Source organism: Bidens hawaiensis, unplaced genomic scaffold, assembly GCF_021521415.1.
Source record: "Bidens hawaiensis isolate Kalapana, Puna unplaced genomic scaffold, B.hawaiensis_p1.1 tig00054967_1, whole genome shotgun sequence".
In the NCBI taxonomy this organism is placed as follows: Eukaryota; Viridiplantae; Streptophyta; class Magnoliopsida; order Asterales; family Asteraceae; genus Bidens; species Bidens hawaiensis.
Genome location: NW_027499921.1, coordinates 1 through 58,543, shown reverse-complemented (window position 1 = coordinate 58,543; position 58,543 = coordinate 1). Strand labels below are relative to the sequence as shown.

The 58,543-nt window shown below is 38.0% G+C and overlaps 5 protein-coding genes across 5 annotated transcripts; 3 read left to right on the top strand and 2 right to left on the bottom strand.

Moving 5' to 3' along the window:
• Positions 1–9,546: 9,546 nt before the first annotated feature.
• Positions 9,547–10,439, bottom strand: LOC143600855 (putative F-box/FBD/LRR-repeat protein At4g13965). The gene has a single exon (XM_077078413.1). The coding sequence runs from the start codon at positions 10,408–10,410 to the stop codon at positions 9,559–9,561; it is 852 nt and encodes a 283-aa protein (XP_076934528.1). The 5' UTR covers positions 10,411–10,439; the 3' UTR covers positions 9,547–9,558.
• A 9,131-nt stretch (positions 10,440–19,570) lies between these two features.
• On the top strand, positions 19,571–22,324 carry LOC143600854 (uncharacterized). Its single transcript, XM_077078411.1, has 2 exons — positions 19,571–19,983; positions 22,007–22,324. Exons 1-2 carry the CDS (start codon positions 19,665–19,667, stop codon positions 22,105–22,107), a joined length of 420 nt encoding a protein of 139 aa, XP_076934526.1. The 5' UTR covers positions 19,571–19,664; the 3' UTR covers positions 22,108–22,324.
• Positions 22,325–32,711: 10,387 nt separating this feature from the next.
• On the top strand, positions 32,712–35,897 carry LOC143600853 (heat shock factor protein HSF24-like). Its single transcript, XM_077078410.1, has 2 exons — positions 32,712–33,329; positions 35,138–35,897. The coding sequence occupies exons 1-2, from the start codon at positions 33,126–33,128 to the stop codon at positions 35,765–35,767; spliced, it is 834 nt and encodes a 277-aa protein (XP_076934525.1). The 5' UTR covers positions 32,712–33,125; the 3' UTR covers positions 35,768–35,897.
• Positions 35,898–38,676: 2,779 nt separating this feature from the next.
• Positions 38,677–43,829, bottom strand: LOC143600856 (B3 domain-containing protein Os01g0234100-like). Its single transcript, XM_077078414.1, has 8 exons — positions 43,804–43,829; positions 43,312–43,642; positions 43,117–43,203; positions 42,348–42,379; positions 41,040–41,187; positions 40,364–40,570; positions 40,169–40,259; positions 38,677–39,552 (listed from the first exon to the last, which is right to left on the bottom strand). Exons 2-8 carry the CDS (start codon positions 43,534–43,536, stop codon positions 38,822–38,824), a joined length of 1,521 nt encoding a protein of 506 aa, XP_076934529.1. The 5' UTR covers positions 43,537–43,642; positions 43,804–43,829; the 3' UTR covers positions 38,677–38,821.
• Positions 43,830–46,987: 3,158 nt separating this feature from the next.
• LOC143600852 (methionine aminopeptidase 1D, chloroplastic/mitochondrial-like) lies at positions 46,988–51,517 on the top strand. Its single transcript, XM_077078409.1, has 10 exons — positions 46,988–47,165; positions 48,903–48,972; positions 49,063–49,291; positions 49,460–49,621; positions 50,053–50,094; positions 50,197–50,268; positions 50,348–50,427; positions 50,880–50,977; positions 51,065–51,112; positions 51,209–51,517. Exons 1-10 carry the CDS (start codon positions 47,060–47,062, stop codon positions 51,352–51,354), a joined length of 1,053 nt encoding a protein of 350 aa, XP_076934524.1. The 5' UTR covers positions 46,988–47,059; the 3' UTR covers positions 51,355–51,517.
• The last annotated feature ends 7,026 nt before the right edge of the window (positions 51,518–58,543 follow it).

The following is a 58,543-nucleotide window of genomic DNA, read 5'->3' as shown; positions in this document are numbered from 1 at the left end:
TTTTGGTCATCAAAAGCCCCGAGCCAGAGACGATGTTGAAAGACATTGAGGAAACTTTCAACACGCTCAGAAAGATAAACATGAAGCTCAACCCGAGCAAGTGTTCATTTGGGGTGGAAGAAGGGAAGTTCTTAGGGGTCATTATTACTAAAGATGGCTTCAGAGCGAACCCTGAAAAGGTCGAAGCCATTGTCAAAATGGAATCACCTACCACCATAAAACAGGCTCAAACACTTAATGGACGACTAGTCGCGCTTAACCGCTTTTTGGCAAACCATGCGGATAGGTCGTTCCCTTTTGTGTCAACACTAAGAAATTGTTTAAAGAAAACGCACTTCCGCTGGACACCAGAAGCGGAAGCAGCTTTCCAGGAGATTCGATCACGCCTGATCGAACTCCCAACACTCACAGCACCACAAGCGGGAGAGGAGTTAATCCTATACCTCTCCGCAACAGATAGAGCAACCGGGGCAGTCCTGCTTGTAGAACGAAAAGGCATCCAGATGCCAATCTATTATGTTAGCCGCGTGCTGGCAGACGCGGAAACCCGGTACTCTACCCTGGAAAAACTGGTCTTGGCACTTATACACGCTTCACGCAGGTTGAGACGATATTTCCAGGGTCACCCAATCACTATTCTCACCAACTTCAAACTCTCAAATGTTCTAGGCAAACCCGAGTTATCGGGACGCCTAGCCAAATGGGCAATTGAATTGGGAGAATATGCGATTCAATACAAGCCGAGACCAGCCATTAAAGGCCAGGTCCTGGCTGATTTTATTGCCGAAGTCCCCGCTGCGCGGGAGAAAGAGTGCCAGGAGGAGGTTCAACCCTCCCCAGCACACGAAATCGATGAGGTCTGGCGACTCTATACTGATGGAGCAGCTAGTAACGAGGGTTCAGGCGCAGGGTTAAAATTAACAAACCCAGCAGGCCAGGAATATACTTATGCTATTCGGCTGGATTTCCCAAGTACGAATAACGAAGCTGAATATGAAGCATTCCTGGCCGGATTGAGGATTGCGCGAAGGATGGGTGTCAAAAATTTGGAAGCCCACGTTGATTCCATGCTAGTGGCAAACCAAATAAACGGGACGTACACGGCTGTGAACCACACAATGGCCCTGTACCTTGCCCAAGCCAAAGCCATCATGCGCGATTTTAATGATTGTAAAGTGATACACGTCAAGCGCAGCGAAAACAAATCTGCGGATGCGTTAAGCAAGCTTGCATCACTGGCCTTCACCCACTTGGGAAAGGACATCCGCGTGGAACTCCTCGAAACACCATCAGTCCCGCACAAGGAAATTTGTGTCATCCAAACCGGTACAGAAACATGGATGACCCCAATAATAAAATACCTTGAAGCAGGAACGTTACCAGAGTCGAAGTCACAGGCAAGAAAACTACGCTGTAAAGCACTAAATTATCAGCTGGTCAATGACACCCTTTACAGACGTAACTTTCTTGGCCCGTTGTTAAGATGCGTGGACAACCAAGATGCTGACTACCTCCTGAGGGAGGTTCACGAAGGCATCTGTGGAGTACACGCAGGCCCCCGCGCTGTGGTAGCCAAGCTAAACAACGCAGGATACTTCTGGCCGGGGATGCATATGGACGCGTTGGCATACATCAGAAAATGCAGATCTTGCCAGCTTTACGCACCCAACACGCATCGCCCGAAAAATGATCTTGTTCCTGTCACTTCCTCGTGGCCATTTCAGAAGTGGGCCATCGACGTGACAGGCCCATTTCCAACAGCAGCTGGGAATATTCAGTTCCTAGTGGTAGCCATTGACTACTTCACCAAATGGATAGAAGCGAAACCTTTAGCCCAAACGACCGCAAAGCATATCAAAAAATTTATTTGGGAATTTATTATTTGTCGTTTTGGACTTCCACAGAATTTGGTAAGCGACAATGGCACCAACTTTGCTGACAAGAAGCTACAGCAGTGGCTGAAAGAACTTCAAATCACCCACACCTTTACCTCAGTGGCACACCCGCAAGGTAACGGTGAGGTAGAAAGAGCAAACAAGAGCATCGTCGAAGGCATCAAGAAAAGACTCTTGGAACACAGATCCGGCTGGGTGGACGAGCTTCCGCACGTCCTTTGGGCAAACAGAACGCTGAAGAAGACCAGTACGGGAGAAACCCCGTTCAGTCTCACTTATGGCACTGAAGCCATGATCCCAGTCGAAATCGGTTTACCCTCACCAAGGGTCTTAATCCAACCAGAAGACAATGATGCGGAAAGACGGTTAGACCTTATGCTAGCCGAAGAGCGCAGAGACTTAGCCGCCGTGCGTGAAGAAAACTACAAACGACAAATGCAAAAATACTACAACACGCGGGTAAAACTCTGCAACTTCAAGGAAGGAGACTACATACTGCGTAACAACGAGGCTTCGAACCAACAACGCCCAGGAAAGTTGGCCCCGATTTGGGAGGGGCCATACATTATCAAAGAGGTTCTGGGAAAGGGCGCGTACCGGCTCGAAAGGCTCGATGGCACTCCCATCCCTAGAACATGGAATGGAGCTCAATTACGCAAATGTTATATGTAGATCAATTCCAACTTGTAAAGAAAAGGCCTAGAGCCACTTCTAATGGAAATGATTCTCCTTTCATGATGTATTGATAGCTTGTAACCTATGAACTTCCCTTACAGGAAGAAGTAGTTGCGTGTGGAAGGCGGCAATACCCGCATAAACACAACGCCAAAATGTTAAAAAAGTTCTAAGGAAAACCTACACGCAGGTCAGATGTAGGTAAGGTTTAGCCATCCTTGTAGGTGCAAGTGACGGTCTTACCCGCACAATCACATTCAAGGAAGCCAAACTTAACTTACCATCTACCACGTTAAAAGGTTAACTTATGAACACTTAAAAAAGGATAAGAAAAACCTACATGCAGGTCAGATATAGGTCTAAAGTTAAAGCCATCCTTCTAAGTGCAAGTGACGGTTACACCCGCACAATCACGAAAGAGGGAGCAAAAACTTTAGTCCATTATCAACCACGTTCAAAGGTTTAACTTAATGCCTTAGAAATTTTGAAAAACCTACACGCAGGTCAGATAGAGGGTAAAGGTTAGCCATCCTACCAAGTGCAAGTGACGGTTTTACCCGCACAATCACGAAGGAGGAGGCGAAACTTTAGCCCATCATCAACCACGTTCAAAGGTTCTTATTCTAAACACTTGGGAAATTGCTAATTTAAACTAAGTATGCAAGTCATAAGTTTATAAAGCAAAGAACCCAAGGAAGGAAATAACAATCTTATACGCAAAGAGATTAATATTTCACAATCATTTACAAGAATGGCTGGGTAACTACCCGCCTAAAAGAAATCTATACAAAGCTAAGTCTATCCTACCAGCGGGAAGGGATCTTCAGGATCAGGCTTCAGGGCCACCTCCGCTTGGGCCAGCACCATCAGAGCGCGGCTGCCCAAGGAAAGCCTTAAGGATGTTTAGCCCATCATCAGCAGCAGCAGCTTCATTCACCTTCTCCACCACTGGATGCGGGAAGGCAGCGTACTGGTTCACAGCTTGGTCATAAGCAGCTTCAGTGTTAACATTGAACAAAGGGAAGTTGGAGGGCGGAAAGCCTCTCTCAGCAAACCCTAGACCAAGCAGGAAGCCAGTCTTCTGCCCATCCTCATGAGAAGCGTTGAGGGCTGCGCTCATTGCATCGTCATAAGAGGTCTCTGAAAGGACCTGACGCACAACCTACAAAAGAATAAAGTTAGAACATTTTCTAATTACGAGCAGAAAGCGTAAAGAAAAAGAGGATACCTGAGGCAACGCTTCTCGAAGCAACCATTGGAGGGTAGCTTGACTTTCTTTACAAGCACGTTCGGCTCCGCTTTTATCAAGGTTGGCAAGTTGAACTTCCTTGGCGGCAGCTTCTTCGACGCTTTTGAGTTTCCTTTCAGTACGGTCAAGCACCCCCCTCTGGTCAAGGATTTCCTGCAGCTTCTTGGCATCTTCCATTGCCAAGGCGTCATGAGCATGCTGTAGAGCCTTTAATTTGCATTTAAGCTGCTCATTCTCTTCGCGAAGTGGCTCAGCAACAGCTTCAGCCTTGGCAGCCCTCTCAGTTGAGTTTCGCGCAGTCTCCTTGGCCAGCCGAAGCTGTTCATTCACAGCTTGGGCAGCCTTGGAGCGGGCCTCGAGTCGCGCCTGGACTTCAACCTCAAGGGCCTTGAATGCCTTCTCCTTCTCGGCTGCGGCAGCGGCCAACTGCCGGTTCTCCTCCCGAAGAGCCCGCGCTTCAGATATATCTTTGGCGCGAGCTGCTTTTAACTTGTCGTTTTCACGACAAAGCAGCTCGACGCGGGGCTGCGTTCGGGCTTGGAGAACCCGAAGCTCATTGGTTAGCCTACCCTCTTGGTAGCTAGCCATGGCTTCCCCCAACGCACCATGAGGAGCAGCGTGGCGAGCCCAGTCCACGCACTCCACAGGGGTGCGAAGGGTTGTTCCTCGGCGTATGTTCCATCTTGGAACATACACTTCATTGGAATCCGACACTGCAAAAGAAACAAAGGCAGTTAGGAAAAGATGATAAAAATATGTAAAGGAAAAGGAACCCTACGTACCTGTAGGGTCAATAACTGGCCGATAGCCGCCAAACCCATCACCTGAACCTAAAGGAAATCCATCCAACAGGTCAGGCAGACGGGAAGGTGGCACAGATCGGCGGGAAGCTTGGCGCATACCTGAAGGTCCGGCCGTCGGTGCCGGTGGCGCAGGTATAGTGGCAGCCGCTGTGGTAGCCATGGTTGGCGCCACCTCCTCAGCAACAGTAACCGCCGGCTCCGTGAAGGATGCTGTAAAAATTGCACTCACGGCCGGCGGAGACACCTCAGCTGGAACAGCCTCAGGAAGGCTGGAACCAGCGGAAGCAGGCGTAGACGCCTGGGTCGATGCCTCGGGAAGGCTGACCGAGCCTACCGTCATTGGCGGGGGAATACTTGCTCCAACTCCACCCTGGAATGCGTCAACATCCACACCTACATAAGCAAAAGTGTTAGAAAAATTTATTTTAAACAACAAATCTAGACAAGAATTATGGGGGTACTTACGGGGTTTCTTGAGCTTGAACGCACGGACGAGCGGGGGCGAACCCGATGGAGCCGGCCTCTTGACACCGGTAACCGTCGTTGCCGCTGCCTCCTCGGAGGTGACACCTGCAGCCTCCGGAGCGGTGGTCTCTTCACCACCGGGCTTCCCCGCCACCTCTGCATTATCTGACTCCGAGTCAGATAGGACTACCGGGTCGGCCGTAGAGGCCACCTTCTCCTTGCCCTTCGCGACGGCAGCCTTTCTCTTCCGCACCAGTGGAGGACCTTCTGCGGATTCCTCAGAAGAAGAAATGTCATGAACTCCAGCAGCAGGCACAGCTTTGAGAGGTTCAGGGTAGAAGATAGGCTTACCTGGCCGTCGGTGGCTCAGGATCTCTTGGCCTGGCGGGTAAACCTCCACGAACCGACCCGCAGTCTGCTCGAGGATGGGCAACTCGTTCTCGTCCAGAGCACGAGTACCCATCCGCGCAGGACCATCTTCCTCCCGCGGATTCAGGAGCGACTGAAGATCGTTACCCTCTGAAATCAACAAGAAAGTTAGAAAAAATCGTAGTCAGCAAAAAAGAAACAAGACATACCATAAGGGGTAGAGTTCGAACCATATTCAAGGACGATCGGAACCTTATCCGCATTCGCCGCCTTCCACACCCGGCTCATCCCCAGCATCACCATCGCCGACTCCGGAAAACGGAAAACCGGGGACTGGACCCGGGATATCTTCGAAAACCATTCCGCCTCCTCGTAGTTAAGGGCGGGAAGGTTCGGAAGCGCCTGGCCATTCTTAAACTTCATGGCGATGGGGACGGCGGCGAGCGGATATGAAGAAGAACTCTCTTCTCCATGAGCGAAGACTCCGCTCGGTGGTACAAATCTTTAAACCCTTTATACGGGTTGTAAGAGTGTACCACCCCTGGATGCACCTCCAAGTGTAGAAGGTCATCAGACGGTCAACAAAGGGCTCAAGGCCCAGTATCCGGCACACCCACTCAAAGTGCCGGACCTTGGCAATGGCCATGGGGTGCACCTCTGTCAGGTGCACACCGTGCCTCTCCAGGACACGGTACACAAACTTTGTCAACGGAAACCTAAGGTTTCCGTAGACAAAGAATGCAGCATAAACCCCGATCTTGCCACTAGGGGCATCGTACACAGTATGGTGGGGTTCAGGAAACTCAGGCTCGAGAGACTCGAGCATGAACTTCCTGACGATATACTGGTACAGATCGACAGGAAGAGAACACTGGCACTCGCCAGCAGTCTTCTGATCATCAGTATCATGAGAAGACATGGTGGAAAGAAGAAAGTGATTTCGGGAAAATGCTTGCCTGAAAAGGGGAGTATTTGCCGGAAATCACTAAGAAGAAGAAGAAAGGTGAAAGTGTGAATTACAGATAACTCTCTCCTCCTTTATATAGTAATCGCAATTAATGCGGTGAATTTAATGCGGAGGAGAGAGAAATCAAAGGTGCAATGAAACTATGACACGTGGCAAAAAGCAGGCTGGGCAACAGCTGTTGAAAGGACGTGTGCCAGTAATTTCGCGGCCACGCGCCTGAAAAATCACGCCCACGCGCCTGAAAAAACGACTGGAATGACCATGTTCTGTCACGTCACCATAACTTCCTGCACGTCCTGACAGCCAGAAGAAACTGTCGCACGACGTCTCAGAGGTTTGGACTGTTCTTATCTTTTCACCAACTCTTCGAATTTCAAAATTCAAAATTCGAAAATATTAAAAAGTAAGCGGGAAAATATCCCTTACCCCTTGGCAAACAAGTAACCGTAAGACGGCTGCGGGTACAGTGTTAAGGCAAAACCCTTCACATACCTAGCACCCGCAGGGAATTGAAGCCAAGAAAACCTTGGTAAACAAGTAACCGTAAGACGGCTGCGGGTACAGTGTTAAGGCAGAACCCTTCACATACCTAGCACCCGCAGGGAATTGAAGCCAAGTACCCCGGCAACCAAGTAACTATAAGACGGGTGCGGGTACAGTGTAAAGGCAAAACCCTTCACATACCTAGCACCCGCAGGGAATTGACGCCAGGAATACCTTGGAAGTAAAGTAACCGTAAGACGAGTGCGGGTACAGTGTAAAGGCAAAACCCTTCACATACCTAGCGCTCCGCTGGGAATTGAAACCAAGAAGGATCTTCTGGGCAATGCTTGCGGAAACGGAAGTAACATCCCCGCATAGCGGGAACATCGAGAACTACGTTGTTTGAAGCTCCAAGATGGAATTGGTGGTCTTAACATAATTGATCACTATGTTCAAAACTACCAAAACCTCATGGAAAATACATACAACTGGGACTCAACGCTCCTGACTTGCGAGGAGGTTACAGACCTACCCGCATCATACCCAGAGACCAAGCAGGAAACTCGGGCATTTCTGCAAGTGACAAGGACTTCCCATGGAAAACCTTACAAAACCCTTTTCAAAACCCTTTGCTTAAGTCCAAAAGTTCACCTCACTTTATTAAACACGCATGAGAAGAACATTGGACTGGGGGGACTTGAAGAGGTAGGTCCCAGCAGAGACCAGTTGGTCCCGCAAGACTCACCTTGAACAGGGTTGTCTGCGCAAAGGCCATCTGCTCCCGCAGGACCCACCATGCTCATAGAATCTTACGCGCAGTACGCAAGCTGTACACGCAGGGAAAGCCTCCCAATGGTGAAGTACCCCGCCTGTTCCCGCAGTTGCGGATACAAGCCATCAGGGAAGGCTACCCGCAGACAGCAAGGCTACACGTACAAGATTAGCTACTTCAGCAGTCACGTGAAGGCATGAGCAAGGCGGGAACAATCCCGCCCAAATGAGCCAGTCTGATTCTGAAAGATCTTTTGTACCATACCTACCAAGGTATGGATAGGACAGACGATCTGACCAGAACAGCCCATGAGCCAATCACAGGGTGACAGCTCACCGACAACAGTGCGAGGAGGAGCACCCTCTAGTACTGTTTGTCACTATTAGCCGCTGCCTACTCACCAACTCTCACTGTGGAGCAGGCGCAGCCTACAGTTGGTGGAATAGTATTACTGTTGGCCGTAACCTATTCACCAACCAGCATGGCCTGCGTACAATCCACAGTCAGTAGGACGTGCATGGTCTACAGTTGGTGGAATAGTGCAGCCGACTTTATTACTGTTGGCTGTAACCTACCCACCAACCAGTATGGCCTGTGCGTAATCCACTGTTGGTTGAACAGGAATACTATTCAGCCGGCTGTACCTTCTAGAAAACCTACCTTCGGCTATAAATACTCCAATATCTTGGAATGGTAAGATCATCTACTATCTCGTATAACTTACTTGATAACTGCTCTAATAGTATTCACATACTTTTATATTCAAAGAGCAATATAGACTGATTCTCACGCCGGAGGGTGGTCACAAGGAGGAACCCCCCCTTCTCAGTGACGAGCTTACGGTGTCTGTTTTGCAGGTTCCCGGAAGTACAACCTACTCTGCCGGACCTAACCTTCGTGGGAAACATTACCTGGCCCCCAGATTACCCGTAATCTGCCCGGGGTTGATTAGTGTTTCTTCACTCGCAAATGGTGAAGAAGAAGGTGATGAACGTTCTTTCATGTAAGAAGAAACCAACTGCAAATACACGAGTACAATGTTTATATTTGTTTTACTTTTATTTATTAGGTTTAATCATCTTCACATAAAGAATCTAATATAACCTACTCATGGGTATGTATGAAACCAAACAAAAAACAAAAAAATTGAAACGAAACAACAAAAACTAATTAGCCGTTTCGTTATATTTTCTTTAAACAACTAAACTTATGTAAGGTTTGGTTTTGATTTTACATGTTATAAAAAACTGAATAAACTGAACAAATTTTCTACATTTCATTTTTAGTTTATTTTTAGGTAATTTATAAGAATTTAACACATGTAAATAAAATACTTTTTTCTCAAATGTATAATCCTAAAGTTATTAGTTAACAAGTAAATAAAATAATTTAAACTTGAATTCAGTATTTTTCCGGCCAAAATTTTCAAGCTCAAATGGTAAAAGTAGAAAAACCGAAAAACAAATAAGAACAATTTTTAAAGAAATCCAAAAAGTTTTCATTTTAACCTGAACCAAACCATATACACCCCTATCCCTACTACCTAGAATTGAAAATTTTCTCCTAGACCTAGAAACATCCGTTTGTTTTCCTTAAGGCTATGTGTAGTGGAGGGGCTACAAAATGGGGCGATTTACGTCATGTGTCGCCCAATCAGCAAAGAGTAGGTTTTTGTTTTTAGGGTGTAATGGTGTTGTAGCCCCATATATGTATATATATACATATATGATATATCACACACACATATATAATAATAATATACACACACAACACAGGCGAGAAATACCCTCCCCCTATCGTCCCACGAATCGGGGGGGGGGGGGGGTGTTGCGTCCCAAATCGCCCAATTTCGCCCCATCTTCTCGCTCACTACACTTATCCTAATAATTCAAACGTATACCTACCTCAACCACTTCCAAGTTAAGTGTAAGAAATTTGACACGATGCAGGTGTTGAAGCAGACCAAACACTTTACGAGCAGCTGCCAAGGGAGGTGACAAAATACAAAGATCAAACTTTTCCAAAGAATCCAAACTCTCTACAGAGAACTGCAAAGAACCATCATCATCATCATCCTTAAAATGACTTGGACTGCCGGATTTTATAGTAAGACTAGAAAGACAAGGATGCCAAATACGAAAACCCTTTGACGTTCTCGGATATTCCAATGTAAGATCCTTCAGATTCACACACTTGGAGAAAAGATCAACGCGCTTGTCGTTACAAAACGTGATATACTCAAGATGCAATGTTGTTAAAGCGGGAAGCTCCCACGGTGTCTCCAATCGTATGGACATAGAACCGAGTAGAGTGAGATGTTTCAAACACCGCGAGATAATAAGAGAGTCCGGTAATGTAATTCTTAAGCACTCAAGTGTGAGTTCTTGGACATGGTTACATAATGCATAGCTGAGAACTGTTTCAGCGAATGCTGAGTCAAATGGACAGCATCTAAGATTGAGTGAATGTAGCCCGGTTAGTTTGTCGCGGTGAGACAAAACATCATGAACAAATTTAGAGGTGTTAGACGGGTCGAAATTGAAATTGAGATAGGGCATTGAAGTCCAGATATACCTCCATCTAGACGACAAACCACTCGTCTTGATAGCGTCTTTAGTATCAACATAAGACAAGATCTTATGGAGCAGATCGTCCGACAAGCTGCTTAGTCTATCGTCTTCTACGAAACCACAAATATTTTTAACAAAAGAGAAAAGACTCCACCACCACATTCACAGTACATAATAATATTGTTTGATCATCTCATGAGAGGAATGAAGCTAGCAATTTAAATATTTATCTATGCGATGATCAAACAATATTATTATAATATTATTATGTAATGTAGATATACATAATGGGAGAAAAATATGCTTTTAGTTGCTTAACTCAACCATTGGAAATGAAGCTAATTAACGGAAGTCTTTATCAAAACTAACACGTCATTAGGATTCGGTCCAAAGCAAAATAGGGGCCACTTTAATTGCACGTTTTGTTTAGATATAATAAACACGAAAATTAGATATAATCAACACGAAAAGTCGAAAAGCCATTTGTATTATATTATATTACTAACTAGTTTGAGCCCCGTGTATAACACGGAGAGTTGATGAAAATTTTAAAATTTAAACATTAATCAAAATAAAATTGGCAATACAATTATCATATATTGTTAATAAAATTACAATTTATATTAAAATTAGTGAAATTACTAAAGAAACATTACGCAAATATTTACTACTAAGAAAAAATTTCCTTGTACATTATGTTTGCGGTTGTGTTGGTCAATATATATAGTTTATCAATAATCAAAATTTTTAGTTAATGCCTGCCTGCAAATCTTCACAAAGCGGCGTATAGATGTCCGTGTGAAAACACGGGTTCTTTCAAGTACAAGCCAACCATAAATAATAAAACAAGATTAGGTATTATCTTAATCTTAAATATATATAAACGAAACCTCCTTAAATTCTTTTAAGCCACCAGATTGCTTTATTTGTAAATGAAGGTTTCTCATGCATTTAAACCGAATTCACGGGTGTAGGTCTCACCAAACTTAGATAACCTCTTAAACGGGTTATAACATCTCATTATGTTGAAAATTAATCTCATCAAATATTTGATATGAAAATCATATAAAATAGAGATATACTAAAAGTTAGTATCCGTTTTTTTAAAGATATTATTTATAATTAAGAAACAATTTTATAGTAAAAAAAAGTGGGCCATGGGTCTCACTAAACCCATGTAACTTTTAAACCGGGTTATAGCATCTCATTTATTTGTGAAACCATTTCATCATCAAATACAAAGTATATTAATAACTTTCTTACAATAAATAAAATTAAAATTTAAATAAATATATTATATATTAAAAACGAATAATATAAAACAACCTCATACGAGGGAATAAAAGTTAATTATATATATATATATATATATATATATATTATATATATTTATATAATAGCTAAGAAAAGAACTTACTGATTCTAACTTACCAAAATAAACCGAAAGAATAAATTTAAATGGTTAGTATGTCGATAAACAAATTTATGAAAATGTAGTCAATGTATATAATGCAAATTTTTAAGGAAGAAAGTATTTTAGTTGACTTTTATTTTATATACCTGAAAATCTAAAAAAAATAATAATAAAGCAATATTCCGACCACTTCAATTTCATTTGACATGTTCTTTTTTTATAGCTAAATTGTTTCATTTTATTACTCAAGGATAAACATGACGTTAAAATATAAAATAAAAAAATAAATAAATAACCATTAATACACTTGCTTTATATATACACAAAGCAAGTGTATATACCTGAAAATCCTAAAAAAAATAATAACAAAGCAATATTCCGACCACTTCAATCCCATTTGGTATGTTTATTTTCTATAGCTAAATTGTTTCATTTTATTACTTAAGGATAAACATGACGTTAAAATATAAAAAGAAAAAAAAAGAAGAAATAAATAAACATTAATACACTTGCTTTATATATACATAAGAACAAAGCTATTTTGGACTAATAACAAAATGGGTTTAAAAATATGAGAATGACTAAGAGAGTGACAATTGGCACAAAGTAGTAGTCTTTTATTAGAGTAGTAGATTTGAGGTTCGTGTATCATACGGGTACTTCTTGAAAATACAATATTTAATAAATAATCAGTATATAAGAAACAATAAACCCGTTTAACACTATTAATACATTCGTTATACAATAGTCTTTAAACAATTTTTAAGTAAAAGATAATTATAATAATATATGTTTGAAAAAATAAATATGAAGTAAATATTAAATTAACAAATTTTGAAGCATAAATTTTAAGAATGGTAATTATTATTTTATTACTATTATAAATTTGTTAATTATGGTGAGGTTTAATGTATAAGTGACAAGTGGTAAAACTTGTAGTCTTTTATTAGGGAGTATATAGATTATTATTATATAAAGAGAGAAAGATCTAATGCAATAATAGTTTATCGTATGATAGGTACGCGAATCCCCATTTTTCACGAAACCGATCCATGAAATCACATTCCAACATCTCGCGATCGTCAATACATATCCAACATCTCGGATCGTTTATCGATCAATTTTTTACTTTTTTTCACGAAAACCGTTTTTGAGCGTTTTGGTATTTTTGCCTTTGTTTTTGTCTTTGAGCGCGCGTACCTATCGTACGTTAATACATTATTGTATAGTATCTCGACCCTATATATGTAATACGTCACTTTGACAAATAATTATTTTATTTTTTTGGAACAATACGTTTGAAATTTATCAAATATTATATGTTATGTTTCAATTTTAAGTATTTATTATTTTATCAATGGATAAATATCGATTAACAAGAGTTTTATCTCATAGGTAAATATTTAAATTAATTATAAAATCAAGTGGGTTTAAAACTTCATATTAACAAGTAAAAAATATATATCATGTTATTTCCTAGAAGTAGTTGTGGTTTTTACAATAGTGAACTGAACGTACCATACCTTAGTGTTGACTGTTGAAAGTTGGATCGTTATTGTTTTCGGTGATATAATCTGGGATTGTTGAACAAGTGAGTCATTATCAAGGTAAACATTTATACCATGAACTTTCAAGGAGGCATCAAGCACTATTTTCCCTTGAGACATATACCTCTTACTTATTCGTGAAACTCTTTCATCATGAAACCCTAAGTATATTATTAACTTTCATACAATAAACAATTGTGACTTTTATTCAAATTTGGTCAAATTAATGTCTTATTTGACATGTATTTTGCATGTCGCATTTCGGGTGAAGGTGATGAGATACCCGCCAAATATTTCCGAGGGGCAGGTGGCCAAGTTCTTCATGCATTTTAATAATTTGTCGATCCCGCAATAGTTTTTTTTCTGCGTGTTGAATTGTGACTGACGATATGTTTTCCACCGCATGCCGCCATCTCTCTCACTCTTTTATGATTCTCTGGTGGTGAGCAGCTACCCCAACCAACTGTCGGCGATTCTTATGATTCTTTAGTAGGCTAATTTTACGTTCCTTACAGATCAACGAGTTGAAATCTCGGCTTAGTGTTTTGTTCACGCAGAGGAGTTTAGCCGTTTAGGGTTTCTGGATTGGGAAAATGGTGAAGAAAGAGGAGGATGTTTCATGACACATTTGTACTTGGTAAGATTGATTGAGCATGAATTGCACTGATATAAATTTGCAATTGTATTTGTAATGATCTTTTCTATTCAACAGCAACGATTGCGATAACGACTGATGTTGTGCATACACGGCTAGGTAATTAACTTTATATTCTTCCTATTATGTGTTTCATCCTAATCTCAGCGTATAATTTCTTGCTCATATGTGTAGGCGATTTGTTACCATTTTTGGTGTTTTTAGTCTGAATTTAACTTTTCAGTGTAAACCTGGGATCGCCTTCTTAGTGTTGGTGTAAGTAATTGTTGTAATTTCGTTAGTACGTAGTCCTACATGTTCTGGTGGTTATTTAAACAAATATACTTTGGAATGAACTAAACTTCCTTTCTACATTGCAGGCTTAAAACCATCTTTACGTTCATAAACTTTTAAATAGTTTTACATAAACCTTCAGATAATAAGTCGATATTATCTTTCTTGATATTGTTAATTTCATCCTTCTTATAATACATTGATTAATTGCTTTGTGTGTCCGTTGCATTGTGAATATAATCAATTTTGCTCATATCTCCAACCAAATGGCTTTTTGATCACCTCTTGCTCAATAAATCATACTGTTGCAAATTAATCAACATAAAAAAAACTAGCCAAAAGTAGAACAACTTTGAGGTACACATAAATTATAAATTTAACATTATATACTTGACATTTAGACCCGTTACCTGACAGAGGTGTTAAACTGGTCGAAGCAATCAGTTCAGTTGGTGCAATGTGAGTTTTATAAATTATGCTCATTAACATTACATTATATAATACTGGTTAATATATTGCAGATCAAAGGCAGTGAATTTTTTGGAACACATGTCTGTCAAGTGTAAAGTGGTAAAGAATTCTTTGAAGGATCATCAGATGCCTTTCACATCATGTAACTATCAATGTACGTCGTTCCTAACTAAGTTAGGATTATGAATTAGTACTTAAGTATCTAGATATCTATGTTAGGGATGTGACATTTGGTATATGTAAAAAGCACCTATGCTTTAATACTGATCTACTCTACACGCAACATCTTTCAGTTATGAACTTGCCCGTGCCATCTTTCAGTTACGACTTACGAACTTGCCCGCGCCGCGAAGCGCGGGTATAAATTCTAGTCATTGATCATTTATGATATTATATAGATACATATAATGATGCTACATGAAATGAGAGGCGATTTTTAAGCGTGTCTTCATTTTACTTTTCATATTAACTTGTTAGATATACATAAAGTATTGTTTAACTTTTTATTACATAACTTTTATACATGTGTAAACTTTATATATGTAATAAAAATATTATTTTAAAAATATTATTTTAAAAATATTATAAAACTAATCTCAAATAATGTTAATATGTAACAAAAAAAAATATTTGATTATTAACAATGCTTGAAGTTCTTAACTTTTTTTGAGTTATTAAAGGAAACCAACCCTTACATAACCAATCTAAAATAATACTAATATATAAATTTCAAACACTAATGAACAATAACAATTTTCTTTTCTGTTTTTGAAAGTATTTGTACAATTCTTTGTTTCTATGGTTTTTATTCTTCACTTTATTTTACTCTGCTATTATGTGTCCTTTCCCCTAAACTTGAAAATGACCCATCAGTTAGAAATCCCGGAAAATTCGTCGATAATGTCTAATCGTCTCATTATGGATGAGGAAATGATACATGATACGATACCGAACCAAGTATTTTAGTTACATGTCCCCATCCGATCCCTTTTATTTTATTATCCTCTCTCTTTTCATCATTCCCCTCAAATTCTTTGTTTCCAAAAACCTTTTCTAATTTTCCATCATCGAAACTCAGATAACCAAATTTTTCATTATTTTCATTTACTGTCTTTGAGCAATGTTTTATTGCAATTCAAGGTTTATAAATGTAATAGTCTGTATATTTGGTTTTGGAAAAATTTTCATTCATTACTTTAGGAATATAAAACTAGAATATGTGCGGTGTTATTTTTTAAGTTAATTTGTTACTTAATTAATATATATTTAAGTTTTTATATTTAAAACAACTATATATGTTAATTTTAACGTTATCTAGTTTTAGATTCGTTGGAATCGATCCGACTAAAAGGACATATAAAACATCTTGTCTTATTCAATCATGAAAACATTGTTATTAACTTTATGTGAATAATAACTAAAAACACCATTATTGACAAGTGAGAAATCTTGATGAGGTCAAATGAAACATGAGTTCATGACCCCTAATTTATGTTCCTTTGGAGAGATATTCATCTTCTATTATAACTATCGGGTACATTTGGCTTTCCCCTCCCCTTTTTCTTTACTCTTTTGGGAGTGAACTCACACACACAGATATTGTTTCAACTTCTAGCCAAATTAGACCTCGGATATGATTGTTACCAGGGACCTCCTTTACATACATTGAGGTTGATTTGGGCATGAAAATCACTAGGTGATGTTGTCACTCAACCCGGTCGAACTGCAAGACCAAACCCATTTAGAAGAAAGCTTTGATACGATAACGACATTAAGACAGTAGTACTTCAACCTTAAAATTGCAGTTTCTGTGAAATGCATAGCAGCGGTTACTTGATACTCTATTCCCTTAATACAAACAAACGTGTGGCGGTGATATCTGCTATCTGCATCCGAGGCAAAGGTAATAGAGGCACCCGAGGTACTTTGTAAAGCTCGAATGATAGAAAAGTTGGTCCCGAGAACCTTTGCCACTTGTGAAGTAACAAATGGTTTCCAGAAAACCTATTAACCGAGGGAGGAGTTGAATGGGAAACAATTTAGTAATGTTACTCACGTCTCCATTGCACATCTTGAATTCTCTAGTCAAAAGCAAATCTGGTTGCAGGTTTGGTTGAGAACCTGATGATACCAAAGAGAACAATGTTAGTTATCATGTAAACAAACAATCATTAGTTATCATACCATCAAACTCAACTTTATCATCATACTTATGACTTTTAGGATTTGAGATTGTTGCGATATAAGTTACTGTAATCACTAATTATTCCGTCTTGTTAAACAGTTTAAACATCTTGTGTAACTGTAGGGACCATTTATGTATATTTTTAGCAATGTTTGAGCGTATTGAAACTTTAGTTGTCTATTTGTGAACTAGATTTTTTTAGGGTTTCTGAAGACGACGCCACAAAGGTTTAAGCAAATAGGGTTTGAACCACGTCTAGTCTCAATGAAATTAAAAAAAAAAGGGTAAGAAAATGAGAATGAGGAATAGATTGGATTGGACGTTAACCTTTTTTCAAGGTTTGGATGAGGGGTTGGCCGTGTTTTTGGAAGATTTGTTTCAAGTTGATGTAGGGGCTTATAAAGATCTATTGTCATTGATGCATTTTATTTCTTACAAGTTTGTTTGCATAATTTGTTAGAATTTTATTTCATTCTAGGTATACATTTGTTTAGATTCCATAAATTAATGAGTTTGTTATAGTAATTGATGATTGATGACGACGACGATGAATTTGTGTGAGAAAGAGACATGTGTGTTATGTGTAAGAGTCGTCTTCGCGTGTGAGATGTTAATTAAGAGAGAAGAGTATCTTGTGTATGATATCCAATATATAAACCCTTGTTTCTAGTTTTACCATCACGTCCGAGTAAAAGTTCATAGTAAAGTTAATTTTGTAAAGTCAAAAGATTACGAAAATCAGGGAAAAAAGTCTTATTTGGTATAGAGGCTTGAAAGTTGGCCCGTATTGGATCCCGCAATTCAACTCATAGGACCACTTATCCATAGAGTTGTTCGATTGGTTTGGAGAACCGGGTAAGAAGGGGGGGGGGGGGGGGGAGTTTGGAGTTACACATCACAATCTATTTATTTTTTAGTTTTAGATTTTTATTATTTTCCTTCATCAAACACTCCATTGTTAAAATTAAATGTTGTCCATACAATCTATTTTTCTTTCTTGTTATTTTTTAATCACATATATACAAACAACAACATGAAACTTAAAACATATTTACAACTTTTAAGGAAAAAGAAAGAATAAATTTTATTTATACTTACATAAAGGAAGAATTATACTTTTACTTGCTTCAACTCAACCAATGGGGATGGAGTGGAAGTCTTTATCAAAACTCACACGTAATGAATACATAGGATTCGGTCCAAAGCAAAACCGGGGCCAATTTCATTGCACGTTTCGTTAATTAGTTATAATAAACACGAAACATCATTAATATTATATTATATTATATTATACTATTAACCAAATTAACAATTTTCCAAATCGAACGTAATACGTCACCCCCCCGCAATATTCATTCTAACTTTAGAACAATACGTTTGAAACTTCTTGCATCATTTAACTGATCGGAATTAGCAAGCTAGCAATACAATGTATAGTTTCACTGAAATCTATACATCTATTTTTGTTTCACCTTTTAAGTATTTATTTATATTAGATACAGGAATTATGTTGTGATTGGATCTTATATATAACAAGAGTTTTATTAAATAGGTAAATGCTTTAATATATTTGATTAGAAACAAATTGATACAATCATTTTTATGGTTAAGTATAAAATCAAGTGGTTTTATATTAACAAGTCAAAAAATATATCATGCTATTTCTTAGAAGTAGTTGTAGTATTTCCCACAACTTTCGTATATTGACCCACAAATAATGGACTACGTGGACCCAATCATGGTCAAACGTGAAGGCTGATATTTTTAGAACATTCTAGTTACATGTCATAAGCACAAGTATTATATTAAGTAAATTTTATAAGTTTTAGTTATAGCTATAAATATTTAAATTCCAACGTTTTTAAGAGTACGTTAGTGGATACTTTTTGAGCTAAGTTGAAATATTTTTATCTTTTATCTTTACATATTAGATTTTGTTGCTTATTCTTTCCTTACTTGAACCTAGTCCCTCAGTTGTCACCTTCTTTGTTCCGTAAAGATAAAAACTTTGTTAAATTACCCATATAATTAAAAAAACAAAAATTAACCAAAACTTTCAACATTGATGGTGCATACTTTCTTTCATCAAATACCGGCTACCCAAGCTGCATTAGAACGGCTATAAATAAACGTTAATAGCTAATTAGTGGAACTCAAACATATTTTAACCTAAACAGCATAAAAAAGGCCAAGAATAAACGTTAATAGCTGACTAGTGAGCCTCAAACCCATTTTGACCGAACTAGCGAATTACATCTATTCTTACATTTACCCATTCTAACACGTTTTGACTTGGCATGCCCCGAACCCGATTGCCCATTCCCCAATGGAAATGACAAGGAGCAAAAAAGTACTTTGTGAAATGAGAAACTATAAAAAATACAACGCTATTTTCTTAAACTACCGATAAATAGAGAATTGTCTAGGTACTCTGTACGGGGTGACCCAATGGTAAAATGTCACCACCAGCTGGCCCGACCCAGCCGTACGGCACCCTTAAACGTCTCCAAATTATCTCCAGTTTCAGAGAAAACCCGCTCATCCGAAAACCCATTAATGATAAAACCCAGACTCCCTCAAAATCAAACCAATCTTCCTTCGTTAAGCCACATATATCCTCTCCAAAAATATTATAAATGAAAATTAAACCTGACTTTTCATTAAAAACTCAAGTTGCTATAAAAATAATAATCAAAAGGTTGGTAAAATTAATAAATAGTATTCTCCCCTATGATTAATATTATAAAACACCTATATTATTATTATTATGTGGCCCCTTCAACCTCTTATTATTATAACCATAACCTAACTCTTCTTCTCTCAATTTCAATTCCAGAACCCGACCCTCAAACCCACCGGGTCACCGCCCAAATGGGTCGGGCCGACCCACCCACCCGGCAACAACCACTCTACAAACACAACTCTTGGTCACCGGACATCGTCCGAGACGAAGAGTGGCTCCGGCGAAAGCAAAACCATCGCCGGAGTAACAAAAGCGTGACCGATGAAGATATCGATGAGCTCAAAGCGTGTATTGAGCTAGGGTTTGGCTTCAGTGAATCCAATGATCGGCTGTCTAATACTCTGCCGGCGTTAGGGTTGTATTACGCCGTTAATAAACAGTATAATGATACGGTGTCTAAATCGCCGTTGGTGACGTCACCGGATTCGTCATCATTATTTGCTCGAGGTAATTATTTTTGGTTGAATTATGATTTGTTAAAGCTCGAGCTTGACTTGTTTCGAGCTTGAGTCGTGTTTTTAAGCTCGGGTCAGGCAGGGGTGTGCAAGAAACCGAAAAAACCAATTCGAAACCGAAAAAACTAAATAATCCAAACCGAAAATATCGAACCGAAACAGAAACCGACGGTTTGGTTTTATGTTTTTGTAAAAACCGCACAAACGGTTCGGTTTTGGTTTTACATGTAAATAAACCGGAAAAACGAACCGAACCGAATTCCTACATTTTTGTTTTTTTTATATTATATATTAAGTAATTTATAAGAATTTAATAAATATGTAACTCCAATATTTTTGATTAAATGTATAATAGTTTATTATTTTACAATTAACAAAATTATTTATACCTAAATTCATTACTTTTTGTCAAAAAAAAATTTCGACCTAGAATTTTCAAGCTCAAATGGCAAAACCGAAAAACCGAAACCGATCGGTTTCAAAAACTCCAAAAACCGAAGTTTTGGTTTTCGGTTTGTTTTTAGCCAAAAACCGCACCGAACCGCATCAAGCACACTCTTAGGGTCTAGCTTGTTTATTATTTACTAATTTGTTTGTATTTGTTTTTAGTTATGAGTTATGTATTTTGAGAAAATATATAAGTAATTAGTAAATAATAAATAAGACAAACCCAAGCTTGAAAAAAAGACTCACGAGCCGAGCTTAAGTTTTAGGAAAAGAGCTCGAAATTAGTCGAGCTAGAGCCCAGTTTAGGCTTGTTTAAAGTTTTTCTCAAAAACACTTGAGCTCGGCTTAAAAACATTTCAAACTTGGGCTTGGCTTATTTATTATTTACTAATTACTTATATATGTTTTTTTAGTTATAATTTATGTATTCTAAATTATGATTTGTTAATTTGAAGTTGTGTTTGTACTCTGCCAATTTTGCTCTAATATCTGAATTGCAAATTTATTTTCGAAGAAAAAAAATTACATAAATGGTCTCTTGACTAATTTGTAAACGAGACGAGCCCGAGAGCTTGGCTTGTGAGTCGTTTTTCCGAACTCGGGCTCGGCTCGTTTATTATTTTTCATATGGGTGCAAACGACCCGAAAAGCTCGTCTTGTTTCGAGCTCTAATAGATAAAAGGCTCGTAATGAGACAAGCTTTTTTGAGCTAGAGCCTTGTGTGTTTTTTGTGTTTTACCTATTTTAGAATTCTATGTATTAGTTTTATGTTACCCAATAAAGCTCTAGCTTGTTTAAGGTGTACTATATGAGCTCGAGCTGAAACTGAGCTTAGGCTTGTGTAAAGTTTTTCAAAAAATATATAAAAATAATTAAAAACGTATAAAATGAATAGATAACTAATAAACGAGCCGATCCCAAGCTTGAAAAACAACTGACGAACCGAGCTCAAGCTTTAGAAAAAGAGCTTCAAACAGGCGGAGCTCAAGCTTGAGCCCTCATTGGCTTGTTTACACCCCTAAATATTATCAATTAATTTATATACGTTTATAATTAGTTTAATATATTTTGAGAAAAATCTTAAACGAACCTAAGCTCAGCTCAAGCTCAAGCTCGTGTAGTACCTTAAACGAGCTTAGCTGTGTAGTCTGCAGTGTGAAGTTAATACATAGAATTCCTAAAGAGGTAAATCTCAAAACTACACAAGGCTCGACAAGCCTAAATGAGCTTCCAATACAAGGCTCGAGTTCGGGCTTGATAACTAAATGAGCTTTATTTGAGGCTCGAGTTGGAAAAAGCTCTGGTGGTTTTGGGCCTTTTATTCATCCGATCTTGAGTAACTCATGAGCAGCTCAACTCGTTTGCATCCCTTACTGAGTATGGGTAAATACAGGGCCAAACTCATACATAAGCGTAACATAAACGATAAAACGTGGATGGAAAGTGAATTCTGGGTATACGTTAGGGACCATTTACGTAACCTTTTGATATTCAAGTTTGTTAATAACTCGAAATTATCAATTGTGAATTCAAATTTGTTGATTTGTGATGGTGTTTTGTTGATGTAGGAGATGATCCTCGGATCATGAAGACGAGATTGAGACAATGGGCACAAGTTGTTGCTTGTTCCGTGCGTCAGTCATCATCGTCACCGTTGTCGTCTTTGTGAAGATGAAAATAAGGTCAAGGCATCCATTGCTAGACTTTGAGAGGGGAAATACTTTGCTTTGGAATTTGGATGCTTGTAAATTGACCTTTTTGTGTTATTTGAAGTTCTTCTTTACATTTTATCATTTGTACATATGATTTGTGTGTTCATTACTCAACTTTGATGTAATAGTGTTAATTTATGTTAGAATTTTATGTTTAATAGCTTAAGTTAATAATTTTATGGGTTCAAATAAATAATGGTACAAATGTATAATGATGTGATAACTCTTGTGTTGTTAATTGCACATTTGCAAAATAATGCAGTTAATATACAACTTGCTTTTGAAGAGGTTGGCTTGTCAGCCAACTTAATTCTCAATATAACCTTTATACAACTTGCCTATTAAGATATTTCAAACATGTCTTTTATTTAACTTTTATTTAAGGACTGATTCATTTACGTTTAAAATCTGACTAGTTCGTGTTAGTATTGTATTTAGAATTTTATAGCATAAGTGTATAACCTTTAATTTGTCAACATATCTAATGTTTTATAGTATCACCTTTACGATGTCAACATAACTATTATTTTGTTTATAACTTGTTGGATGTGAATTATTATTTGATAATAGAAAAAGGTTGAAATACAGTTGAAGACAAAAATAAGTAGTATTGGAGAATTTGTGGTCACAGAAAAAAAAATCTTTAATAAAAATTCAAAATAAATAATAAAAAAATCTGTAACTCAAAATATAAATAAAGAACGAAAAAAATTAAAAACTCAAATGAATTACGCCATGCTTGCGGTGCGCACATATAATATATATGTGTGTGAACCCTCGGGTGGGCAAAAGTGAAATTGCATTAATTTTGACGTTATTTTACTAATCTCGTGAAAATAACGTTAAAAGTGGCGGAAGGTTAATCAGGCATCATGTGGTGGCATTGATAGTCGAAAGACAATGGTACATACACCCATCAGCCGGTGTCCCGATGATTGAGTGCTATGTGTCTTATGTCCAAGGTTTGATGCAAAACTACTACCGAGTCGGGGGTCTCACCGGACGCAGCCTCTCTATCCCTATGGGGTAGAGGTAAGACTGTCTACATCTTACCATTCTTAAACCCTACCATAACTTTGCTATTGATGGGACATACTAAGTACGAAAATGATGATGATGAATGTTTCACCCGTCATCCTCATTCATAAAAAGAAAAAAAAATCATCTTATGGGCTGTTTGGTAGCCTCTTAACAGTCATTAAGAGTCTACCTCTTAATGGCTCACCTCTTAATGGTTAAGAGATAGTCTTAAGTCTGAATGGTTAAGAGATAGTCTTAAGTCTGAATGGTTAAGACCATTCAGACTTAAGACTATCTCTTAACCATTAAGAGGTTGTGAGCCATTAAGAGATAGCCTCTTAACAGTCTAGTTGATGTATTAAATTTGGTAAGTATTAGTAATAGAAGGAACCAATGCATGGATGATCCATCTAAACATAGATACCCAAAGGACTTTCTAGAAAATGAAAATGTGTTTGACTACTTCCATTGAGAATCTTATAATGAGAATAGTGGGCCCACAGTTAAAAAAAATTTGAAAAAGAAAATAACGCAATCTAGGTTGTTAGAGCAAACCCAGATTGCAATCCAAACTAACCCCCAATAACTTAATTATTCAATTAACTTTTAATACTTGAAGTAAAAAAATAATTAAATACATGATATTTCTTAAAAAAAAATTATGAACATTCTGACATAAATTTTATTTAACACGGACTTCGTTAAAAAATATACTTTTTTTAAGTTGGGATGGGTTGTGAATGTGTGTAAAGATTGTGGTGAATTAAATTATGTAGATTGAGAAGAGATAAATTAATTTTATAATATGAGATTGAGATTGTTAATGGAAGTAGTCTAAGAAACATCATACGACTTTCAAACATCAGCATAATGTCTTTAAACGTGTTTCTTCTAGAATTTTTTTGTTAAGAAAGTTAAGTTTATTTAAATAAAGATGGGCTAAAGTAGATGAAATGATCATTGTTAAGTCGGCTGGTTATGCATCATTTGCATACCCCATGATAAAGAAAATGCAGAAATATTACTAGATAATTATAATTTTAATATTACTTGATAATTAAAAAAAAATCGAACTAGAATATGGGCCTGTTACATCATCATAGGTCGTTAACACATAGATTCCTTGTTTCGATTTAATGGTGACTCGGTGTAACCTAACAATGAATTAATGAATTTATCATCAAACACGAGTCACTAACACCTAAATGACTTGTTTTGTCCTGATGTTACTTAGTGTAACCTAAACAACCACCGGCGACAACGCCCATTAAGACCCATTAATGCTGGATTAGTGTACCTATCATCAAACACAAGCAATTAATTATACCTAAATGACCTAAATGACCCATCAAGGTCCATTAATTTGATGGACTTGCCATCAAAATAAGTCACCAACACATATATGACTTATTAATGCATTACAATGTAAGTAGAGTTGCTCACATCTACTTAGGAGTTTAGCCATGATTAACTAGAGCTTGGCAAACTCGACTCGTCTCAAAATCTATCTACCGATCTGAAAGTTGAGCTCAAACTTGGCTTGTGGCTCGACAAGCCAACTTATTCAAAAACAACCAGATACAAAGTAGAGAATGGCTAGAGCAACCACGCGGCAATCAGAATAGAAATCTTCTCGTGTGACCATAAGAGCGGTGATTTCAATAAGGGAGCGCACAAATGGCAATTTCAAAACAAAAAAAAAAACAAATGTAGAGAGACAAAGCTCCCAATGCAACTCAATTTGTAGTAGACAAATAGAACTTGCCCGCGAATAAATGTTTGGCTCAAAGCTCTATATGGTGAAGAATGAGAACAAACCGAATCAAGTCGTGTGAGATTCCTGAAAAGAATAAAAAAAACTAGCTAACTTAATAACCTTTACTTTGACTTCTTATGTGAATGACTGAAGAAACACTAACCGGACCCCGGGCAGATTACTGGTAACCTGGGGGTTAGATAGATGTTTCTCACGAGGGGTTAGACCCTGAGAAGATGGTTCTTCTGATAACCTGCAAAACAGACACCGTGAGCTTGTCACTGAGAAGGGGGGGTTCCTCCTTGTGACCACCCTCCGGCGTGAGAATCAGACTAGATTGCTCTTTAAATATAAGTGTATATTAAGAGATTGCTAGAGCAGATATCAGGTATAATATGATGATATATGATAAGATGTGATGGTCATACCATTTGTGGTATTTATAGCCGAAGGTAGGTTTCCAAGGAGGTGTGGCCGGCTGCAACAGTGTTCCTGTTCCACCAACAGTGGCCTACGCACGTGCCCTGCTGGTAGTTGGTGGGTAGGCAACGGCTGATAGTGACCAGGCCTGCTGTGTACTATTCCTTTTCCACCAACTGCCGGCTACGCACGTGGTATGACAGTAGTTGGTGAGTAGGCAGCGGCTACTCACCAACTACTTTCCTGTTTATTTCAGAGGGGAACGACTTGCAGTCGCTCCTGAACCCGCGGGAGGCTGACGGTCCCGCTCGGATGGGTACTCGTGCTCTGGACGAGAACGAGTTGCCCATCCTGGAACAAACGGCGGATCGGTTCGTGGAGGTCTATCCGCTAGGCCATGAGATCCTTAGCGCCCGTCGGCCAGGTAAGGCGCTATTCGACCCTCGACCCCTCAATGTTGAAACCTCTGCTGGAATTCCTTTAATCGTATGTTCTGATGAGGAATCCGCAGATGGTCCTCCGTTGGTGCGGAAGAAGAAGGCTGCCGGCGGGAAGGGGAAGGAGAAGGCCTCCACTGCCGATCCAGCGCCTCGGTCTGATTCGGAGACCGAGAGCGAAGAGGTGGCGGGGAATCCCGGTGGTGATAAGACCACCGCTCCAGAGGTTGCGACTGTCACCTCCGGAGAGCCAAAGAAGACGACGGTGACCGGCGCAAAGAGGCCGGCTCCATCGGGTCCGTCCCCGCCTCTCCGTACCTTTAGGCTCAAGAAAACCCGTAAGTACAAACTTATCTTTTAACTTCATAGCTTAATATCATTTAACACTTTTCTTCTTTACGCAGGTGTGGATGTTGACGCATTCCAGGGTGGAGCGCAGAGGAGTACCTCTCCGCCAATGACGGTAGGCTTGGTCAGCCTACCTGAGGCGTCGACCCAGGCGCCTGCGCCTGCTTCCGCTGGTTCAGTTGCTCACTCCTTTGAGCCGACTGTTCCAGCTGAGTTGACGTCACCGCCGGCTGTGAGTGCTATTTTTACAGCATCTTTCACCGAGCCGGCGGTTACTTTTGCTGCGGAATCCGCGGCGGCTGCTACCATGCCCCCGTCATCGGCCAAGACGGCCGATCCATCAGGTACGCATGGGGCTTCTCGCCAATCTCTGCCACCTTCCCATCTGCCTGACCTCTTGGATGGATTTCCCTTGGGTTCAGGTGATGGGTTCGGCGGCTATCGGCCTGTTATTGACCCTACAGGTGCGTAGGGTTTTTTTGTGCCATTTTATATATATTTTTATCATCTTTTCCTAACTGCTTTATGTTTTTTGCAGTGTCGGATTCCAATGAAGTGTATGTTCCACGATGGAACATTCGCCGAGGAACAACCCTTCGCACCCCTGTGGAGTGCGTGGAGTGGGCTCGTCACGCTGCTCCTAGTGGTGCGTTGGGGGAAGCCATGGCTAGCTACCAGGAGGGTAGGCTTAGCAATGAGCTTCGGGTTCTCCTGGTCCGGATGCAGCCGCGCGTCGAGCTGCTTTGTCGTGAAAACGACAAGTTAAAAGCAGCTCGCGTTAAGGAAGTAGCTCAGGCGCGGGCTGTCCGGGAGGAGAACCAAAAACTTACCGCAGTGGCTGCGGAGAATGAGAAGGCCTTCAAGGCCCTCGAGGTTGAAGTTCAGGCTCGACTTGAGGCCCGTTCCAAGGCTGCCCAAGCTGTTAATGAACAGCTTCGGCTGGCTAAGGAAACTGCAAGGAACGCAACCGAGAGGGCCACCAAGGCTGAAGCTGTTGCTGAGCCTCTACGCGTGGAGAATGAGAAGCTTAAAGCCAAATTAGAGGCTCTCCAGCAGGCTCATGATGCCTTGGCGATGGAAGACGCCAAAAAGCTCCAAGAAATCCTGGACCAGAGGGGGGTGCTTGACCATGCTGAGCGTAAGCTAAAGGGCGTCGAAGAGGCTGCGGCTAAAGAAGTGTTGCTTGCCAACCTCAACAAGAGTGAAGCCGAACGCGCCCGTAACGAAGCTCAAGCTGCCCTCCAAGAAGCTCTGGTTGCCAAGGAATGGCTTCTTCGAGAAGCGTTGTCTCAGGTAAGCTTTTCTTGTCTTTACGCTTTTCTTTGTAAAAAGGTTTTGACACTTGTATATTTTCTTGTAGGTTGTGCATCGGGTCTTTGCTGAGACCTCTTACGATGATGCAATGAGCGCAGCCCTCAACGCTTCTCACGAAGATGGGGAAAAGGTCGGCTTCCTGCTTGGTCTAGGGTTCGTTGAGAAAGGCATCCCGCCTTCCAACTTCCCTTTGTACAATATTGATACTGAAGCTGTTTACGACCAAGCAGTGAATCAGTACGCCGCCTTCCCGCATCCGGTGGTGGAGAAGGTGAATGAAGTTGCTGCTGCTGATGATGGGCTAGCTATCCTTAAGGCTTTCCTTGAACTGCCACGCTCTACTGACGGTGCTGGTCCAAATGGAAGTGGCCCTGAAGCCTGATCCTGAAGATCTCTTCCCACTGCTAGGATAGATTTAGCTTGTATAGATTTATTTTCTTGTAGGCGGGTAGTTACCCGGCCATTCTTGTAATGAATCATTGTGAAATATAAATCTTTGTTCGGGTAAGACCGCTTCTTTTATTGGATTCCTTGCTTTATAAACGTTATGACTTGCATACTTTAGTTTAAATTAGCAATTTTCCAAGTGTAGAATAAGTTAACCTTTGAACGTGGTAGATAATAGGTTGAAGTTTTGCTTCCTCTTTCGTGATTGTGCGGGTAGGACCGTCACTTGCACTTAGTAGGATGGCTAAACTTTACCTGCGTCTAACCTGCGTGTAGGTTTTCCTTATCTTTTCCGATGATAAGTTAACCTTTGAACGTGGTAGATAATAGGTGTGAAGTTTTGCTTCCTCTTTCGTGATTGTGCGGGTAGGACTGTCACTTGCACTTAGTAGGATGGCTAAACTTTACCCATATCTGACCTGCGTGTAGGTTTTCCTCATCCTTTTTTGAGGATAAGTTAACCTTTGAACGTGGTAGATAATAGGTGTGAAGTTTTGCTTCCTCTTTCGTGATTGTGCGGGTAGGACCGTCACTTGCACTTAGTAGGATGGCTAAACTTTACATGCGTCTAACCTGCGTGTAGGTTTTCCTCATCTTTTCCGAGGATAAGTTAACCATTGAACGTGGTAGATAATAGGTGTGAAGTTTTGCTTCCTCTTTCGTGATTGTGCGGGTAGGACCGTCACTTGCACTTAGTAGGATGGCTAAACTTTACCCATATCTGACCTGCGTGTAGGTTTTCCTCATCCTTTTTTGAGGATAAGTTAACCTTTGAACGTGGTAGATAATAGGTGTGAAGTTTTGCTTCCTCTTTCGTGATTGTGCGGGTAGGACCGTCACTTGCACTTAGTAGGATGGCTAAACTTTACCTGCGTCTAACCTGCGTGTAGGTTTTCCTCATCTTTTCTGAGGATAAGTTAACCTTTGAACCTGGTAGATAATAGGTGTGAAGTTTTGCTTCCTCTTTCGTGATTGTGCGGGTAGGACCGTCACTTGCACTTAGTAGGATGGCTAAACTTTACCCATATCTGACCTGCGTGTAGGTTTTTCTCATTCTTTTTTGAGGATAAGTTAACCTTTGAACGTGGTAGATAATAGGTGTGAAGTTTTGCTTCCTCTTTCGTGATTGTGCGGGTAGGACCGTCACTTGCACTTAGTAGGATGGCTAAACTTTACCCATATCTGACCTGCTTGTAGGTTTTTCTCATCCTTTTTTGAGGATAAGTTAACCTTTGAACGTGGTAGATAATAGGTGTGAAGTTTTGCTTCCTCTTTCGTGATTGTGCGGGTAGGACCGTCACTTGCACTTAGTAGGATGGCTAAACTTTACCCTTATCTGACCTGCGTGTAGGTTTTCCTCATCCTTTTGTTAGAAATTCTGTATTGAACCGTTCGACGCGCGGTTGTCAATATGTTAGTGTTCAGTTCCCTTTTTCATGATTCATGCGGATAGACCGGCACTTTCATTTAATGGGATAACTGAACTTTTCCCCTTCAACTGACCTGCGTGAAGGTTTGTCGTTTTTTGGGTTTATGCGGGTTTTGCCGCCTTCCCCACGCAACGACTTCACGTAATGATGCGGTGAAAACCGGCATATCCGTGTTGAATAAATTAACCGTTCGACGCGCGGTTGTTAATAGGTTAGTGTTCAGTTTCCTCTATCATGATTCATGCGGATAGACCGGCACTTTCATTTAGTAGGATAACTGAACTTTTCCCCTTCAACTGACCTGCGTGAAGGTTTGTCGTTTTTTGGGTTTATGCGGGTTTTGCCGCCTTCCCCACGCAACGACTCACTTATGTATGCGGTGAAAACCGGCATCAGTGTTGATAGTTCATAAAGTATAAATGTAGAATCATCAGCGTCGATGTTTTAAGGAGAATCATTTCCATTAGAAGTGGCTCTTGGCCTTTTCTTTACAAATTTGGAATTGATTTACATGCAAACTGTGTAAATGAGCTCCCTTCCATGTTGTTGGGATGGGAGTGCCATCGAGCCGATACGCACCTGGTTCGGGATCTCATTCTTTACGCAGCATGTAGTCTCCACATTGAAGCTGGAATTTTGTTCGTGTTTTCCCCCGATGGGGTTCTACACGCATCAGCCTGCTCAGCGTTCATTGCGCCACGAGGTGTGCGAGCGTCCCATCTCCGACAAATGCTTCGACCATGTCTTTTACGTCTATGCATTCTTCAGTGTTGTGGCCTTTTGTCCTGTGAAAGTCACAGTATTTGCTCCGATCGGCATTGTGACGATGTCGGATTATTTGAGGCTTTGGCCATGGGAGCTCCTCAGTAGCGAATATCTCGGTGACGCTTTTGGTGAGCGGCGTCCATCTGGAGTTCTTGTTGGACTGTACGTTATCCCTTCCGCCTAACCGATGCTGCAAGCCGGATGAGGTGTCAAAGTTTACCCTTGACTGCCAAATGCCTAGCTTCCGCTTTTTGTTTAATCGGGCGGTAAGGACGTTGTCTTCCCTTGTTTTCTGGGTGTAGAGGTTTGTGCTCTGTGGGAGATCTCTACCCAGTTGCTTCTCCGTTTCCGCAAAGCGTTTAGCTGCTGTCATGATGGCATCCCATGTGGATGGCATGCCATCTTTACCCGTTAAGGTGCGGATGAGCTCTGGGTCGTTTGCGCCCTGAATAAAAGCAGCGCGAACAAGATCTTCGCTAATGTTACCCAGACTTAGCTTCTTCGAATTGAAGCGAGTGATGAAGTCTAGCAAAGATTCGTCTTTTTCTCGAATGCACTTGAGGATTGTCCATTGCTCCTCGGTATACTTTCTTTGCTGGCTGAAGTGTTGGCTAAACTTCTGTTGGAAGTCAGCCCAGTCGTAGATGTGGTTGACCGGTAGACGATCGAACCACGCTCTAGCAGCCCCGACAAGCGTCATTTGGAACATGTAACACCACGTGGGTTCCGTCCAACTACTGACGGTTGCCCCGGCTATGAATCTGTTCAAATGATCATCTGGGTCAGATATACCATCATATGTGCCTATGCTGGACATTTGTTTGGCACTTTTTGGGGCGATTGCTTCCGCAATGTCCCTTGCAAATTTGGACGTTCCCGCATTTGCAACGTTTGGTCTGAATGTTTTGGAGAAGTCTCGTGGACTTCCACCTGTGCTTTTTGGTTTGAAGGCTTGTCCAAAATGCCTTCTCGGTTGGGAGTCCGTTTCCTTACGCTTCCCTTTTTCCCTATGGCGAGGGTTCGCGTCGGAGTCGGACTCCTCCGAGTCATCGTCCCAGTATCCTTCGAATTCGTCAGCCTGTTGGACGGAACGCAAGCGTTCGTCCAACTCAGCTTGGAATTCCTTTTGACGTGCCTCCGCCCATGCCTTAACCTCATCGAGAGTTTGGCGGGGGAGTCTTGTTCGTTTTTCTAACTGGGTATCGGTGATTCCCAGTGAGCGATTATTTACTGCACTTGCCCCAGCTTGGGTAACTGGGGTAGTGTTCGTAAAATTTACTTCACTTGCCCCGGCTTGGGTAGCCGGGGTAGTGTTTGTAAAAACTGTGTTGCCGGTATTCCCCCCAGTAGCTGGGGTTGTGGTTACCGGAGTTTCTTTAACCATCTTAGAAGTTTGAAAAAACTGGAGAAAAATGTTCTAGCTTTATGCACGGATGGCGCCAATGAAGAAACACTAACCGGACCCCGGGCAGATTACTGGTAACCTGGGGGTTAGATAGATGTTTCCCTCGAGGGGTTAGACCCTGAGAAGATGGTTCTTCTGATAACCTGCAAAACAGACACCGTGAGCTTGTCACTGAGAAGGGGGGGTTCCTCCTTGTGACCACCCTCCGGCGTGAGAATCAGACTAGATTGCTCTTTAAATATAAGTGTATATTAAGAGATTGCTAGAGCAGATATCAGGTATAATATGATGATATATGATAAGATGTGATGGTCATACCATTTGTGGTATTTATAGCCGAAGGTAGGTTTCCAAGGAGGTGTGGCCGGCTGCAACAGTGTTCCTGTTCCACCAACAGTGGCCTACGCACGTGCCCTGCTGGTAGTTGGTGGGTAGGCAGCGGCTGATAGTGACCAGGCCTGCTGTGTACTATTCCTTTTCCACCAACTGCCGGCTACGCACGTGGTATGGCAGTAGTTGGTGAGTAGGCAGCGGCTAATAGTGACACAGTACATGAGCATGCTGCTCGCCATACTGTTGTCAATAAGCTGTCATATCTTTAGTCAGATCTTTTTCCATACCTCGTCAGGTACAGTACAGAAGATCTTCCTGTATCGTACGGACTGGCTTATTTGGGCGGGAGTATTCCCCCTCCCGCCCTTGTGCGGGATTGTTCCCGGCTTTGCTCATTCCTTCAGGTGACACTGAGTGATTGAGAGCTAAGTGCCTTGTGCGTGTAGCCTTGCTGCGCGGGTGGCCTTCCCTGATGGCTTGTATCCGAAGCTGCGGGAACAGGCGGAGTCCTTCACCATCGGGAGGCATTTCCTGCGGGAACAGCTTGCGTACTGCGCGTAAGGACGTCACGTCTCTGAGCATGGTTGGTCCTGCGGATCCAGTTGGTTTCTGCGCAGACGTCCCTCTTCAAGGTGAGTCTTGTGGGTCCAACTGGGCTCTGCTGGGACCTACCTCTTCAATGACTCAACGGGTGAATGAGTATTGGCTTGAGTTATACGAGTCGGTTTAGTTCAACCTGAGTTTAAACAATCTCTTCCAATCTTATTTTTATCGTGTTTCTAATCACTAGCTATTTAAACTTGTTTATATCACCAAAATCAACATTTAATTTATTAAAATAAAAATACAAAAAAAGAAAAATAATAATCAAATTTCAACAGTATAAAAGTTGGCCTTGAAATTAAAAACCTTTTACTCGGTTTTTAGTCATACTATATATCCTTCATTTCACACTTAGATCACCAACCCACACCTTCTATAAATCCACCTAATATTCTCCTCTTTCAAACTTATAGCATTCAATCCACACACTCATTTTCAACAAGTTATGATCATCTCTTCATCACAAATTCAACATGGAAAAATCTAAACAATCGATCACCTGTCCGATTCACGACCTGGCTCGCTCTCGATTATTCGTGTCTGGCTTTTACTGTTGGGGCTGGGAATTCCTTACTGCTCTCATGCTATTTAGCCATTAAATCACCCTTGATTATATTATATTAAACGCTCTAACCTTTTTTTATTATAAACTTTAGAGATTAGTTACTTTGCACAAATTAGTTAGTTGTAACGAAAAATGGTGCAACGGTCTTCTCCTGCGCCGTTTTTGGTGAAGACTTATCAGTTGGTGGATGATCCAAAGACGGATGGGGTGATTTCGTGGAACGATGATGGTAACGGGTTTGTGGTTTGGAAGACTGCTGAATTTGCTAAGGATTTGCTCCCTAATTCGTTCAAGCATAACAATTTCTCTAGTTTTGTTCGCCAGCTTAATACTTACGTAAGTTCTCTCTTCGAATATACACACGTAACAAATACTAAATAGTTATAATAACTATAGTTAAATAAGTATATATGCATAGTCTTGGTCAAATATTATAGAAGGAAAGGTATTTAACTATAGAGGTGACTAAATAATGTTTTTATGTATCATGTAAAAAGAATATATCCAGTTGTTTGGCTGGTATGTATTACGTTTTACTTAAAATTGATTGTGTATTAAATTATTTAGAGAGATTCATTTGACAGATACCATTAAAGACAACATATTTTTTGTTTTTCCCTAATTAATATATATTCTGTCAACAATTTTTTTCACAATTTTGTTTTTGATTTAACATTTAGCATTATGCCATTATTAGTCAATGCATCCATATATATTAATATATTTATATATATAATATTGATAATAATGGTTAAACATAATGGGTGTGAAAGTTTGATTTTACGAAACATACTTTATTTTATTGTTATCTTTTCTTGTTATACTAACAATAAAAATGCATAACGTGTTTGATGTGCATATATTGTTTTCTATTTATGCCATCTGTTTGCTTTTGGGTTAAGAAAAGTAAACAGTGCATGTTTTTGACTTAGTGGCCGGTTCATAATTTGTTTAATGTTTCTCTTTTTATTTCTCTCATATTTGTTTCTTAAGTAGTCATGGGTTTATATTTCTATCCAAATCTATAACCGAAATTTTATTTATTTATATTTACTTAACTGGATTTGGTTATAAACTTTTGGTAAACTGCTCACTTTGAATATGAATAAATATAATTAAACTAATAAAATATATTACGACTTAAATAATATAAACCTTCAAGAGCACGTGATGTTATCATTTATTTTGAACAACCAACAAACTGTATTTATATTAACCACCAAAATAACACTAAGAAGGTGCTAGATATTCCAGAAGCCACCTCTTTATCCCGTTGGATAGATGTACGGTGTGTCTACATCTCACCCTCCCCAGACCCTACTTATAGCTTTGCTGTTGGTGAGACTTAACTGGGTATGATTGATTAATTGATGAAGGTGCTAAATATAAGTTACACCATATTCACCAAACATAAACAAGATCAACCACTAATGTCCATCCTTTACACTCTTACAAATAACTGAAATTAAACACATTCCATCTTTCTCACGTTAGCCCCGACCATTTTGTTAAATTTTTACCCACAAAAAACTCAATGACTTGACCTCTCCCATTGTACTTCTTGCGCATTCAAAGACCAACACGATATTGTCTTAGGTGGTTAATGGTTCCCCTCCAAGAGGATTTTCTTTAAATGATTTTACACTTGACTAACAATTTGCAGTTTATCTAGTATTCTGATTTCATTAGCATATCACACACAAAATTTAAAAATATAAAAATTGGTCCTAATGTCTATTTGGAATTTTGGTTATTCAACAAATCATACACAATCATATGCATTGATAAAATAAGGAAAGAAAACTTCATACACCATCACGGATCTTCACGCACAATTTTTCGCATATACGGTTTGAATGACTATACGGGTCTTACAGGACCTGAGATGTGTCAGGCCTATACGAGCAATTGAAGATCTTTACGGCTTGTATAGGGATAGGGATATATGAGTCGTATAGGCTGAAAAAGCTATTTTTTGTGTCCTATACAAATAATGTGTGGCAAGTACGACTTATATAGCCCTATACAAATCGTATAAGCATGTACATTTAGCATGGAGGTGGTTTATGAAGATCAGCTCCACGTCAACTTTTATATCAGTATTTTAGTAGTAATTTTCATGGGGCATTTATGTCATTTGGTAGGGCTTCCACAAAACTCTACCGGACAAATGGGAGTTCGCCAACGACTCCTTCAAACGCGGTCAACACAACCTTCTAGTCAACATCCACCGCCGGAAAACCGTGACGTCATCTAAACCAAAGCCTGACGTCAGCAACCGAACCGTCGGTTCACGTTCCGGTTCCGGTTCCGGCTACGACCTCGGCTCTAGTTCAACCTCCTCGCCGGAATCCAAAACTCCGGCTACCGTTACGGCGGAGCAAATCGAAAACTTGTCCGGCGAGAACGAGAAGCTGAAGAGAGAGAAGAGTATTCTCACAGCGGAGCTAGCTCAGGCGAAGAAGCAGTGTGACGAGCTGGTGGCATACCTGACGGAGCACGTTAACGTCTCGCCGGAGCAAATCCGGCGGGTTGTTAACGGTGGTGTGGTGGTTGGTGAGACGGTTACGGTTGGTGAGACTGACGTCATGGATGACGTCGTGGATGGAGAGTGTTTTAGGTTGTTTGGGGTGGTTTTGAAAGATGGGAAAAGAAGGAGGGGGTGTTTTGACAAAAGTGAAAGTTCAGGGGGTGAAGTGAAAAAGATGAAAGGTGAGAGTGACGTCGGCAGTGACGTGGGAATATTCCATGGGAGAGTAGGTTATATTCGATAAATGAATAAAAGTTATATCTTTTGGGCTTTGTTTTTTTTTTTTTTATCATTTTATTATTATGTGTCTTTTATGTTTGATTAGGTGAACAACAACTAAGTTGTAATATAAACGTTTTCATCATTTTTATTGTTATAGTAAATTTTAAAATTTTTAGTCGTAGCTCAGTCACTTCTTTTAGGAGAGGTACTCGGTTCGAGGCCTGGTGCTTACGTCGAGGAGGTTAGGGGGTTATCGTTAGAGATAAACTCAAAGTAGACGTTGAAAAACAAATGTATGATTATGACCTAATGAAAATATGTGTTTGAAATGAAAAGAGAAGTGTTTACACCAGAATGGAAGACAGATGAACTGATGAAGCAACAAGATGTGTCACTACTAAGTAAGATCAATAGACTCAAGTGCAAGGAAACAAAGTATCAAACGCATGTTGGTTTGCTTTACTTGAAACGACTTTTAAAAGCAGCTTGACCCATTGTCAAACTACTACTTCCCAAGGCCATAAGAAAAGAAACCTTTGTTAAATTTACACACGTGTGTTTACTCTCATCTATCTAAAGACCAAAACGTTAGGCTTAGCCAGTTTGAGCGTTAACCTTCTTTCTAACGGGTTGATCAAGAAATTCATGAGAACACTCTATAATGTATTGCATGCTCTTCAAAAGAGTTCAAACACGCCTTATGACAAAAAAGATTGTTTTATAACCCAAAAAACATTTAAATGATTTTTTGATTTATGCATGTCATTCTTGCACATGACCCATGCTAATCTTCTCCATAAGTTCCCGTACTTCCAATATTATCGTTCCATTGGTATTGAATATTGATAGGTTTTAGTGAGAGATTTTATAGAAAAGTTGGTGACGTTAGTGAATTCCAAAATGTTAGGAATCAGTCAATCTAAGTCGGTTTACCGTAATTGACTTTCAATCTTTCATAACCTATCCATTGTTATTATAACAAAAATCGGTTGATGATATTAAGTCTTCTTTTGGAATCACCTAGGAAAAAAAGAAAGATGTTTAAAAAAAAAATACTTAAAAACCAATTTGACAAATTATACATACAGATAAGATACCAATTCAATGATGCATCAAACAAATCAAAGACTTAATTTTTGTAAAAAGAAATAAACTATTATTTTTGGAGCAATCATGGCAATCATGCGATGCATACGATTGGAGCCAAATAGATCAATGACCGTCGATGAATTCAAAGCGTGGTTACGCACCTATGACGACAACCATGATGGTCGTATCAGCCAAGAAGAGTTCAAAGAGGCGCTTCATGGTCTTAGAATATGGTTTGGGAGTTGGAAAGCTAAAAAAGCGATGGAATCAACTAATTCCAATCACAGTGGCACCATCGACAGCGCCACAGAAATGGAGAAGTTGGTGAAGTTTGCGCAAAAGCACTTGCATATGAGGATATATGAATCATGAAAGGTCTAGTTGGGTTGTTTTCTTGTTAGTTTGATATTTATTGGAGATGAAGCCTTAATGTATTTCACTATTTTGTGTGCTTTTTATTGAGAGTAATGTGTATGTTTCTTATGCATTATTTAAAGATCGTCTTTAACCCATGATAGTATTTGTCGTCCGTCTTCAGATCTGTCATTTGTTAAAAAGATCTTTAAAATGAATGTATAAAGATATAAAATTACTCTTTTACGTATATTTGAGATAAGAGTAAATACTCATCAATAATTTCTTGTAACTGTAATACTCTTGCATACGTTCATAATTGTATGAAATTGTTTATATCTGCGTAGAGATGCATATAGCTGTATCAATATCCATAATAAAGATATTTAAGGATGTAATTATGTAAATACTATTTATATTTGCATATTATTTAATCTCAATCAATAACGAGCCTATAACATCTAAAACTTTTCAAAACGTTGCCACGTAAAAAAAAGTATATTAATTTTAATTATAATTACTCCAACAAAAGATCAGGCTACAGAAAAATAACTTTTACTGTAAGGTTACTATTCTGTGACATAATCCAGAGAATTACAATGATCGAGATTCGTATCGCCTAGAACCAATAATTTGGTCATTATTCCCCCTAACCTTTCCTTTGACATATGACATAAAGAGAGGAACAAATACCCTCATCACTAATGCAAAGTTGCAAACACCACTTGCTGGATTACAATAACTGATGATTATGAATCTATAAAAGATGTACAAATATTTTAAACAATAATATTTAAATCACTATTATGAACACTTAAAATGATATCTAAGGGATTTGTTAACACTTAATTCAAAGTCATTTAGAAAGAACAATGAGATTATCTAATTTTTTGATGGATTGAAATACGGTTTGTGTCTTGAAACCGTCATTTAGCTCTATTATCTCAAGTTCTTTCGTTTTAGAAAATGTAACGCTACATACCAAGGTGTATCAGTGTATGCACAAATTCATTTTTTGTACCAGAAACTGAGTCATGTCAAATAATGTGATATAGTTTATAGCTGAATGCAAATAAAACTAACACATCAAAAGAATTTTCCGTTAAAGAAAGGCCAAAATAACATATATAAAACAAATCGAAAAAAAAAATTTAGACAAAGAAGTGCATATGGTTCTTACAAACCGATTCTAAAACTAAAAGCTTACGAGCTAAACTTAAAAAAAAAACAATGACTGCCATTTCACGTTGTTTAGGCTAACTGACCCAACGAACGAACTCAGCCAGTTTAAGTTACCGTTTTTCAAAACTGCAATTAGCGTTTAGCGACTGACCTATATTTTCATCAAAACACGATGGAAGTATGGAACCAATAAAGTTACACAAAAAATCAATTCATACATATTTACCTTATTATCATTTTATGAATTAAACATTCACACAATAAAACATAAACAAATACACAAAACCACTATCAAACAAAACAAGTTAAAAGTCATGAAAAGAAATTAACTTCTAAAATTGTACAAAAGCTTTCCTACTTCACTAGTCACTACCATAACAATAAATAAAAACATTCAACATAACTCAAACATACATAAAAACAAAACAAAACAAAACAAAGCTTTCAACTTCTACCATGGTACATTAACCTCTTCTTCAAACTTCACTTCAAATCTCTTCACCTTCTTTTTCAACCCGTTAACGACATCCCGCGTCTTTCTCGAAGCTTCCTTCAGTTTCTTTAACTCGTCTTCATACCTTTTAATCTCGCCTTCGACACGTTCGTGTTCCTTCTTAGCCTCCACATACGTTTCCACATCCGACCTACTTCCGAACTCAGATACGAGGTTTGAAAGTTTAGCAATCTTGTCTATTAAAAATCTGACTTTCATTCCCAATGAAGCAAACGACTTTAGGGAATTATCCCATACATCGAAGTCTTCCTTCGTCGTCGTGAGCTTGGAGTTTCTTATCTCGTTTGCGATCTTGACGGTTTCGCCGATCATACCTGCAACTAACTTGTGATATAAGTTATCTGGAAGGTTGTCATGGAGGAGCTCTTTTCTATCCATGCAGAGTTTGAAGTAACTCATTTGGACATCTTCTGGAAGCTCGGAGTCAATGCACACGCCTTTGACCGTTATGTGAAAGTCTTTGAAGGATTCCAGGTCTTGAAGTGGAAGGTCGGGCTCGGAGGGTCTAAAACCTTCTAGAACCTCGGAACCGATCTCTTCGCTATTGTTTCCGGATGGTGCCATGTTGCCGATGATTTGTGATGCTGGAGTCAACAATTTGTGCTTTTTGCGGACCATGGTTACTGAGCGTTTTCCACGCTTGGATTTTGGAGATGGCGTATTGGTTTCTATGTGAATAAAAAAATAAAAAAATTATATATTACAAAAAAGTTATTAATAAAATAATATTAACTTTGAGATTGTAAAACCAAACGAATGTTTAACTTTTACCGAACAAAAGATCGAACACGAACAACTAAACAAGTGAGGTTTTCTTGTTCGTGTTTGTTTGTTAAGAAAATGACCGTGTTCGCTTATGCTTGTTGGTTAACAATATAAACAAACGGTTCATAAACGTAATTGAACATAGATGAATGGGCATAGCTGAGCTAAAACCAACTAAAAGTAAATGTGATCAACAATGTATGGGGTCAAGAAGATTATTAATACAATAAAACTAGACTAACTGTAACGGGCCTAAAAACTTAAAACAAATATATTAACAAAATAACGTAAACTTAAATAACCATAAGCTAACAAACCTAAACGAGGATAAATGAACGAACATTCACTAATATAAATGAATAAACGAACCATGTGTTTATGTTTGTTTGTTTAACTACTTGAACAAAAAAAATTGTTCATGTTCGTTCGTTTTTAAATAAACAAACATAAAGCAAACTTCCCAACACTACACAATATGGAAAAAAAGTTATTATAGTCATAGCTCCAGCTGAAACAAACCTGGAGTCGTTAGTTCAGTTTGCGCCTCTGAATTTAAACGGGCAATAACATCATCTGCATTCTTCCAATCATTCGCCCTAACTATATAAACCTACAAATCACAAAAAAGAAAAAAACAAATTACACATGTATGCTAATAAAGTAATGGTAACATTGATAATTATATATAACCATTTGTTTTTGTTAATCATGTACCTTAAATTTGTGAGATTCGATTAAAGAGAAGACAATAGCATCGCCATCAAGCAAGTTATTCCGAACTGCAAACTTTTTCCATCCGGCACTAAGCGCGCACTTGTCAGCAATGTATTTGACGGAATGAATCTCACCATTTTCATCTTCTATCTCCATTTCACTATCGGTTTTTGGTAAATTTAACCTCCCAAACCACTGTGGAAAACCCTGTATCCAAATAAACGCATTATTTTTGCACATGTCAGCAAGTTCATGCTCATTTATTTAACTTAAACAGAACAAACAATAGAACTCGAACAATAAACAAACAGAGTTTTCTTGTTCATGTTCGTTCATTACAAAAACAAATATGTTTGTGTTCGTTCATTAATAGTATAAACAAACATTTCGGGAATGTAAAGGAACGAACATAACTAAGCGAACACCAATAAAAGTAAACATGAACATATATGATTTAGGCCTAAAAGTTTATTAAGACTAGACTAAATTATAATGGGCCTAAAAAGTTTAGAAGACCGTGCACGTAAACATAAACAAACATTCTAACGAACATAATGAGCGTAAACTAACAAAGATAAAACAAACATAAATGAACAAACGAGACACCGCATGTTAGTTCGTTTAACTAAATGACCAAACAACAGACTGCAAGTTGTTGAGAATACAATGATATTACCATCCAATATCCAGTGTCACTTTGTCCTCTGACCATCTTTGAATAGTTTGGATGCTCGGGTCCTAAGTTTAACTGAATCTCCTCAGCTTTGACCAAGGCAGGCGGTTTTGGTTTTGCATTTTTGGTTGCAGAGTTTCCTTTTGGAGAGCTGCATATCAACCAAAGGCCATCACTTTCAACTTTCAAGACTCTTTTTTAAGAGCATCTAAACGAACTGAATGAACACAAATGAAGCTTGTTTGTTTCGTTGATTTAAATTCAACCAGACAAATAAACGAACAAATACACATAAACAGACATATTTTCTTGCTCATGTTCGTTCGTTAAGAAAATAAGCAAGTTAGTGTTTGCTTATGCTTGTTTGTTAATATTCTAAACAAACGGTTAACAAAAATATATATAATAATGAACAAACATAAAGAAACAAGACTTGTTTATGTCCGTTCATTTAACTTTAAGCAGACGGACGAACAACACGAACGCCTAAACAAACATATTTTCTTGCTCACGTTCGTTCGTTAAGAAAATAAACATGTTTTTGTTCGTTATGTCCATTCCTTATATTCTAAACAAATGGTTGATGAACACAAATATACATAAATGATAATAATTGAACATAAAGAAAACACAGATTAAAAGTGAATGTGAATATCCAAATTTAAGACTAAATATATCTTTCATTGCATCCAACATTTCGAAAGTAAACAAGGATATCTAAACAAAGATTTTGAAACATGAAAATTAAACTAACTTTAAATTAATACTAGTAACAGATAAATGTTAATTACTACTGATACATTCAAACATATATGAATGAGCATAAACGAACGTTATATGAACAAGCATAAACAAATGTAACTTAACAAGCAGAACATGCATTCATGTCCATTCATTTAATCAAATCAACAAACATTTGTGTTCATGCTCATTCGTTTATCACATGAACGAACATAATCAACTTCCCAGTCCAAAGTACACCAAACGCCCAGTTCATTTACAAGCCTACCTTTTTAAATGATATTAGTAATAGAGAAATTTTAATTAATATTCAAACAAACAAGCAAGCATATATGAAAAATTAAAATCAAACATATATGAACAAACAAAAACAATCGTAAATCAATAGACATGCAAACACATAAACATAATTTAGCAAACAAAACATGTGTACATGTTCGTTTGTTTATTAAATGATCAAACTTCCCAGTTGACAAACAGTTCACCAAATGTTCGGTTCGTTTACATCCTACTTTTTAAACAAAACAAAGACAAGAAACAAGCCATAAAAGCAAACAAACAAAAACTGACCTCAAAGACTTGCTAGAAGAATCTTGCCCTTCCTGTTAACAAATTAGCAACATGTAAGCTCAACTCAAACTATTGTTCTAGCTGAAAAAAATAAAAAAATAAAAAAACCCTAAACGTAGAAAGTACTAATTTAAAAAAAACGGCAACTTTCTTGTGTTTTAGGCTACCGTACTCCCCAAATTTGGAGAGCCCCATCGCCCCCCTCTAGCCAGACTGTGTTGTGTTAACCGGGCCTACGCAGGCTTCAGAGTTTGGCTTGGGCGTTTCCCCGGGAAACCATACCACCGACTGTCACTTGACAGTCGTTGTGCCGTCACAAAAGCAAAACTTGTTGGCGTAACACGTTAAGCAAATTAAGCAAATTTTCAATAACAGATTAGCAACATGTAAGCTCAATCCAAACTATTGTTCTAATTAAACAATACAAAAAAAAAACCTAAACTTAGAAAGTATTATTTTTTGTTTAGAACGGCAACTTTTTTGTGTATTAGGCTACCGCACTCCCCAAATTTGGAGAGCCCCGTTGCCCCACTCTGGCCAGACTACCATGTTATCTTAACTGGGCCCACACTAGCTTTAGAGTTTGGTTTGGACGTTCCTGGGAAACCAAACTGCTGGCAGACTCTTTGGTGTAACATGTTAAGCAAATTAAGCAATTTTTCATTAACAAAGTAAGCTAATTATAACAATATTCTGTAACAGAATAATAATAATAATAATAATAATAATAATAATAATAATAATAATAATAATCAAGGAGAATACTTACAGTGTTTTGTTCCGAAAGCGGAGTCGGCTTCTCGACAACGTCATCGAAATCTCCGTATCTCACCGGCTTCGATTTCTTCCGTTTTCCCTAACAATATCAATATCAATAATAATAATAATAATAATAATAATAATAATAATAATAATCAGTCAATCGAATTCACATAAAATAACAATAATAATAATAATTAGTTACCAGAGAAGAGGTTAACGGAGACAGAGGAGATGGTAGTGATGAATTAGGGTTAGAACTATTATTATTATTATTATTATTGGATCGAATCAATTGAGAAATAGTGAAATCTGCAGGTGGTGGATTGTTAGGGCTTTGGTGTGGTATGAGGAATAAATCAGTGTTTTGTGGTTCCGGTGGCGGTGGTTGATTGGATTCTCCGGCGAGTGGTGCTGCAGCTGCTGCCATGGCGACCAAGGGTTTTGAAGAGAGCGGTAAAATGTGTGTGCAGAGAAGATGAATGCGCAATTTCAAAATATATGGATAGACACGTGTGGTTGTTATTATTACTGAGCTGGTGTGACGACGAAACAACACGAATTTGATAGTTGTATAGTTTATGGTTAGTCGAAATTAAACGAGACAGCTTGGCTAGACTTGAGCTCGCGTTTGAAGTTAAACGAGTCGAGTTTGCATCAAATCGAGTTTTTTAGGTCGTTTTTTTTTATTACGGACCTGTGGTGGCGACGTAGCGATGCGAATTTGATCGGTGTATGGTTTTTGATTAGTTGAGTCAGGGTGGGTTTAAGCTAAAGGTCGAAATTAAATGAGGTAGCTTGGGCTGTGATCGGTTATAAAAATGAGCCAATATGGTTCAAGTTGTTTCAAATTGAGTTTTTTTAGATAGTTTTATTCAAGTTTTTATCAATTGAGCTACGAGCTGCGAGTTTTTTTTGAATAGCCCTATTAAAATTAAGTTAGAATAATAAATTCGTAAATGTCTATTAGCACGTGTTTAATTTCTGATTAAAACGAGATAAATTCAACTGGTGTCGGTTGAGTACGTTATGGTAGCGGTACTAATTATCCCCCAAAAAATACAAACAAATGACTTGGTTATCAAGATAGCAGGTTTAAGGAAAACGAGCTAATGAAGGATGTAGAGGGGCTCAAAAGGCGAAGCTAAATTGTTCAAATCAAAATAGATAAGGTTGACACTATTTGAGGAGGGAACTTGTGTAAGAAGACACGCTTATTTCCTAAAGGGAGCGTGGAGAACGAAGTAAGATGTGGTTATCATTCGACTCTCCAACATGTGAATACGTAACTAAAACTCCATCCATTCTCTATTACTACTACTCTTACTCTCTGTCAACAACTTATCACCAGACAAACCTCCACCGATTCTCGTGACGAAGACTGATTGCAGAAGGCTTCCTCTTGTGGTGAAACTAACGGTCTTTCTTTCTTAGCGGACATCTATGTTATCCAAATGAAGACCCTCCTGAGTACCACAATCGGACTCCCATTTACCTTGTAGCAATAATTTTTTTAAGTAACAACATGCATAAAAATATTAGTGCATAGTTAATCTACATATAACTCGTAAATCTCTATAGTTAAGATTATAAAAAAATAATAATATGTTTTTAGTGTTCTCTCTTAACATATTCAATTTTACACGGAGATGATTGGTTGTTGACGGCTTAGTTGTACCTACAATTTCTTTTTCGAGGTTAATAACCAACAATTTATGAAACTAGAAGCTTTTGCGCAATTTGCTTCTGACGTAGAATCAATTGACAACCGATGAATTCGTTCTTTACAATGGAATTAGCTTATATGATATCGAATTAACGTTGTATGTTTATATTAATTCAGTATTGTTGGCATATGCATACATGATACTTGTGAGCTATGATATGCATGAAAATATTACAAGAGTAATGACATGCATGGTTATTAGTATTTAATAACCATACTTCATGCTTGTGTTATCTTTAAATTTCTGCCATATATGTTGGGTTTAATTTCATGTCACATATGGTAAGACCTAGATATATCTAGTGAGCAAATTGTTGTTGGATATGAAAGCCAATGCAAGGAATAAAACGAATAAAAATGAATTCTTGCATGCTATTCATTGCTTTGAAGAAAATGAGAAGAAGAGTGAATACCAAAGTTTACAATGAGTACATGGTGGAATAAGGTTATATAGACAAGACAATGAGAATCTGTTGGTTTGTGCCAAAGAAGAGGATACTGGCAATGTTTAAAGACATTTGCCCTGATCCTTTTGTCAACGGACACCGTCATTTAACTGTGGAGCTCTCCTCTTATGCACCACAGTTACGTCTAAAACGTGTTGGTGGTATTTACGGATGTGACATTTCTTGTAAACTCTATATCTATCCTGTGGGACAAAATATAATTATGTGAGATTTGAATAAAGTGTCACGTATATTTTTTCTTACAAGTATCAATCACTCACCCCTCCTCGCGCTTATTTGAGGGTTTGCGATAATGGGGACTAGCAAATTTAATTGGCCAAATTGACGAATAACGGTTTCAAATTACGAACTATGATACATTAAAAGTGCTTGAACTCTAGAACACATAAAAATAGTTATCAAATTACATTTTGTGATTTTGAAAGTTATTAGGCGGTTTTGGGGGCTGAAATTGAATCAACAACGTTCATGAAAACATCTTAGGTAAATCTCAAATCATATCATACTGCTATGTGTCGTCCATGTAATAGATTCTTGGTTTAGAAATGACCCCCCTCAAATATTACCAACACGTGTTAGAGCTTAATAGTTAAGCATTAGGTTATCAATTGCCTGTGTACAATGATTAACAATTAACAATTACAGAACTTAAATTTATGAGATGAGTACATAAAGCAAAATATACAATTAACTATTTATTAGCTTGCAAGCTAGAATTGAGTTGAAAATATTTGATCCCGACTAAGGACTTACTTTTTGTGAGACAACTTTTTGAAGTTTGGTTAACTTTGTGTTGATTTGGCTATTATTTTCATATTAATACTTGTTCGTTTGTGTTCATTAAAAAATGTGCCCCCTACTTCGTTTGTGCCCGTTAGTGTTCATTGTTGCCCGTTTACAAAACTAATGAACAAACACGGACAAACAGGACCATCTCAATTCCTTCACGAACATATACACGAAATTACATTCGATACAATGTTTATGGACCTTCTGATTGTCCAACAAAGGTTAACAGATGAACACAAACAAGATCTCATCCAATTCGTTCAATTCGTTTACAACCCAAGGAAATACTAAGCCCTCTAACACAAAGTTGAAGTTAAGACAAAACTATACATCCGTTAAAAGTGTTAGTTACTTTTAAATAATCCCAACTATGCCATGTTTGCAAATAACAATTCCAAATTAACACTTGGCTTGTGTGTTCCCAACTAAAGATGTATATGTTTACAACGGGCCGCGACTAATAGAACTCTAATGTCGTTAGTTGCAGATCGCAAAAAAATAAACGTCTTTGGCTGGAAAACTCAATCTTTTTGACCGAAACCACTTTGTAACATTTGATCGGACATTTATGAACATTTTTCTAGTAAAAGCCCAGTTATTTAGGTCGCCGGAACCCTAAAACCGCCGTCAGCGTCAATTGGTGGTGCTTAAGTGATGGTCGTAATTGGTTGGCGGTGAGTTTTCTGGTAAAAAACCTTTTCCCGGCAACCCGCAACTAACGCTGTTAGAGTCCTGTTAGAAGTGCCACTAGCAAAATGTTAAGTTGGAATCCACGCTTTTATTAAAACGATCATTTGCATATTAAGGGGTGTTTGAGATTCCTTATTGTTAAACAATTCTAAACAACATTTTCACTTGAGTTATAATATGATCATAAGAAAAAAATTATTATTATGTGATTCCCGCGAATATACGGACGAAATACGGATAAGAGTCGGCGGAATAATAATAACATTAGCACCCATAAGACGATGGTAGGCGGCGGCGCGGCGACACTTCAGCCACGACTGATCTCATCGTTCGTCGGAAACTGTCGATCAACGCAACCCCTACATAACCTCTTTCGCTATAACCCAGGTAATTGAATTGAATTGAATTGAATTTTTTATCTTTAAAATTTTAAATACTTATTATGCACACCAAGTATTCGATGAAATGACTGGTTGTTTGATTTTGGACTTCTGTGACTTTACAAGATCACAATGAGCATATTTTGTTAATTACCCTATTGGGTAATAATAGAATCTGGTAGTTGAATTGGTTATCTTGAAGTATATGTTGTTATGCCCACCAAGTGTTTGATGAAAAGACTGCTTTTTGACTTATTAGATGCAGTACAAATATGTGAATTATAATAATAGACCATTGGACAACAAATCAATAACTTTGTAGTAATCTTATATAAACAAATTCTGGATACATTTCGTATAAAATCCTTCATTTTGGTGTGAATTCATGTTTACAGTAAGATACGTTTAACGAATAACCAAACATCCTTTATAGTATAAGTATCCTTCATTAAGCTCCTGCTCAAGTAGTTTTAATTATCAGGTGGGCTGCTAAATGCTAATATTATTAGCACTTAGCTAAACGCAGAAGCCCACTTCATATCCTTTCCTAAGCTCCACCCCCCACACCTTTTGCTGCGAACGGTACCTTGCGTTTGTTAACGTTTTTTTTCCTCCCTGGCCACCATACGATACCTGCTCATTCGGTGCTCACTCTTCTGTCCATTACACAGGTGTTGTTCAACCATTTTGCTGCATCCTTAGCCTCTATAGTATCACTAGATCAAATGGTTTTGGGTAATCTCGGCTCTTTCAATTGATTTTCTGTATTGTTTCTCTCAAAACTAACTAGCTGGCCGAATTCAGTTTCAGCATGTTAGGGAGATTTCGAGCCAAGCGGAGCTGACTCGTATAGTTTCGAGCTAGTGCTGGCTCTGATCGAATTCGGATAATGAACAGCTCTCTTCTAGAATATAAGTAACAATCCACAACCAATGCGACAATGCTTTACGGTTTAGATAATCAATACAACAAAAACACCATCTTCACCATCCGAATATGTGTACTTACAATATGTACGCAGTACGCCTATATAATCGTTCTTACAACAAATTTCCTCAAGATCTCAAATCAATATGAACTTGGTTTTAAAATGCGCACATTAGGAGCACGTTATCTTGCGTCACCTGATGCGGTGAATCAGCTTAGGCCAAATCTGCCTGTGGCTCGCTACTCACACAAAATTAGCTCGAAAAAGCTCGCGTAAATAAGCTTGAGCCAAATTGGTTTGCATGAATTTCGAGTCGAGTTTGAGACTTTGAGTTCGCTAAAGTAGTTTTAGTTTAAGTCATCTGCTAAAATTTGCCCAAATGATGTATACAAAACACAAATGAAACTAAGCAAGGGCGGCTACTGCCTGCAGTCCTCTACAGTTTCCCAGAAGTGACAACTTTATACTTTACGGGTCTACAGAAGTTTGGGCGGAATAGGTTGTGCAATACCGTTTCAAGCCGAGTCGAGTCTTGTATACAATCCTTTTTAGACATGACAAATGACAACAAGTTAACATGTCTAAACATCTAAACATATGTTTCCATACATGTTTTAAGGATGAAAGCGCCAGTTAATCCATCTATTTAACTTCATATATTCTAAGGTCAACAACATCTTTTTTCACTCAAACTTTAATGCGTCACATAGGAAGAACAAGAATGTTTAAAGAAATTATTTATTTAACCAATGCAAATTTATCTTGTTCATTGGTTTCATTGGTTTTGTCTATAAACATCTCTCCATGCTATTACAGGCCAAAAACATGTTTTGATGCGACAATCAAGACCGTTCACTGGAATAACAAATTTTTTATTCAATAAAAGGTATTATTTATCACATCATGTATTATTTATCACAAGCCTATTTTTGACTTCCAACCGTCAACTTTTACCTAATTTCTATTGAACTAGCAGAAACACAGATGAAATACAAAACAGCACACGCAAACGTTTAAAACCAGGAAAATTATCACCCCGCCGTCCTGTTCCTGATCACATATTAAAGCCTCCTTATGTGGCATCTAAGAAGCCACCTGGCATTGCAAGTGGACCCGAAGTGCATGATGAAAAGGGTATAGAATGTATGCGAGCTTCCGGTAAGCTCGCTGCACATGTTCTTCAGTATGCGGGTACATTAGTAAAGGTAATATTTGACTTTTATTATTCTTATTATGATTATTAATATTATTATTATTGTTGTTGTTGTTGTTATTATTATTATTATTAATAATATTATTATTTTTATTATTGTTGTTGTTATTATTATTATTATTATTAAACCTTTGTTCTGAACTGGCTAATGTATTGACAGCCAGGTGTCACCACAGATGCCATTGATCAAGAAGTTCACCAGATGATTATTGATAACGGAGCATATCCTTCGCCTCTCGGTTATGGTGGATTTCCCAAAAGTGTTTGCACTTCCGTTAACGAATGCATTTGTCACGGAATCCCTGATTCACGTGAACTTGAGGTTTGATTTGTTAATAACATTTACAACAAATTTCTCATCTTTTAGATATATAGCAAGTTTCACTCTTCGTCCTTATACCAAGGATATAGCATACATCATCCTTTATATATGCATTTTGTCACAGTTTTACTTTAACGTTTACAATTTTTTTCATTAAAAGAGAAAAATGACGAAAACGGTCTCACATGCAAGGCCTGTTATTGGACTTAACATGAAAGATTAATGCTTGTTAGCGGAAAGGACGTAGATTGTGACAAAATGTAAACATAAAATGCTGATTTCTGTTGTTTTTATAGTTTTAAGGACGGAAAGTGAAATATGCTATATATCTAAAATGTTCAAAGTGTAATTTGTTCTAACAATTTTTTAATTTTTAAATCACTCTTTTTTATCATCTCATTCATGACCGATACATTTTTTTTAATTTACAGGATGGTAATATTATCAACATAGATGTTACCGTTTATCTCAATGTATGTTCTTTTCATTTTCACATTCATTGTTTCAACATTTTAACAACAATCTGTAAACTTTTTATCATTGAGATTATGAGAATGTGGTGATTACTGGCACAGGGCTACCACGGTGACACGTCAGCAACATTTTTTTGTGGCGATGTCAGTGACGAGGCGAAAAAACTGGTCCAGGTATTGCTTCTATGAACATTCTTTTTCCTTTTTGCATTTTAGTAATAATATTTTTATATTTGCTACATTTAAAATTTAGGTAACTAAAGAAAGCCTATACAAAGCAATATCCATATGCGCACCGGGAGTCGAGCTGAACAAGATTGGCAAAATTATACAGTAAGAATATCTAACTTTCTTGTAAGCCCGGCAAAAGTGCGAAGAGGTCGAGTCGGGCCGAGCTGCTCGCGAGCTACTCGAGATCGGCTCGTTAAAAAGCTCGTTCGAGCCGAGCTTTATCGAGCCTGAGCTCGAGCTCAAGCCTAAAAATAAGTTTATTAAACGAGCCCGAGCCCGAGCTTTACTTATCGAGCTCGAACCGGCTCGCGAGCCTAAACGAGCCTGGCATTTATATATATATTTTTTTTAAAAATATATATTTAATAATTTTTAATTAATAAATATAATGTTATGAAAAAATAAATAAAAATAACTAAATAATATATATTCTTCTATACATAAAATTATAACGGAAAAAAATATATTAAATAATTATAGTTATATAAAAAAATAATTAATAAATAGTAAACGAGCCGAGCAGATGATGATAATATTCAACTTTTGTTTTCTAGTGCTCATGCAGATGAACATGGTTATGGTGTTGTGGAACAATTTGTGGGCCACGGGGTCGGGCGATTATTCCACAGTGATCCAGTTGTTCTACACTACAGTAAATTTTCGAAACTTTGTTTTCCTTAATATTATAACCTTAAACTTTCGAAAATTAGTAATTGTACGACGTTGGGGGTCTCTTTAGGGAACAATGAACGTGGACGTATGATGTTGAACCAGACATTCACCATAGGTATGTAATATGTTACATTGTTACCAACTTGTTTTCTTGACAACCTTAATTTTGACCAAATTCTTGTTGTAATGGTTTTGAGTTTGGTTTGGGCAGAACCGATGCTGACAATGGGTAGTATACACCCGAGAATGTGGGATGATAACTGGACGGTTGTCACTGAGGATGGGAGTTTATCGGCACAGTTTGAGCATACTATTTTGATAACCGAAAATGGTGCTGAGATTCTTACACAATGTTGATTGTGAACTACAGATTATTAAATGCCATTCTTTAGTGTTTAAAACTTCATGTGTTTTAGATTCTTGAAGAGATCATTGTATTTTTGCCAATTTGCACTTGTAATTTGTTAAAACAGTAAAAAAAATAGCACAAGGGAGTGAGAATAATAAATTAATAATATTCTATTATTATCTCGTCTTGATCTTTATCTTCTGAATTCAAGATTAACGTATTCAGATCTCGGTGTAACAAAAGTAAATATACAGTATATGATTAAGATCCTGCCGCGGCGTAACAAAAGTAAATATACAGTATATGATTAAGATCCTGCCGCGGCCCATCCAAACGACACAATTCACAAACCATTCTTTTAAGATCAAAGACATGTTCATGAATTATACCATTACAAATCAACTATGATTAATTGCATTAACCACAATCCACATGGCAACCATACATCACTACAAATGCATGATTAACTGTATTAATTAACCACCATCACATTTTAACTATTCATTAATACAAATCCCATGAACCCATATAATCTCTTAACTATATCATACCTCTTTCCCCCAACACAACATATTTAACTGATTTGCATAAATCATATCACATGACCAACTTTACAAGCATAACATTACTATATTTTACTTGTATAATAATCCCAACACTGAACCATGCCCAATTCCAGCATAACATAACATACATAAAATCACACATGAATAACATTGTTAGAACATAACATAATCCATGAACACGGATTATCTTCTCAATACTTACCCATATCCATCCTCATAACATAACTAAATAAAAGAACTAAAACAATAATATTATTTAAATACAAATCGTCTTAATTTATAAAATTTAACATAATTTTTGTATCTAGTTTGAATCCAATAGAGAGCAAAAATCTTGAGCAGTTGAAAGATAACAAAAAATAACAACCATGACATGCAGCCTGTTGTTTGGACGGTTTCCTCATTGACCACCACCGACACCAGCAGTGCCACCACTGGCCGTGGCAACACCACAACCTTTGACATGACTATTTTGCTTTGACTCAAATCCAGCCTAACCATAACTCATTTTGACCCATTGCTGAACCCAACCGACTTGCCTAATTTGCCAGGCTTAAATTATTCATTATATATACAAAAATAAAAATAAAAATTGAGCAGAATGAAGATCAAAGCATATCCGTCTTCTTAAAAATAGAGATAGTTGATCTTAATTATAAAAGTTATTTGTTAACAAACGAAAATAAAATTCAAGAAATAAAGATAATCTTGTTTTAAGCAATTTTCTGAACCGATTTTCTTTAAAGCAATTTGATTAGGGTGTTTCTTTTAATCATATACTTTACGGCTGGGTGCTGCTGGTGGTGGTGGTCATTAGTGATTAAACTTTGGCCAGAGACAACGCGTAGCATGACCGTTGATTCAATATTTCAAAAGTTTAGACTAAGTGGGATACTAATTATACAATAAACAACATTAAAAAAGAATCATTTGTTAATTGTTATCATGGTTCTATAAATATCTCCAAACACTAAGCAGTCTAAGCATCTTGCTTAATATCAAAGACCTATCTTTATATATATATCCAACACAAGTTTTGCATCATCCTGTTGCCGCAATGGCTCTAACAAAGCTAAGCCTAACTATTCTTATACTAACTCTAACCATTATTCACCTTGAAAGTGAGTATGTTGAAGGCAGGCAATTAAAACAAAGCCGAAATGGTGCACCGTATGCAAATAAAGCTCCACTAGCTAAACCTGTGGTACAGACAAAGCCAACACTTTCACGGACCGTGACTATGGTTAAGTTTCAGATGCAGCCACCACCACCGCTACATGGTGTTGAAGACTTTAGGTCAACGGCCCCGGGAAACAGCCATTCATAACTAGTGTAAACAGCAACTTATAATTTGTATGCATATATGGCTGATGGCTCATGTAATGTTATATTTGGTGTAAACTTTGATTTGTTTAGAATAATATAGTTCATCTATTATTCATCATATTATAAACTTATTGAGAAACTTCCCCACTGTTTTAAGAATATAAAACAATAGAACTGATTGCAAATATTTTACTATAAACTCATTCATAAGTACTTATTAATGTACATAACATGCATCAAACTCCAGAAATCATGCAAATATTTTTCTCCAGCAGAGTGGTAACAGTTAAAACTTAAAATCACCTTGACAATAAGAAAGCAACTAATATCGAACAAAAATGACTGAACAAGTGCATTGCAAGGGTGTCCATAAACTATAGCAGTGCCGGCTCAACGAATGTGGAGGCCTAAATCGAAACAAGATTTTGTGGCTTTTTTCTGACAATTGTTGAGAAAAAAAAGTACTTATTACAGGTTTTGAACTCATAACATATTCTTTAATAACAACCAACACTACCAACACAACAATACATTACTTTGAGTTTACTTTATCTATTATAATATATCTATATATAATATTTTTTTGGACTTGGAGGCCTTAATTAAGTGTGGGCCTAAAGCCCTAACTTGTTTTCGCTGTCCCACGAGCCACCCCTGAACTATAGTGATATTTAAAACCTGACGTGACAATGTGACATGACGCGGCGTTATGGATTATACAAAACAAATACGATGGTATTGCATTAGGTAAACTAAGAGCACTTGCACTTTTTGGGGTCAATGGATTTGCAACGAAGAGGCTCTAAGCATTACCGATGCCATTAACTAACATAGCACTGTCACGTACTCACGTGAGCTTTATAAATTACTACTATCTACGGAATACTGTCAGACCCTACCATAGCTTTGCTATTGATGAGATATACTGAGTACGATAATGATGATGATACTATCTATGGAATAGTGCATTTGTTGATCATACATTTTTAGCTGGGCTTATTACGTTAATATTTCATAACTAAATCATTTATTTGGATAGATATTACATAATTTAAAAACAATGAGAAAGTTTAAACTATAAAACATAAAATATCCAAACTGTAACAAAAATCTGAAATAAAACTTACAGGGCTTTGTTATATAGCAATACATACATATTAGAAAGTTCATTAACAGTTTTATTTTAAAACACTTATAAAACTGGCTGCAAATTATTTTTTATTAATGTACTAAATATAAACTACTTTAGTCTGCAACTTATAAACATGATTAACTAGACAAATTCAAATTAAGAAATATATCTCAATTAACAGCTATATATATGTACTTGAAACATCGTTACACTGCTGCAACGGGGTGTTTGTCATCTCCATCCTCAAGGGTGACCATTGCAGATGCTGTAAGGGTACATTTAGGAGTTACACTACAGTACAACGTACGGATCTTAAATATATACAGAAAGCTATATAAAAATATCGAAAGATCCTTAAAGTTCGTCCCACGATATTAAGTCACTATCATCCAATGATTTTAATAGTATACTAATGATATTATATTAGTAGAAGCACACTCTTTGTGAACTACAGCCTAGCATAGTACTATAATAGAGAATCATATTCTCATTGTCTCTTACTAAACTAATAACTAGTTAACCACCTTTCTAATTAAATAAGTTTAGTGGAGAGAGTGCGGCTAGGGGCATGCCTCCAAGGGTTATGGAACCAACCAAGAATGCAAATGCCTAGAGAAGAAAAATACAAATTGTTTTGAAATTAATTCCACTATGAATGGAGATGCAAATGCCAGGAAGAAAAGTTTAAAGTTAATAATTTTTTTTTTTTCTGTTTTGACTTCTAATGAACTCATTGCATACTTGAAGAGGTAGGTCCCAGCAGAGCCCAATTGGACCCGCAAGACTCACCTTGAAGAGGGACGTCTGCGCAAGGACCAATTGCTTCCGCAGGACCCACCATGCTCAGAGATGAAGACCTTACGCGCAGTACGCCAGCTGTTCCCGCAGGGAAAGCCTCCCAATGGTGAAGTACCCCGCCTGTTCCCGCAGCTGCGGATACAAGCCATCAGGGAAGGCTACCCGCACTAATAGCAAGGCTACACGCACAAGGCACTAACTCTTGATACTTCAGTAATGTCACCTGAAGGAATGAGCAAGGCGGGAATACTCCCGCCCAAATGAGCCAGTCCGTATGCTTCTGGAAGATCTTTTGAACTATACCTGCCAAGGTATGGACAAAATAGACAAGATCTGACCAAAGCAGCCCATGAACCAATCACAGGGTGACAGCTCACCGACAACAGTACGAGGAGGAGCACCCTCTAGTACTGTTTGTCACTATTAGCCGCTGCCTACTCACCAACCCTCACTGTGGGACGTGCGTAGCTTACAGTTGGTGGAACAGTGCATAGCCGGCAGTAAAGGAACAGTATACAGCCGGCCTTGTCACTATCAGCCGCAGCCTATCCACCAACCAGCATGGCTCGTGCGTAGCCCACTGTTGGTAGAACAGGAATACTATTCAGCCGGCTGTACCTTCTTGGAAACCTACCTTCGGCTATAAATACTCCAACACCTTGGAATGGTAAGGACATTATCTGATATCTCATTATCTTATCTTCTCTAGCAATCTCTTAATATACACTTATATTCAGAGCAATCTAGTCTGATTTTCACACCGGAGGGTGGTCACAAGGAGGAACCCCCCCTTCTCAGTGACGAGCTTACGGTGTCTGTTTTGCAGGTCACCTGAAGAACAACTTTCTTTGCTGGACCTCATCCTCGTGGGAAACATCTATTTAACCCCCAGATTATCCGTAATCTGCCCGGGGTTGATTAGTGTTTCTTCAATACTACTTTCATAGGAGAGAAGAGTAATAGGCCCCGCGAAGGGGTATTTGGGGAATTTAAAATACAAATGTACAAATGTATCTTTGACCATTGTTGATGATTTTAGTGCTTAAAAGTTAAAACCGAAGACGAAATTAGAATAAACATTGATACAAGTTACGAGGTATAGAGTACGTATACATTCTAGTTCAAGACTATTATGATTGGAAACGTCGTCATTATCATCATCGTCATCGTACTCAGTAAATCCCATCAATAGCAAAGCTATGGCAGGGTCTGAGGAGGGTAAGATGTAGACAGCCTCACCTCAAACCCCCGTAAGAATAGAGAGGTTGCTTCCAGTGAGGCCCTCCGGCTCGATATAAGGCAGATAACACTCAACCATCGGCTGATTAGTGCATGCACCCTTGTCTTTCGGCTATAAATGCCACCACATGATGCCTGATTAACCTTCCGTCACTTTTAACGTTATTTTTACAAAATTAGTAAAATAACATCAAAATAGTGCAATTTCACTTTTGCCTCACGAGAGTCCACACGTATATACATTATACGCGCACAACTGCAAACAAGGCGTATGATTATGGACATGTAAGATTTAGGAATCTCAAGGACTCCAAAGGGAGAAGCTCTTAGATCACTGGGGTTCTAAGTAAGGACCATCCTAGCGGGATCCGAGGCAGCGCCCATGTGGGTGTCCAACGGGCAATGCCCTTGGTGGGGTACAAAGGGCAAAGGCCCAGCCTTGTCGGCGTGGGAAATCTTCTTTTTTCCTAATTGAAGTACTACCGGAAGTTACTTCGGATTTGCATTACTAATGAAATGTTGCATAAAAGTAATCATCAGAAGTAACTAAGATCAACAACTTTGTCCGTAAGCGGGATCAATAGTAAGTTATTACTGATTAGTGGCAACTTGGTAGTAGGTGGTAAGTTACTAATACGTATTAACAGTACGAACTTATGTTTCTAATACTTTTCAACTAATGTCACTGAAAAACTGGCGAAAGTTATAACTTATAACCACCAATCTCCTAAAACCGACAACTGAAACATTGTGATTGTTCCCCAACTAACAAAGGAGACTCTTGGTTTTATTTCAAAACATATATTTCAAGAATACCATCGAAATATTTCACTTTAAAAGTGATCACACGATTCAGAAAGAGAAAGATATCCTGACATCTGCAAATTTGCAAAATATAAAACCTGCATTTTCTTTTGTTTTGACTTCTAATACAATCATTGCAAGCTCCTTTTAACGGAAAGACGAGTGGTAGGCCCCGAACGAGTATCAGTGGAACTTAAAATACAATTGTTATTTATCTTTGACCATGAAAGTTTCAGCAAGGCAAATTGATTGGAAGAACACATAAAAAGTTTAAAGTAGTAGTCCAAAAATTGATAGGTGGAATAAATGTTTGACAGATATAGAAGTGGAAAAAAGCAAATTATAATGTAAATAATTAAGACTAATAATAATAATAATAATAATAATCTGGTCAAAGTATGACTCTGTGTAAGCCAGTCATTAGCAGCCAACTTTTCATTAATTGGTTGTGATTTCATTAAGAAGATACCACCTCTCAAAAGTGCATTTAGAGGTCTTACTTTTGATAAGAATACTACTTGGTACTACTTCACCAAACTTTAAAGAACAAAGGAAATATAAATGCTATACAATTATGAAATTATGCCTTCTAGTTGAAGTTTGTTACTAGTTAGTATCAAGTTAAACTACTGGTAAATTGATCTAAAACTCTATTTTTCAAGCAGAACACATCTAGATATTTCTTAATGGCATAATTGTCAATAGCGAATAGCGCTAAATAGCGAACCTATATGCTACATGGCGAATAACGGTAAATAGCGACCGCTATTTCATATTTAGCGATAAAGTAGTAGAAAATTTTTAAGCAAATAATTAGGGTTTATATTCACAAAATAAACTTTTACGGTTGAACTTGTTTGGTTGATAAACAGGCCTACAAAATAGGTTTCTACAATTTTTTATATTAGAAAATAAATAAAAATAACCCTAAAAACCGCTATAAATCACGCTAAATCACCGCCATTGACAACTATGCTTAATGGGAATGATCACAATTCACAAAATCTCATCTGGGATTTAGAACATGATCTTACCACCATTATGCACCTTCCGAGTCCTCGAATGTAGAATCTTCTTAGCATATATATACAGACTCCATTCAGCTCGAACGATGAGTTCATTCTATAATCCAGAAGAAATATAGACATGATTATTTAGCAAAACAAATCTTTATCTAACATTCTAAACTTCTAAAGAAGAAGCATGTAAAAATATCATACTTGCATATATTAGTCTTGTTATGGTGTTTTAATATATAAAAAATTTCAAACACATTCTGTCTTCAAAACTACATTTATCAATGTGAGAATTCATAAAAAAAAATGCTACTTA

What these genes read in the sequence shown, in the direction of transcription:
- LOC143600852 (XM_077078409.1), top strand. Translation starts at nt 47,060, where the DNA reads ATGGTAGGCGGCGGCGCGGCGACACTTCAGCCACGACTGATCTCATCG. An exon ending in TCCAGTTGTTCTACACTACA is followed by an intron (nt 50,978 to 51,064) that starts GTAAATTTTCGA and finishes GGGTCTCTTTAG; the next exon opens with GGAACAATGAACGTGGACGT. An exon ending in GAACCAGACATTCACCATAG is followed by an intron (nt 51,113 to 51,208) that starts GTATGTAATATG and finishes TGGTTTGGGCAG; the next exon opens with AACCGATGCTGACAATGGGT.
- LOC143600853 (XM_077078410.1), top strand. Translation starts at nt 33,126, where the DNA reads ATGGTGCAACGGTCTTCTCCTGCGCCGTTTTTGGTGAAGACTTATCAG. An exon ending in TTCGCCAGCTTAATACTTAC is followed by an intron (nt 33,330 to 35,137) that starts GTAAGTTCTCTC and finishes GTCATTTGGTAG; the next exon opens with GGCTTCCACAAAACTCTACC.
- LOC143600856 (XM_077078414.1), bottom strand. Translation starts at nt 43,536, where the DNA reads ATGGCAGCAGCTGCAGCACCACTCGCCGGAGAATCCAATCAACCACCG. An exon ending in CGCTTTCGGAACAAAACACT is followed by an intron (nt 42,380 to 43,116) that starts GTAAGTATTCTC and finishes ATTTGTTAACAG; the next exon opens with GAAGGGCAAGATTCTTCTAG. An exon ending in TCGAATCTCACAAATTTAAG is followed by an intron (nt 40,260 to 40,363) that starts GTACATGATTAA and finishes TGTGATTTGTAG; the next exon opens with GTTTATATAGTTAGGGCGAA.
- LOC143600855 (XM_077078413.1), bottom strand. Translation starts at nt 10,410, where the DNA reads ATGTGGTGGTGGAGTCTTTTCTCTTTTGTTAAAAATATTTGTGGTTTC.
- LOC143600854 (XM_077078411.1), top strand. Translation starts at nt 19,665, where the DNA reads ATGGGTCGGGCCGACCCACCCACCCGGCAACAACCACTCTACAAACAC. An exon ending in GTCATCATTATTTGCTCGAG is followed by an intron (nt 19,984 to 22,006) that starts GTAATTATTTTT and finishes TTGTTGATGTAG; the next exon opens with GAGATGATCCTCGGATCATG.